At 38.1% G+C, this 72,089-nt stretch overlaps 2 protein-coding genes across 2 annotated transcripts; both read left to right on the forward strand.

The window, feature by feature from the left end:
- The first annotated feature begins 13,767 nt into the window (after positions 1 to 13,767).
- LOC109156517 (protein FAR1-RELATED SEQUENCE 7-like) lies at positions 13,768 to 14,489 on the forward strand. Its single transcript, XM_019304370.1, has 2 exons — positions 13,768 to 13,858; positions 14,242 to 14,489. Exons 1-2 carry the CDS (start codon positions 13,768 to 13,770, stop codon positions 14,487 to 14,489), a joined length of 339 nt encoding a protein of 112 aa, XP_019159915.1.
- Positions 14,490 to 18,851: 4,362 nt separating this feature from the next.
- LOC109156519 (protein FAR1-RELATED SEQUENCE 5-like) lies at positions 18,852 to 19,768 on the forward strand. Its single transcript, XM_019304371.1, has 2 exons — positions 18,852 to 19,657; positions 19,756 to 19,768. The coding sequence occupies exons 1-2, from the start codon at positions 18,852 to 18,854 to the stop codon at positions 19,766 to 19,768; spliced, it is 819 nt and encodes a 272-aa protein (XP_019159916.1).
- Positions 19,769 to 72,089: the final 52,321 nt, after the last annotated feature.

Below are 72,089 nucleotides of genomic sequence, written 5' to 3' on the forward strand. Positions count from 1 at the left end.
TTCTAAATACAAACTAGTGTTTTCTATTTAATGCCAAACAATTAAAATAATGATGACTAAAAATAATAAGGCTTATTTGGGCCTAATTTAATCTCCAAAATCAGCACTTAAACAATTATAAAAATCATTGAATTCTTCTTCATCTTTTGCAAATGGGCTTGACTTGGATTTCCACTATCTTTGAATATCACCAATGAAGAGTTGTCTTAATCGTTTGGACCTGGGCCGCGTGATTGGCCCAATTGGTATTCTTTATGGATCTTCATTATGTTGGGCCGCATCATCCTCCCCTTCTTGAAAATTATTCGACCTCGAATCTTGTAAGCATTGTCTTTTATCCATGATATCATTTGAAATGGGCCACTATAATACTTTTCTCGATCGTATGGAAATATTATTGGACCTTCTTGTTTCTTCCACCAATGATACTTTATGGATGTAGTTATGGGCCTTGTGATGAGCCCACTATAGACCCTTATTGGATTCCATGTGTATTGGTTCCTATTATTCTCCCCTTCTTGAAAAGGATTCGTACTCGAATCCAAATCTTCAATGAAAGACAAATTAGTAAGCTCACTTTGTGTTATATCACGCTCATGGAACTTTTTCACGGGATGCTTGACACGAGTAGCTCCAATCATCATCCTACAATCAACAAGTAAGGGAATTAAGTCTTATGATATAGCATGGAATTTAAACATTCTAGATGGTAATAGTTCAACAAAATGAGATTTATTAAATTTGGCCATCTTGTTTGTATTGTCAACAAGCACAAAATCTTTCCTACTAGAGCTTAAGGTTAAACCAAACACAAAATCCATGGAAATATCAAGTAATGTTTTAGATGCATTGTGGTTGTAAGTAGCACAATTATGAACATAAGATTCTACATCTTTTTTCTTCTTTGGCCAATGAAAATATCCTTGCAAAACATCATCACTCTTTGGAAAATCAAAATGTCCCTTATGTGAATCAACAATTAAATCATTGCCCAAAATAAAGCAAAAAGTGCCCATCCCAATGACTTTGAACCAAAACTCCTTGTGCAAGTAGTATTTGCCATAAGAAGTTTTCAAATGCGCCTTATAACTTCCAAGTGATTCCTTATCTCTATCAAATAAAGTTTTAGTAAAATCAAAATTAAGGAATCTTGGATGTATGGAGGCAAACAAATTTCTAACACATCTAGCAAGTAGGTCATTAATAGAAACATGACAAACAAATCTAGAGAAATTTAATGCATGCTTTTGAAATAAAAGTGAGTAGAAAGTGACTCCCCTTCCTTTCTCTTGCATACTCTCTTGCAAGCTCTCAAACCAACCTCAAAGAAGGAAGAACTCAAAGAGAGAAAAGTGGAACCTCCATGTTTGGAATTGCAATCACCACTTCAATCCTCTAACTCAGTTTGTAGCCAAACAAAGGGACAACAATCAGTGATGCAGTGGAAAGGACCAGCCCAAGGTGTCAAAGTGCAACCTCTCTTGGTAACTAAAAAGGATAGTATGCAAGAGAAAGGAAGGGGAGTCACTTTCTACTCATTTTTATTCGAAAAGCATGCATTAATATTCTCTAGATTTCTTTGCCATGTTTCTATTAATGACGTACTTGCTAGATGTGTTAGAAATTTGTTTGCCTCTATACATCCAACATTCCTTAATTTTGATTTTACTAAAACTTTATTTGATAGAGATAAGGAATCACTGGAAAGTTATAAGGCACATTTGAAAACTTCTTATGTGAAACACTACTTGCTCAATGGGTTTTGTTTCAAAGTCAATGGGATTGACACTTTTTGCTTTGTTTTGGGCAATGGTTAATTGTTGATTCACATAAAGGACACTTTGGTTTTCCAAAGAGTGATGATGTTTTGCATGGATATTTTCATTGGCCAAAGAAGAAAAAAGATGTAGAATCTTATGTTCATAATTGTGCTACTTACCACCACAATACATCTAAAACATTACTTGATATTTCTGTGGATTTTGTGTTTGGTTTAACCTTAAGGTCTAGTAGGAAAGATTTTGTGCTTGTTGACAATACAAACAAGATGGCGAAATTTAATATGTCTCATTTTGTTGAACTATTACCATCAAGAATGTTTAAATTCCATGCTATGTCATTAGACTTAATTGCCTTACTTGTTGATTGTAGGATGATGATTGGAGCGACTCGTGTCAAGCATCGCAAGAAAAAGTTCCATGAGCGTGATAAAATAGAAAGTGAGCTTGCTACTTTGTCTTTCATTGAAGATTTGGATTCGAGGACGAATCCTTTTCAAGAATGGGACCAGCACACATGGAATCCAATAAGGGTCTATAGTGGGCTCATCACAAGGCCAAAAAGTACATCCTTAAAGCATCATTGGTGGAAAAATCAAGGAATTCCAATAATAATCCCATTCGATAGAGGAAAGTATTACAGTGGCCCGTTTCAAGTGATGTCACGGATCGAAGACAATGTTTAGAAGATTCGAGGTCGAATCATTTTTCAAGAAGGGGAGGATGATGCAGCCCAACATAATGAAGATCCATTAAGAGTACAAATTGGGCCAATAATAAGATCCAAGGCCCAAATCAGCTTTATTATTTGTGGTCATCTTTATTTTAAATTGTTTGGAATTAAAGAGAAAACACTAGTTTGTATTTAGAAAGGATTCCTTAAATCCTTTTCTAAATAGGACTATATTTACTTGCTTTCTAGATTAGGTTTATGACTCCCTTTGTATTTAGAAAAGGATTGCTTAAATCCCTTTCTAAATAGGACTATATTTACTTGCTTTCTAGATTAGGTTTAGGACTCTTTTTCCCATTGTATTTAGGATTATAATGCTGCCCCTATACCTATAAATAGGGAACATCCATATCAGTTTCGATGAGGCTTTAATTCAATAAAATTCTTAAGTTTTTCTTTACACTTGTATAAGAAACCTTATGGCTAATTGTTGACTCAATTAGTGGCTAGTCGTGGACTCGACTAGCAAATTGATTCGTGGACTCGAATCAATCTTCCTTTTTCAACCTTAGATTTAGTTTCGTGGACTTGTTCTTGAATCAAAGGAAACTAGATTCGACTCTAGTTGATTGAAGATTGCATCATCGAGGTACTTGAAGCTACAATGGGATTCTTCCAAGTCTTTGAGGATTCAAGACAAAGGGTTTCTCGTGAGGTTTAAGGTATTTCGATCCATCTTTATCTTTACATTGAGAGCATTCTTGGGACAATATTCCATCTTTATTTGAACCTGGGACTAGGTTCATATCACCCTGCGAACTTCATCAATTACCCGACTGTCGTGCGAGGATGCATATAAAACGCACTCTTCTGAAAACTCACCAACTGCCCCGATATCTCCTAATAGTCCTTAAGAGCTGAGATGACATTGGTTATTGCCCCAAACCTGGCTGTGCTAAAAATAATGACATCGTCTGCATATGCCAAATGATGAATGGGTGGTGTACCCGGCGGCTGAGTGAACCGGGGTACCGTGTAATCATCATAGACTCGGGCGAGGTAGACGGAAAGAACCTCCGCCGCAATAACAAATAGAGTCGGGGACAGCGGATTCTCCCTGCCTAAGCCCCCTGGACGATGTAAAAAACCCCTCCTTTATGCCATTCACTATTACTGAATACCAAACATTCGACACAGCCCGAAATACCATATCAATCCAAACCTCACAGAACCCCAACTGACACATTACCGACGTCAGGAAGAACCAAGATACCCGATCATATGCCTTTGCCATGTCGAGCTTGAGCACTATATCCTGGTTCTGTCAGTTAAGCCCATGGCACATCTCTGAGGCCAAAAGCACATTATCCGTAATAGAGCGCCCGACCACAAAACCGCTCTGCTGTGGTGTCAGCAGACGAGGTAGTATCGTGGCCATCCGGACAACCATGAGCTTCGTAACTACCTTGCTACAGAAATTACAAAGGCTGATTGGTCTGTAATCAGTGAAAGTCCCAGGACTCGGCTTTTTCGGCAATAGGACAATGGATGTGTGTGTGATAGCCCTAGTGAAGTCCCTCCCAGCAAAATAACTCCGGACCATAGCGACTACATCATCCTGGATGATGTCCCAACAAGCCTTATAAAAAGCTCCCGAGAAACCATCGGGACACGCCGCACTTGTAGAACTCATCTGCATTACCACATCTTTTACTTCTTCCACCCCCGGGACAGCTATTAGCAAGTCATTATCATCGTCCATGACCAATCGTGGGATACAATCTAATCTAGCCATATCAAATCCACCCACTTCCGCCGTAAACATGTGCCCAAAAAAGGTCACCGCCTGCTGGACTATTCCCTGTCTATCCTCCAGCCAGACCCCGTCATCATTCTTAACTCGATGAATATACAACTTGCGCCTACGCTCTTTAACAATTGCATGAAAGTAACGGGAATTTCTGATGCAGCCCAACATAATGAAGATCCATTAAGAGTACAAATTGGGCCAATCACAAGATCCACGGCCCAAATCAGCTTTATTATTTGTGGTCATCATTATTTTAAATTGTTTGGAATTAAAGAGAAAACACTAGTTTGTATTTAGAAAGGATTCCTTAAATCCCTTTCTAAATAGGACTATATTTACTTGCTTTCTAGATTAGGTTTAGGACTCTTTTTGTATTTAGAAAAAGATTCCTTAAATCCCTTTCTAAATAGGACTATATTTACTTGCTTTCTAGATTAGGTTTAGGACTCTATTTCCCATTGTATTTAGGATTATAATGCTGCCCCTATACCTATAAATAGGGCACATCTATATCAGTTTCGAGGAGGCTTTAATTCAATAAAATTCTTAAGTTTTTCTTTACACTTGTGTAAAAAACCTTATGGCTAATTGTTGACTCAATTAGTGGCTAGTCGTGGACTCGACTAGCAAATTGATTCGTGGACTCGAATCAATCTTCCTTTCTTCAACCTTAGATTTAGGTTCGTGGACTCGCTCTTGAATCGAAGGAAACTAGATCCGACTCTAGTTGATTGAAGATTGCATCATCGAGGTACTTGAAGCTACAATGGGATTCTTCCAAGTCTTTGAGGATTCGAGACATGGAGTTTCTCGTGAGGTTTAAGGTACTTTGATCCATCTCTATCTTTACTTTTGAGAGCATTCTTGGGACAATACTCCATCTTTATTTGAACGTTGGAATAGGTTCATATCAATTTCTTTCACCCTCTTGTACCTCCGTTACGCGTGCCTTCTGCTACCAATATTCTTCTTCAATCACTATTTGCTTTTTCAACAGAGCCACCCCCTTTTGATATTCAATTAATGCCCGCTCATCCTCAGGGTGTTGCTGCAGAACCATCTCTAGATTTTGGACGATATCCTCATACTCATGCAGCTTAGCAAATATGTCCCCAAAGACTGTTCTACTCCATTTACTTAGGACTTTGGCCAACCTCTTTAGCTTAGCGGCTAGTACAAACATCGGAGCTCCATCCACTGGAGCTCGCCAGCTATCACGCACGATCGTCTGAAAAGCCTCATGCTTGACCCAGACGTTCAAGAAGACAAAATGTTTTGGCACAACCTGCGTGGTCAGCAAATCACAGGTTATTAAGAGTGGACTATGGTCAGACGTGGATTTTGAAAAATGGCGTACAGATGTTTTGAACACCGACTCCCACTCCAAAGTGTAAAGACAGCGATCTAACCGCATCCATATGGCCACCTCCCATTCCACCAAGTGAAACGGGAACCATAGTATGTTGCATCAATTAAGCCACACGCACTAGCACATTCACAGAAGTCTACTGTCTTCCTATGTGAGTAAGGCAGTCCACCCTTCTTTTCGTTCACGCTCATTAAACAATTGAAATCACCCACAACTGACCAAGGGACCCCCCTGGAATCATAGGGCTTACAGCTTTGAGCTCATCCCATAATGGGCCCGGGAGAGACTCCCTGGTTTTGGCATAAACAAATGATAGCCAAAAGGGCGTGAGCACGGTGGAATGAGCACACGAAATAGAGACACACTGCTCCATTTGACTCTCTATACCCACAGTCAGGTCACTATTCCAAAACAACCATATTTTGTTACCGACCCGTACGCATTATCAAAGTTGAATTTTATTCTAAAAGACTCAAGCCTATCAGCCGTATAGGCATTATCATATTTACATGGCTCAAGCAAACATAGGATAAAAGGTGAATGAGATCTAAGCAGAACACGTGTCCTGCGAGCAGAACCCTGAGACGACACCCCTCTCACATTCCACACAAGGACCTTCATTTTGAAACAATAGACGCGAGAACCGAGGGGCTAGACCCTTTCTCTGTGCAATTTCGGTCTGCACCAGCACCGGGGTCAGTCTCAAACCCGGAGGTCCATGAATCCGGTTGTCTCTCTCGTTGTGGAACATCGCTATCTGAGAGGGCAGAGGTTGCCTACTGGCGATCCCTGACCTTCTTTGACGTGGATGGCTTGTTAGGCCCAACTAGTGGGACCATGGCCGTAACTGGGCCCCGTAGGCTACCCCCATTGTCACTTAGCAAAACAAACCCATTACAAGTGGGCACCGAAAAGGACATTTCGTCGCGACCAGTATCCCGGGCCTGCCACACGGGTGTTACCGGGGCCTTACCCATCAATTGCCTCATCCTATATCTATAGTTCTTCCTCTGCTTATAGGTCATACCCTCAAGGCTTACGGTCTCGAGTCCTTGTACTTTGTCGACCGCCCCCGTAGGGTTCTCAGTTGCCATGCCAAGAGGGTTATGATACACCTCCCACTTATGAGACCGATCTAAACCCGCAACTGATATGAACCTAGTCCAAGGTTCACATAAAGATGGAGTATTGTCCCAAGATTACTCTCAATGCAAGGATAGAGATGGATCAAAATACCTTAAACCTCACGAGAAACCCTTTGTCTCGAATCCTCAAAGACTTGGAAGATTCCCATTGTAGCTTCAAGTACCTCGATGATGCAATCTTCAATCAACTAGAGTCGGATCTAGTTTCCTTCGATTCAAGAACGAGTCCACGGACCTAAATCTAAGGTTGAAGAAAGGAAGATTGATTCAAGTCCACGAATCAATTTGCTAGTCGAGTCCACGACTAGCCACTAATTGAGTCCACAATTAGCCATAAGGTTTCTTACACAAGTGTAAAGAAAAACTTAAGAATTTTATTGAATTAAAGCCTCCCTTAAAACTGATATGGATGTGCCCTATTTATAGGTTTAGGGGCTGCATTATAATTCTAAATACAATTGGAAAAAGAGTCCTAAACCTAATCTAGAAAACAAGTAAATAGAGTTTTATTTAGAAAAGGATTTAAGGAATCCTTTCTAAATACAACTAGTGTTTTCTCTTTTATGCCAAACAATTTAAATTAATGATGACCAAAAATAATAGGGCTGATTTGGGCCTAATTTATTCACCAAAATCAGCACTTAAACAATTATAAAAAGCCTTGAATTCTTCTTCATCTTTTGCAAATGGGCTTGACTTGGATTTCCGCCATCTTTGAATATCACCAATGAAGAGTTGTCTTAATCGTTTGGACTTGGGCCTTGTGATTGGCCCAATTGGTACTCTTGATGGATCTTCACTATGTTGGGCCGCATCATCCTCCCCTTCTTGAAAATGATTCGACCTCGAATCTTGTAAGTTGTAAGTATTGTCTTCGATCCGTGATATCACTTGAAATGGGCCACTATAATACTTTCCTCTATCGAATGGAATTATTATTGGGCCTTCTTGTTTCTTCCACCAATGATTCTTTAAGGATGTAGTTATGGGCCTTGTGATGAGCCCACTATAGACCCTTATTGGATTCCATGTGTACTGGTTCTTATTAGCAACCCCCTTAGTGATTTGGGATCCAGGAATTGTCTTTGAGGGTTCGGCCCCTGATTGCACCGAGGCATTGGCACTGCACACCGGAGCGACTTAGTGTACAAGGATTGTCTTTAGAAGCTCGACACCTGATTGTCCCGGGTCATTAGCATTGCGTACCGGCGACCGTGGGCCATGTGTACCACCACCCATCCGACATGCAGATTCCAAGTGTCCTTGTTTTCTGCAAGTTAGACAGTATGGCGACATCCGTTCATATTCAATTACCTGCCAGAAACCACAGTCTTCCCGACCTGGCCTTAGAGTCCCCATTCTAATAAACATCTTATGGAGCAGAGGCTTTAACAAGTCCACTTCCACTTTCACCCTTGCCACATTGGGTCGGGTGAACTTGGCTGTTGGCGTGTCCATTTGCAAGAACCTCCCAATTGGCTTAACAATTTGCTTGAGACATGGCTCAGAGAAACAATTAGCCTTCAGATTGGGTAAAAGACCCCATACCGGTGCCAACGACGTCTCAAACCTAGTATCAAAATTCATTGTCCACCTGAAAATTCTCATAGGGCACTTCCCATTAAACAGGACATGTCCCTTCACCAACATGTTAATGCAATCCTCTGGAGATGAGAAAGATAGAAACACATGGCGCGGATCCACTAAGCCAATTTCAACAATGCCTTTAAGCTTAAAGGACTTAGCAAAAAGTTCTCTTATAACCGACAGAGTGGGCTTACCATGGGAAAATTTCCCAACAAGTAGAGTGTCCTCTATCTTGTTCATTTGCTGTACCTCCAAATCATCAAAGGTTATGCAAGGCTCCCCCCTTATGCATTTCGACACACTTCTCAGAAATGAGCGGCCTAGACGTGGGGCCAGCGTGATCTGGCCGCCCCGTGGCATTAAGCACTTGTGAAAAGGTCTGGTGCCCCCCGGGTGGGTGGCCCGGACTTGCAAAGTCTGGGGCAGCTGCTGTATGCATACCCGTTCCCTTAAAGGTAAACTTGGACCTATCTTTAGATATGCCACCGTATATAGGGGCACTAGTAACTACAGTACTGTTCACCGACGTGTTGAGTATCTCACACGTCGCATGCTGCAAACCCCTAACCGCCCTATAGGGGCCGGGCAGAACAGCCACTTTACAGCCATTCAGAGGTGCGCTTAAACCCTTGAGGGGTTGAGATTTACCAAAATTAAAACCGCTATGACCAGATTTCAAGAGAACTGGCTTGTTAGCATCCTCATGGGTCCTATGACCAGCCGTGTCCACATGAACCAGCCGATTAGGAATAACCCCATGACTTCTATGACCAGCTTGCCCACCCGGGGCTTGCCGATTAGAAGTGTGCGGTGATGCTTTTTGCTCTCCCTCATCACCAAAATTGCAAATAGATAAAGTACCTTATATTCGTTTCATCTGCTTTGGTGCTGCCCCGTATGGTTGAAGACGTTGCTTGGACGCCACCCTCCGCATTACTCCGCGACTGTGGATGTGTTTCCATTTAGGAACAAACTTTTGCCTATTTACAAACTGCCTAGGCGAAATATTATTTCTTTGAGGCTTCGGCCTTGCAGCATTAAATTTAGCATTAGTTTGGTAACCAATTCCTTGTCTCATTGTGTTTTTTTGACCTTTTACAAATTTTACCACTTGGACTTTATTGTTTAAAGTAGTAGTAGAATTGGTCCATTTTTCAGAGGCTTGAGGACATGAAGGATTATAGCCAAGTCCGGCTTTATCACTTGAGGGTTTTTGCATATTTACCATTTTGTCCATTATTTTGGATGAATGTGTAAATGTTGCTATAACCTCTTTAAGGTTGTGTTCTCTCACTTCTCTTGATTTACACTCTTCTTGAAGACAAATAATTTTAGCCTTCAAGTCTTTCACTTCAAATAGAGCATTTTGCAAATTTTCATTTAATTCACTTTTTCAAGAATTAGAAAATTATTGCGCTCTTTGAGTTGAGAGTGAGTGTCTATTACGGTTTGACAATCCTTCATTAAGTGGAGGATGGACTCTCTAGAGAATGAAGAATTTACAGATTCATAAGATTTAGATGTTACCTCATCTTCTTCATTTTCATTTGCCATAAGACACATGTCTTCGTAGGATTAATTATGGGTGGAAGTTTAAGGGGTGTGAGTTTTGAGAGGTGGAGAGTTTTATTGGGATTGGGTTTATGTTTTATAGGTAGAGGTTTAGCGGGAGGAGGTTTCAATCCAATCTGATCTCTTCCTTCTTCTTCTAAAAAACATACACACACAGATAAACATATATGATCACACAAATTCACGCAAATCTCACAAATAATTCGAAACATATATAGAATTTTAAAGATTTTAGCAATTAAAACATTTCCATATATAATCATGCATATACACGTTAATTCCCTATTAACACAATCACAAATTTTGGAAATTAACCAAATTTCAATTAAGTCACCTAGAATACACACATATACGCATACGGTAGTTTCTAAAACACACAATCAAATAAATAATCAAATATTTAGAAACTAGCCAATTATTCTAGATACCAATTAAAAATAATTAGCATGGCAATTTTCACATAAGCAATTAAATTACACATAACATACCATAGCCACAATTAAATCACTTAGTCATGCAATAAACACAAATTTTCGAAAATAATTTGCATGGCACATAATTTCACGTTAATATTCACATGCAATTTCACAAATAGATACTAAACACATTGATTTAAATTATTAATGCAATTTTCGATCAAATACATATAAGCAAATATATCAAATATATTTATTTGAGCACAAGTATCAAATTTAAAATCATGAGATTATGTCCAGTGATATTTAGCTCATTTCAAGCATTCCCAATTCGTGCCTTAAGGTAGAAAATCTCGTTTCGCATAAAGGCTTTGTGAGAATGTCTGTAACTTGAATCTCCGTAGGGATGTTGTAACACCCATAATTTGTAAAACTTTTAAAACTTATGGAATAAAGGCAAATCTATTGTTAATTCTCACAAGAGCATAAACTAAACATAGCAGTCGGGGTGCTATGCCACATCTGAGCTAGAGAACTCAGATGCACAGGCTAAACTAACTAAAAAGCATAAATGATAACTAATACCCAAATGCAAATCAAGGCACGCAAGCCATCTTATCATAGCTAGAACTACCTAGACTAAGTCCATGAATCCAGCTAGCGCGCTCCGAAACTACTCAACTGTCCCTGAAAAACATTCGGTGTAACAACCGTCAACGAATAATGCTGGTAACCCACTCCAACACATTAAGTACAATATAGGTAGATATATGAAACTCATTTTGAAACTGGAATACATATATACTAGCATGCGTCCTAAGAACACGTTGCAAGACATAACAGGCAGATAAGCATATAAATAACAAATAGAGGCAACAATGGCATTCAAGACAGTTAGCAAGTAATCAACAAAGCACACAATCCATCTTCCCACCTTATACCAAGTTCCAACCTTGTAGCTCCTGATATGTACCTAGTCCAAGGTTCACATAAAGATGGAGTATTGTCCCAAGATTACTCTCAATGCAAGGATAGAGATGGATCAAAATACCTTAAACCTCACGAGAAACCCTTTGTCTCGAATCCTCAAAGACTTGGAAGATTCCCATTGTAGCTTCAAGTACCTCGATGATGCAATCTTCAATCAACTAGAGTCGGATCTAGTTTCCTTCGATTCAAGAACGAGTCCACGGACCTAAATCTAAGGTTGAAGAAAGGAAGATTGATTCGAGTCCACGAATCAATTTGCTAGTCGAGTGTGACTAGCCACTAATTGAGTCCACAATTAGCCATAAGGTTTCTTACACGAGTGTAAAGAAAAACTTAAGAATTTTATTGAATTAAACCCTCCCTTAAAACTGATATGGATGTGCCCTATTTATAGGTATAGGGGCAGCATAATTCTAAATACAATGGGAAAAAGAGTCCTAAACCTAATCTAGAAAACAAGTAAATAGAGTTTTATTTAGAAAAGGATTTAAGGAATCATTTCTAAATACAACTAGTGTTTTCTCTTTTGTGCCAAACAATTTAAATTAATGATGAAAAAAAATAATAGGACTGATTTGGGCCTAATTTAATCACCAAAATCAGCACTTAAACAATTATAAAAAGCCTTGAATTCTTCTTCATCTTTTGCAAATGGGTTTGACTTGGATTTCCGCAATCTTTGAATATCACCAATGAAGAGTTGTCTTAATCGTTTGGACTTGGGCCTTGTGATTGGCCCAATTGGTACTCTTGATGGATCTTCATTATGTTGGGCCGCATCATCCTCCCCTTCTTGAAAATGATTCGACCTCGAATCTTGTAAGCATTGTCTTTGATCCATGATATCACTTGAAATGGGCCACTTATAATACTTTCCTCTATCGAATGGAATTTTTATTGGACTTTCTTGTTTCTTCCACCATTGATGCTTTAAGGATGTAGTTATGGGCCTTGTGATGAGCCCGCTATTTACCCTTACTGAATTCCATATGTACTGGTTCCTATTATTCTCCCATTCTTGAAAAGGATTCGTCCTCGAATCCAAATCTTCAATGAAAGACAAAGTAGCAAGCTCACTTTCAGTTTTATCACGCTCATGGAACTTTTTCTTGGGATGCTTGACACGAGTCGCTCCAATCATCATCCTACAATCAACAAGTAAGGCAATTAAGTCTAATGACACATCATGGAATTTAAACATTCTGGATGGTAATAATTCAACAAAATGAGACATATTAAATTTAGGCATCTTCTTTGAATTGTCAACAAGTACAAAATCTTTCCTCCTAGAGCTTAAGGTAAAATCAAACAGAAAATTCATGGAAATATCAAGTAATGATTTAGATGTATTATGGTGGTAAGTAGCACAATTCTGAACATAAGATTCTAGTCCAAGGTTCACATAAAGATGGAGTATTGTCCCAAGATTACTCTCAATACAAGGATAGAGATGGATCAAAATACCTTAAACCTCACGAGAAACCCTTTGTCTCGAATCCTCAAAGACTTGGAAGATTCCCATTGTAGCTTCAAGTACCTCGATGATGCAATCTTCAATCAACTAGAGTCGGATCTAGTTTCCTTCGATTCAAGAACGAGTCCACGGACCTAAATCTAAGGTGGAAGAAAGGAAGATTGATTCGAGTCCACGAATCAATTTGCTAGTCGAGTCCACGACTAGCCACTAATTGAGTCCACAATTAGCCATAAGGTTTCTTACACGAGTGTAAAGAAAAACTTAAGAATTTTATTGAATTAAAGCCTCCCTTAAAACTGATATGGATGTGCCCTATTTATAGGTATAGGGGCTGCATTATAATTCTAAATACAATTGGAAAAAGAGTCCTAAACCTAATCTAGAAAACAAGTAAATAGAGTTTTATTTAGAAAAGGATTTAAGGAATCCTTTCTAAATACAACTAGTGTTTTCTCTTTTATGCCAAACAATTTAAATTAATGATGACCAAAAATAATAGTGCTGATTTGGGCCTAATTTAATCACCAAAATCAGCACTTAAACAATTATAAAAAGCCTTGAATTCTTCTTCATCTTTTGCAAATGGGCTTGACTTTGATTTCCGCCATCTTTGAATATCACCAATGAAGAGTTGTCTTAATCGTTTGGACTTGGGCCTTGTGATTGGCCCAATTGGTACTCTTGATAGATCTTCATTGGCAATTTATACCATAAACCCCGGCGTATAGCGCTGTGTGCGCCCAGCATCAAAATGACGCCGTATGGAATTGTTACGTAACGGACTTTTTTTATTAGTCTGTTAACACCGTCAAATGGTAAGAAGAGGGAAGTGAGAGAGCGGCTCTAAAGAGATGGTGTCGTCGCGCCGATCATGCATATTGGATTAGAGAACACGAGAGCGATCTGATTGTTCGATTTGCGTCGTATTCTGCAATTGTTGGATGTAAGCCATGTATGATTCGATTGCGCAGCAAGATGTGGCAGAGACAGAGCATACAACTGATCCTGTTGGAGTGGTAGATACAGAGGATGCTAATCCAGGTATTTGATTTTTAAGATTTTATTTTGTATTTTTGTTTTATGTATGATGTATATATTGAACTCGCCGTTGAATTATATAAGAATTGATATAGAATTGATGTTTGATTGTGGTTATTTTGGATGTTAGTATGGTTTGATTTGAAGTTGTTGTTTCAGGGAGGTTGTATGTGTATTATATGGTTTGATTTGTTCGTTTTATGATTATGTGTATTGTGCCATATGTGTATGTGTATTGTATTTATGGATTATGTACATTAACAGTATGAGATATAGGTTTTATGTATTTTTATGATTATGTGTATTGTGCCATATGTTTATGTGTATTGTAGTTATGGATTATGTACATTAACAGTATGGGTAGTTAAATTGTATGTGATTTGCAGCTGATCAGGATTTGGTAGGGATGTCAGTGTGTTCGGTTGATGAAGCATATGACATGTATAATGATTATGCTTTTAGAGTAGGTTTTTGTGTGAGGAGGGGTAAGCAAAGATATAATTCTGCTACAAAAACAATGGAGACGAAGATGTTCCATTGTTCGAAGGATGGATTTAAAAGGAGTACAAGAAAAGGGTGTTATTCTAAAATTGATGGTCGTACAGGTTGTGGTGCATTTGTCCAATTCGATTGATGCGGCCCAACATAATGAAGATCTATCGAGAGTAACAATTGGGCTAATCACAAGGCCCAAGTCCAAATGATGCGGCCCAACATAATGAAGATCCATTAAGAGTACAAATTGGGCCAATCACAAGATCCAAGGCACAAATCAGCTTTATTATTTGTGGTCATCATTATTTTAAATTGTTTGGAATTAAAGAGAAAACACTAGTTAGTATTTAGAAAGGATTCCTTAAACCCCTTTCTAAATAGGACTCTATTTACTTGTTTTCTAGATTAGGTTTAGGACTCTTTTTCCTATTGTATTTAGGATGCTGCCCCTATACCTATAAATAGGGCACAGCAATATCAGTTTCGGAGAGGCTTTAATTCAATAAAATTCTTAAGTTTTTCTTTACACTTGTGTAAGAAACCTTATGGCTAATTGTGGACTCAATTAGTGGCTAGTCGTGGACTCGACTAGCAAATTGATTCGTGGACTCGAATCAATCTTCCTTTCTTCAACCTTAGATTTAGGTTCGTGGACTCGTTCTTGAATCGAAGGAAACTAGATCCGACTCTAGTTGATTGAAGATTGCATCATCGAGGTACTTGAAGCTACAATGGGATTCTTCCAAGTATTTGAGGATTCGAGACAAAGGATTTCTCGTGAGGTTTAAGGTATTTTGATCCATCTCTATCTTTACTTTGAGAGCATTCTTGGGACAATATTCCATATTTATTTGAACCTTGGACTAGGTTCATATCAATTTGGTATTCAGAGCCTAGGTTTATCTCATTCATATCTTACATACTACTTTTTATTTCATGTCTTTTTCCCGTCGAATATTAACAAGACCTCACACCTCCTAAGCACCATATTACCACACATTCTATCAAGAAAACAACCTGATCTCACCCTTACCTATATCCATAGCGCATTTACTCGCAATCACACCCTGTCCAGATTTCCATGTTCTATGACCAGTTTCAAAGAATTACCTATATCTCGAGATCTACTGGTTAGATATATCTGATATTTTGATATATTGTAGATATCTTCTGGGGCGTTCTATTGATATATTATACACTTGCTACTTCCTTACGGTCATTGAGATATTGATCTTCGAAGTATGGGTAGCGTTTCTGTTTTTCTGGGTGATTCTTGAAATTCTTGATTCTGTTTTGAAGGGGTTGTGTGGATCCTCTTGGTCCGAATTTTTTGTTGATATTTACAGTAGTTATTTGGATGTTACTTATCAAAAAAAAAATCAAAAAAATCAAGAAAGGTGAAAAAAAAAAAAAACAAAAAGAGAAAGCAATAAAGAAGAAGAATAAGTTTGGGGAAAGAATCTGTTTGGTAGGAGAAATTTGGAGGGATAAGGAAGGGGAAAAGTATAAGGTTGGAAGGAGTTCTTGATATATTCTTATTTGGTTGTGGTACACTTGCACCCCTATTACATTCTATTTGTGTCTATCTTCTGATATTGGTCTTGCATATCTTTCTGCCATACTTCTTTCTTTGCTTCCCTTTTTTTTTTTCTTTCAAATCTTGCTTAGTTTCTTTGCTTGTATTGTCCCTTTTCTTTGCTTCTTGCTCTCAATTTTATTACCTACCTCACGATACACCTTACTCTCATCAAAGGCTTGTGAAGTTTTCCAAGGTACGTTTTCTTGATCTTTGAGGTTGAATCCATACCAACTTGAGTTCCGGACTAGAATTTTCCTTTTTGGAAAAAGGCTTGTGAGAGTATCTGCCACCTTGAGCGATACACGAGTGGAGTGTGTATTTGTAAGAGTGTGTAGTGCACCCCCAGAGCCATATAATCCACATCTTACCTGCGAGCTGAGAATAGTGAGGGAGCGAGCCAACTTTTTGGTTTCACTAACATCACCACTCACACATCTTCTTGTTTTTTTTTTTTTAGATATTTTTTCCTATACAGATGGCTGATCAAGTTCCAAACTTTCCCCAGACATTAGAACAAAAGATAGACAGGTTACTCAAACGAATGAATAATTTGGAGCAACGCTCACAGCAAGTGCAACCACCACACAATGATGAGCGACACCTGCCACCAGTAGGAAGAGTGGATCCTATATGTCAAAGGATCCAGCAGCGTAATGCGGAGTTAGGAAACATTAAACATGAAATTCCTAACTTCACCGGTGAGAAAGGACCTACCGAATACATAGAATGGGAGAATGCTGTTGAAACTCTTTTTTATTTAAAGCAATATTCTGATCTTACAAAAATTAGGATAGTTGCTACATCTTTTAAGGGGTATGCATTATCTTGGTGGCGAAAAAGAAATATAGAAAGAGTTGCTAATTTTATTCCCTATGAATCTTGGGTTCAAGTGAGGGAAGATATGCGCCTAACCTTTCGTCCTAAATCTTTTTTCAATGATCTTGAAAGAAAATTGCAGGGAACGGTGCAAGGAAAAAAGTCATTTGATGTGTACTACCAAACTATAAGTATTTTGCTTAAACAGTGAGACATACATGAAGAAGAGACAAAAACTGTTGCTCGTTTCGTACATGGATTGAACTTAGAAATTCGATGTGGAATGAGTATTCAGAGATATGACACCCTTTATGATGCCCTATATGTTGCACGTGAATCTGAGGCAAAAACCAAAGAGATAAAAATGTACAAGTCCAACAATGGTGCATCAAGATGGAACAACACTTGTTCCACCCCTCAAAGGCGTGATGAACATCCTCCTCCAAGAGATGATTCACGAGACAAAGGTAAGGAAAAGGTAAGTGAGGCAGTGAGGCCTCAACATGATAGAGAATTGATTTGTTATAGATGTAATGGGAGAGGCCGCATAGCTCGTGATTACCCTATCAAGAGGGTAGTTAAGATAACAACAGAATCTGAAAAATTTACTTCTTGTCTTGAATATAAATCTGAGGAAGAGGTTTGTAACCATTTTGAAACCCCCAATGAACATGTTGAGGGGGAACCGTTTATACCTTTAAAATCTGATTCTAAATATGCTGATAGTGAGTCTAGTCATACTGTTGTTGTTAAGGAGGTTTTAAATGTCAATCCTTTAAAAGAAGATGAGTTTCAAAGAGAAAATATATTTTTTGCTAAAGGTTCAGTTAAAGGGAATGATTGTACTGTGGTAATAGATTCTGGAAGTTGCGCAAATGTGGTTAGTACAGCTATGGTTAAATTTGTTCAGCTACCTTTGTTTGATTACCCAACTCCTTATCGTTTTCAATGGTTAACTCATGCAGGAGAAGCTAGAATAACTCATGTTTGATTGGAACGACTTGTGTCAAGCATCCCAAGAAAAAGTTCCATGAGCGTAATAAAACAGAAAGTGAGCTCGCTAATTTGTCTTTCATTGAAGATTTGGATTCGAGGACGAATCCTTTTCAAGAAGGGGAGAATAATAAGAACCAGTTCACATGGAATCCAATAAACGTATATATTGGGCTCATCACAAGGCCCATAACTACATCCTTAAAGAATCATTGGTGGAAGAAACAAGAAGGCCCAATAATAATTCCATTCGATAGAGGAAAGTATTATAGTGGTCCATTTCAAGTGATATCATGGATCGAAGACAATGCTTACAAGATTCGAGGTCGAATCATTTTCAAGAAGGGGAGGATGATGCGGCCCAACATAATGAAGATCCATCAAGAGTAACAATTGGGCTAATCACAAGGCCCCAAGTCCAAATGATGCGGCCCAACATAATGAAGATCCATTAAGAGTACAAATTGGGCCAATCACAAGATCCAAGGCCCAAATCAGCTTTATTATTTGTTGTCATCATTATTTTAAATTGTTTGGAATTAGAGAGAAAACACTAGTTAGTATTTAGAAAGGATTCCTTAAACCCCTTTCTAAATAGGACTCTATTTACTTATTTTCTAGATTAGGTTTAGGACTCTTTTTCCTATTGTATTTAGGATGCTGCCCCTATACCTATAAATAGGGCACAGCAATATCAGTTTCGGAGAGGCTTTAATTCAATAAAATTCTTAAGTTTTTCTTTACACTTGTGTAAGAAACCTTATGGCTAATTGTAGACTCAATTAGTGGGTAGTCGTGGACTCGACTAGCAAATTGATTCGTGGACTCGAATCAATCTTCCTTTCTTCAACCTTAGATTTAGGTTCGTGGACTCATTCTTGAATCGAAGGAAACTAGATCCGACTCTAGTTGATTGAAGATTGCATCATCGAGGTACTTGAAGCTACAATGGGATTCTTCCAAGTCTTTGAGGATTCGAGACAAAGGGTTTCTCGTGAGGTTTAAGGTATTTTGATCCATCTCTATCTTTGCATTGAGAGCATCTTGGGACAATATTCCATCTTTATTTGAACCTTGGACTAGGTTCATATCATCGATTTACATGAGAATGGGATGTGGATTGTTTCGAAGCATGAGAAGTTGCATAATCATGAATTGGTTCCACCAAGCAAGAGTTACCTTCTAAGGTCACATAGGATGGTGTCTAGTAATCATATATCATATCTTACTGATTTGAAGAGCAGTGGTGTGTCTGTTGCAGATGGTGTAAGATTCCTTAAAACACAATCAAGGGGATCACCACTTGTTGGGTTTACATGTAGGGATGCATATAACTCTCTATGTACCGATGCATTGAACAGATTGGATGGTACCGATTCAAACACATTGATTGAAATATTCAAACGGAGGCAGTCAAGTGAAAGGGATTTTTACTTTGATTTTGAGGTGGATTTGGAGTCAAGGTTGTGTTGTTTTTTTTGGAGGGATGGACGGATGAGGAGAGACAATGATTTGTTCGGGGACTTGTTAGTTCACGATACAACATATCGTACTAACAAATATGACATGATTTGTGGACCTTTTGTTGGCATGAATAACCATTGCATGAATGTTATGTTTGGATGCGGTTTTTTGATGAATGAGAAGATTGAGTCATTTGTATGGTTGTTTAAGACATTTTTGAGATCTATGGATTACAAAAGTCCACAAAGCATAATGACTGATCAATGTGCTGCTATGGCTGCTGCAATTGTTCAAGTTTTTCCAAGTTCACGACATCGGCTATGTATATGGCATATTGGCGAGAACTCAAAGAAGCACATTAAAGGGTTAAGAAATCAAAAAGATTTCCTAGATATATTCAATTGCTTGTTGAAGCATACGGATACAGAGGCAGAGTTTGAATTTTACTGGACAAGGTACGTGTCTGATGTATGCTTCGTTATTATTTTTTTTATTATTATTAGTTTATATATGGATTATCATTGAATGAATATTTGTAGATTATATTATACAGAATACAGAATTAATTTTTTGGATCAAGTTTATGTGTATCTGTTTGATAGTTTATGTGTATTCATGTATAAGATTATGTACATTAGTCTGTTCTGTATGTTATATCCTGACATGCTTGTAGGTTTACTTTAATATATCTATGGCATGTTATTTCAGGATGGTTACAACATATAAATGTCACAATAATCATTGGATTGAAAAGTTGTATGGGTGTAGAGAAAAATGGTGTCCTGCTTTTAATAAAGATTATTTTTCGGGTGTGATTTTATCTTCTCAAAGGAGTGAGACCACCAATCACTCTATTTCTAGAAGGTTGTCCAAGACATCTGGTTTGTGTGATTTTTATAACTCATTTGTTGGGGTCGTATCAGAGTGGAGAAGTAGAGAGAATGGGGAAGATGTTCGGTGTTCACAAGGTGTACCCACAATGGTGATGGATAATGTTAAGATTCTGTTGCATGCTAGGGAAATTTATACAATTGAGATATACTATTTGTTTGAAGAACAATTTTTGAAAGGTGGATCATGCTATCAAGAGTGTGTGGTGTTGGAAGATGGTGTGTATAAGTATCATGTCTGGAGGCCGGATGTTGATATTATTAGGCATGAAGTGATCTTTAACAGTAGACAAATGGACATTGTATGTAGTTGCAAGTTGTTTACTGAATTGGGGATTTTGTGTTGTCATTGTTTACGCATTCTAAATGTGCATTGTGTTTCTGAAGTCCCCGAGAAGTATATTTTGAAGAGGTGGACTAAAAAAGTTGTTGAAGTTGATAATGTTGATATAATGTCTAGAGTTGATAGTGGTAATGGTGCATCTTCTGTTTGGTTATTAGAAATCATTAGGAAATTTCAGAGGCTTGCTGTTTATAGTCAGGAAAATATCGAAGGACGAAAGATTTGTGAAGAAGCAATTGCAGATGCAAAGAGAAGACTTGAAGCTGAATGTGGTGGCAGTTTATTTGAAGATTGTGACATAGGATCGACAAGTGGTGTTATAAAGGATCCATCTACTAGGCGGATGAAAGGGTTGCGGAATAGGAGGGTGAGCAGCGTTATTTCAAAGAAATATAACAAAGCAAGGGGACGGAAGCATCTTGCAAATATGGTTGCTTCCAAAATAAAATCTGCTGTTCAATCTCAAGTTGAGGGTGATATTTTAAATATTGCAGGCGATGGATATCTTGTGCACCCAAGTTCCGGAGGTTCTAGTTTTTGTCACGTTAGCACAATGTCAAGCATGGAGGATAATTAAAGCACATGTTAGTGTTAATCATCGTAGTTATATGTATCACGTATAGAATGATGTTAAATCACATAACTCAGCAGTAATAAAATAGACTTTTATTATGATATGTGCTATTTTAAAAGTTTATGTGTATTCATTATATACTTTATGTGTATTCATTATATACTTTATGTGTATTACTTTATATGATTATGTACATTTTTATTTGTGTTAATTACTTTTATATATTTATGTACATTTCTTTTTTAGATTTGCAGTTATCAGTATAGGGAAATGAAATGCTTGGTCATATGTGTATTATGTACATGTTTACATTCAGTAGGATGTTTGATTGTATATATTAGCAGAAACAAAATATTTGTTAGACTTTTTTTAGTAGTATGTGCACTATTTGAAAGTTTATGTGTATTCATTATATGGGTTATGTGTATTACTTCATATGATTATGTACATTTTTTGATAGTTCATAGTTTGTGTAGTATATGCATTGATTATGCAAAAAACCATATTGGGGAATATGAAGAATATAGAATACAAGTAAACATTAGATTGGATTACCAAAAGGAGCATATACAAATTTCTGATAATTGTTTATCAACTGAAACTTCCAGAAATTGAACCAAAAATACAAGTAACCCTGAGTTTGGATTAGCAGAACTGATTTTTACAGATTGTGGTTAGTAGTTTCACTTCTATTTCTTGTAGTTGTCCCTTGCTGATTGCATGACTGTTTCCATGTATTCGTTTTTCTTCCACATGATGATGTTTACTGCATATTTTGCTCTAAGCGATGTAATGAAAGCAGCCTATAGTAAACAAAAAATACATGTTAAAATTAGAAGAAACAAGAGATAACATGTGTAATGTAAAACAAAGTTGATTATTACTTATATCACTATCACCCCCTATGAAACCAGTTTCCCACTTGTCTACCGCAGTCCCTTTGTAAGTTTCCATGTGGCGCATGCAATACACACCACAATCTGTTGTGTTCTCTTCATCTTGCCATGGCATGTGAATGCACTCAGCTTCGATATTCTTCACTTTCCTTGCAAGGGAGTTTTTCTTCATTTGGAGGTATTTGTAGAAAGCTGTTTTCTGCACATTATAGTAATTGCAGTGTTTAATTAATTTAAGTAATGTAAATATTAAAGTATAGGGTATAGATATTAAATAGGAGTATTAGTTTATCCTACCAACTTAGCCGGGCAGTTCTCATATCTGTTCGTATTTGGTATTCTCTTGGGCATTAGCTTGTTATCAATGATCTGAAGTTTTGACTTGGGGATGTTAAAGCACATTAAGTAGTAGTGATTGTGCCTCAAGATTGTAAAGAAAACCTGAAATGAATAATTAAAAGGTATTTAACAAACTGTGTCAAATACAGACATAAATTCAATAATCTTAGAATTCATATATATATATATATATATATATATATATATATATATATATATATATATATATATTTTACTTACAAGACTTGCATCTGTTATATCAATTGCAGTCCCCCTCAACTGGTAGTCAATATTTACACAGAAGTCACCAATATCCATATTCCTTGCTTTTATTTCAACATTTTCAAGCGTCGTCTGTAAAGAAGAGGTTGTGTGTCATATAGTACATTGTTTTAAAAAATGCTTTAGTTCTAGATGTGTACTTACGTAAGCAGCATCCGAGAAGAAGATCCTTTTCGGTTGATCAATTGATCTTTCCATATCAAGCACCGTCAATCTGTGTGCCCAGATTTGCAGGATATTTGTAGCTAGTTGTCCACTTGCCAATGTTGCAATGTCCTCCCTCGTTGCAAACAGATCATGGGCAGAAAACAACATTTCACTGGAAACAAACAAAACAAGTTCAAATTACAAAATAAACATTTCACAATTTAAAGTAATATACTGTTTCCCACATTCTAAATGTATAATGTACATAATGTCATGAAGTAATACACATAACATATAACCAGGATACACCAATGTACATAATATCATGAATGAATACACATAACATATAACATGAATACACATAACATATATCAGGAATACACATAATGTGGTATATCAACTGAGAACACCAATGTACATAATATTATGAATGAATACACATAACAAATATCATGAATACACATAATGTGGTATATCAACTGAAAGCATCGGTTATAACAAGTTATAAATGAAATACATACTAAGAAGGGTACTCAGTTTCATCTGATGGCAGGAACGCATAGTCCGAAATCAGTTTTTCCCTGGCGGAAAAATTCTTGATCTTTGAAATGTTGCTTGTCCAGTATGGGGATCGACAAGCCAGAGGGAGGTTCTTGAACTTTCGCTGTGGCCTTTTCCGGACATTGACATCTTCAACATCATCTTCAGATTCAGCAATGATGCTTTGTAGAGACAGAAAAGTAATTAAAAACATGTTTTAACATGTTAAGCAGTAGGCATAACAACATGATTAAATAATTAATAAGGATAAACGCACATAAGGATACTGTTAAGTGATAAGTGAGTTTTACCTATCAAATTCAATTTGTTCTGGAGTTTTCTGGGGTGAACCATCAGCTATGTCATCAACGAGCTTCTCCAAGAGTGTTGCAATTGGGGTAACTGCTGCTGCTGCTGTATTTCCTTCGATTGTTTGTGGTGGTGGTGTGGTGGGTGATGCTGATAGAGTTGCTGCTCGGGGTTCAGATGTGGGTTCGGGTGGAGGTGGTGTTGTTTCAGGTGGAGTTGCATTTCTTGGGGCCTCTTCGGGAGTAGCATCACGGGCAGTTGGCGTCAGGAGATTAAAAGTTGGTGCAGGTATGTCAGCAGTTGTCATGGTCTTCAATGTTGCCAGGAATGCCGCTTCAAGTTCAGCAACCGCATCCAAGAAACTGGGTTGGTTGTAGATATCATCATCTCACAGTAAGTTTTCCGGTGGGGTTGGATTCGGGCTTGGGGTGAGGTTGGCAGTGGCGGATAAGTTGCTGAACACATTTTTTATAATCTCAACAACAGAGGTGTTCGCCCCAACACCTGCCATGACCTCACCGAACTCCATAATGCTCGTGGTCATCTTTTTCAATGCGGTGGTAACCTTTTCAACTTCTTGACCTTGTGGCAGTTCACGGGGCGGTGGCAGTTGAGGAGGTGGTGGCTGATGTGCATCTGGGATATATTCAACAACTTTGCCCTTTCCAAAGCCGCCTATGTCTCTTTCAACCTTGGCCCTTGCTCTCAAATCACTTGAAGTCCATGAAGTGATGGTGGGAATTCTCTTTCAGACTATTTCTCCTCTAACCTGCACTTTGTCTAGGTATGCCAGCTTCAAATAGAGAAACAAAACAAAAAGAAAAAAAAAGAAGAAGATAAACCATTCAAAATCAGTATCAGTTAATGTTTAGGTTGGCAGAGTAGGATACACATAAAGTTATTAAAAGATGTACATAATTATAGTCTACAATGTACATAATGTATATCATGAATACACATAAGGTTATAGGTGAATATACAGAGTGCATACCATCAGGAAAGTTGCAGGACCAGTGAAGGCTGCATCACGTTTGCCTCTCCATGTTGTGGTGGTGTCAACAAGAGATCGTATCGTGTAAGCACACCAGTTGAAGTCTTGGATCTTGCTGACATCTTGCAGTGAATACAGGAGCCTGTAGTTGCAGAACATGTTCTTGAAGCCTCTTATCAATGTGGAAACAACATAGATTATGAAGTCACGTTTGAACATGTCGCCATGATCACGCCTCTCAATAATGCCATTCAGCATCTGGCTTGTAGTTGGTGTGCCTGTCTTCACTCCCCACCGCTGTCTCCAAAGTGCAACCAAGCGAGTGAACTGTGGGTCCTTGCTTGTTACTTCAGCCTCCACAATAGTCTGTTGGCCTCTGGGGATGCCAAGTGTTTTCTGTACATCATCATCTCCTAGAAGGAGCTCTTCCTCTTCCAGATGTATGGAGCATCTACCAACATCAAAGCGCTCTAGAAGGTATCTCAGAAGTTCACAATCACACAAGGACAGTGTTGCATTTAAAAGGGATCCAGATCCCATATCTCGAACAGCTTGGTGCTGTTCTGGGCTCAGACTACTGACGAGTGCACAGAGCTGCTTTGGGGAGGTCCGTACAGATAAATAATCATTGTTTCTTGGTTTTCTCCTCTTCTGTTTTTCATTATTTCTTATGCTCTTTGGGGCTTTGGCAGGTTCAGCAGCTGCACTGGCATGGGTTTTCTTTTGTTTTTTGGCAGCAGGCTGTTTGGGGGGCATCACCGGCATCTGTACTGGTTTCAACATTTGGTGTTTCAGAACATGTTTCAGCACCCTTTGACGAAGCAGCGGTATTTTTCTTTCGTTTACCCTCTCTGGCAATTTCTAATAGTGTAGGATCAGACGTGGTTGTAGGTGTTGATGTAGGTGCAACATTCCTTTTTCTGGGAGATCTCCGGGGATTAGTGGGTGTAAGGGTTGACATATCTGTAACAACACAATACACATAAATACAAATCTAAGGAATACGTAACACTAATATTAACACCAAACAGGCAGTAGATTGGGAATTGAGAATTTTACAGGGGTGCAAATATACAATGTACATAATCTTATGAATGAATACACATAATATATAACTAGGATACACATAATGTTGAATATAAGAAAAATGGTTATCTATGATGAGGTATAGGAACTGAGAACATTAATGTACTTAATATTATATCAGAATAAACACAAGTATAAGTAATATGTAACCCTAGTTGACATAATAACATAATACACATAATAACAGTTCTAAGTATTAGGTAACACTAATATTAACACTAGGCAGACAATATACTGGGATTGAGAAGTTTGCAGGGATGCAAATGTGTAATGTACATAATGCTATGAAGAAATACACAATATATAACCAAGATACACATAATTTTGGAATACAAGAATAATGACTATTTATGATGAGGTATTGATGCAGCCCAACATAATGAAGATCCATTAAGATTACAAATTGGGCCAATCACAAGATCCGAGGCCCAAATCAGCTTTATTATTTGTGGTCATCATTTGTTTAAAATTGTTTAGAATTAAAGAGAAAACACTAGTTGTATTTAGAAAGGATTCCTTAAATCCTTTTCTAAATAAAACTCTATTTACTTGTTTTCTAGATTAGGTTTAGGACTCTTTTTCCCATTGTATTTAGATTACAATGCTGCCCTATACCTATAAATAGGGCACATCCATATCAGTTTTGGGGAGGCTTTAATTCAATAAAATTCTTAAGTTTTTCTTTACACTTGTGTAAGAAACCTTATGGCTAATTGTGGACTCAATTAGTGGCTAGTCGTGGACTCGACTAGCAAATTGATTCGTGGACTCGAATCAATCTTACTTTCTTCAACCTTAGATTTAGGTTCGTGGACTCGTTCTTTAATCGAAGGAAACTAGATCCGACTCTAGTTGATTGAAGATTGCAACATCGAGGTACTTGAAGCTACATGGGATTCTTCCAAGTCTTTGAGGATTCGAGACAAAGGGTTTCTCGTGAGGTTTAAGGTATTTTAATCCATCTCTATCTTCACATTGAGAGCATTGTTGGGACAATATTCCATCTTTATTTGAGCCTTGGACTAGGTTCATATCACTATACCTATAAATAGGGCACATCCATATCAGTTTTGAGGAGGCTTCAATTCAATAAAATTCTTAAGTTTTTCATTACACTTGTGTAAGAAACCTTATGGCTAATTGTGGACTCAATTAGTGGCTAGTCGTGGACTCGACTAGCAAATTGATTCGTGGACTCGAATCAATCTTACTTTCTTCAACCTTAGATTTAGGTTCGTGGACTCGTTCTTGAATCGAAGGAAACTAGATTCGAGACAAAGGGTTTCTCGTGAGATTTAAGGTATTTTGATCCATCTCTATCTTTGCATTGAGAGTAATCTTGGGGCAATACTCCATCTTATTTGAATCTTGGACTAGGTTCATATCAATTTGGTATTCAGAGCCTAGGTTTATCTCATTATCATTAGAAATTTGGTTTCTTTGGTTCCCTAGGTTTATCTCGTTCTTATCTTACATACTACTTTTATTCGTGTCTTATTCATTAAAAACCCCCAAAAAATTTTCCTTTGCATTCTTGATTGTGTTCATAAATCTTGATACATGTTGTCCAGTTTCTTGAAAAACAATCCCGAAAAAGTTTTCCTTTTTTACCATCCAATATCAACGAGACCTCACACCTCCTAAGCACCATATTATCACACATTCTGTCAGGAAAACAACCCCATATCACCCTTACCTATATCCAAAGCTCATTTACGCGCAATCACGTCGCAATCACACCCTATCCAGATTTCCGCGTTCTGTGACCAGTTTCAAAGAATGACCTATATCTCGAGATCCACCGGTTAGTTTTATCTGACATTTTGATATGTTTTAGATCTCTTCTGGGGCGTTCTATTGATATATTATTCACTTTCTAATTCCTTACGGACATTGAGATATTGATCTTCGAAGTAAGGGCAGCGTTTCTGTTTTTCTGGGTGATTCTTGAAATTCTTGGTTCTGTTTTGAAGGGGTTGTGTGGATCCTCTTGGTCCGAAATTTTTTTTGATATTTACAGTAGTTATTTGGAGGTTACTTATCAAAAAAAATCAAAAAAAAAAGTCAAGAAAGTTGAAAAAAAAAAAAAAAGCAAAACAAAAAAGAGAAAGCTATAAAGAAGAAGAATAAGGTTGGGGAAAGAATTTGGCTGGTAGGAGAATTTTGGAGGGACAAGGAAGGGGAAAAGTATAAGGTTGGAAGGAGTTCTTAATAGATTCCTAATTGGTTGTGGTACACGTGAACCTCTTTTATATTCTATTTGTCTCTATCTTTTGATATTGGTCTTGCATATCTTCCTGCCATACTTCCTTCTTTGGTTTCCTTTTTTTCTTTCAAATCTTGCTTAGTTTCTTTGCTTGTATTGTCCTTTTTCTTTGCTTCTTGCTCTCAATTTTATTACCTACCTCGCGATACACCTTACTCTCAAAGGCTTGTGAAGTTTTCCAAGGTACGTTTCCTTCAACTTTGAGGTTGAATCCATACCAACTTGAGTTCCGGACTAGAATTTTCCTTTTTGGAAAAAGGCTTGTGAGAGTATCTGCCACCTTGAGCGATACACGAGTGGAGTGTGTATTTGTAATAGTGTGTAGTGCACCCCCAGAGCCATATAATCCACCTCTTACCTGCGAGCTGAGAATAGTGAGGGAGCGAGCCAACTTTTTGGCTTCACTAACGTGATTACTCACACATCTTCTTGTTTTTTTTTTTTAGATATTTTGTTTCCTATACAGATGGCTGATCAAGTTCCAAACTTTCCCCAGACATTAGAACAAAAGATAGACAGGTTACTCAAACGAATGAATAATTTGGAGCAACGCTCACAGCAAGTGCAACCACCACACAATGATGAGCGACACCTGCCACCAGTAGGAAGAGTGGATCCTATATGTCAAAGGATCCAGCAGCGTAATGCGGAGTTGGGAAACATTAAACATGAAATTCCTAACTTCACCGGTGAGAAAGGACCCACCGAATACATAGAATGGGAGAATGCTGTTGAAACTCTTTTTTATTTAAAGCAATATTCTGATCTTACAAAAATTAGGATAGTTGCAACATCTTTTAAGGGGTATGCATTATCTTGGTGGCGAAAAAGAAATATAGAAAGAGTTGCTAATTTTATTCCCTATGAATCTTGGGTTCAAGTGAGGGAAGATATGCGCCTAACTTTTCGTCCTAAATCTTTTTTCTATGATCTTGAAAGAAAATTGCAGGGAACGGTGCAAGGAAAAAAGTCAGTTGATGAGTACTACCAAACTACAAATATTTTGCTTAAACAGGGAGACATACATGAAGAAGAGACAAAAACTGTTGCTCGTTTCGTACATGGATTGAACTTAGAAATTCGATGTGGAATGAGTATTCAGAGATATGACACCCTTTATGATGCCTTGTATGCTGCACGTGAATCTGAGGCAAAAATCAAAGAGATGAAATTGTACAAGTCCAACAATGGTGCATCAAGATGGAACAACACAAGTTCCACCCCTAAAAGGCGTGATGAACATCCCCCTCCAAGAGATGATTCACAAGAAAAAGGTAAGGAAAAGGTAAGTGAGGCAGTGAGGCCTCAACATGATAGAGAATTGATTTGTTATAGATGTAATGGGAGAGGCCACATAACTCGTGATTGCCCTAACAAAAGGGTAGTTAAGATAACAAAACAATCTGAAAATTTTGCTTCTTGTCTTGAATATAAGTCTAAGGATGAGGTATGTGACCATTTTGAAACTCTCAATGAACATGTTGAGGGAGAACCATTCATACCTTTAGATTCTGATTCTAAATATGTTGCTAGTGAGGCTAGTCATACTGTTGTTGTTAAGGAGGTTTTGAATGTTCACCCTTTAAAAGAAGATGAGTCTCAAAGAGAAAATATATTTTGTACTAAAGGGTCAATTAAAGAGAATGCTTGTGCTATGGTAATAGATTCTAGAAGTTGCACAAATGTGGCTAGTGCAGCTATGGTTAAATTTCCCCAGTTACCTTTGCTTAATCATCCAAATCCTTATTGTTTGCAATGGTTAACTGATGTAGGAGAAGCTAGAGTAACCAAACAGGATCTTATTCCTTTATCTATTAACAGTTAGTCTGATGAAATCTTGTGTGATAATATCCCAATGCAGGCTGCTCATATCTTGTTAGGTAGACCATTGCAATTTGACAGAAAAATAAGTTCTGATGGAATGAGGAACACTTATATGTTTCACATGAATGGAGTTACATATTTCTTGTCTCGTTTGTATCCTAAACAAGTAGAAGAAATTCAATTGACATTGATGCAAGCTCTCAAACCAGCCTCAAAGAATGAAGAAATCATAGAGAGAAAAGTGGAACCTCCATGTTTGGAATTGCAATCACCACTCCAATCCTCTAACTCAGTTTGTAGCCAAACAAAGGGACCACAATCAGTGATACAGTGGAAAGGACCAGCCCAAGGTGTCAAAGTGCAACATCTCTTGGTAACTAAAAAGGATAGTATGCAAGAGAAAGGAAGGGGAGTCACTTTATACTCACTTTTATTCCAAAAGCATACATTATTATTCTCTAGATTTCTTTGCCATGTTTCTATTAATGACGTACTTGCTAGATGTGTTAGAAATTTGTTTGCCTCCATACATCCAAGATTCCTTAATTTTGATTTTACTAAAACTTTGTTTGATAGAGATAAGGAATCACTGGAAAGTTATAAGGCACATTTGAAAACTTCTTATGTGAAACACTACTTGCTCAAGGGGTTTTGGTTCAAAGTCAATGAGATTTACACTTTTTGCTTTGTTTTGGGCAATGGTTTAATTGTTGATTCACATAAAGGACACTTTGGTTTTCCAAAGAGTGATGATGTTTTGCATGGATATTTTCATTGGCCAAAGAAGAAAAAAGATGTAGAATCTTATGTTCATAATTGTGCTACTTACCACCACAATACATCTAAAACATTACTTGATATTTCCATGGATTTTGTGTTTGGTTTAGCCTTAAGCTCTAGAAGGAAAGATGTTGTGCTTGTTGAAAATTCAAAAAAGATGGCTAAATTTAATATGTCTCGTTTTGCTGATCTATTACTATCCAAAATGTTTAAATTCCATGATGTGTCATTAGACTTAATTGCCTTACTTGTTGATTGTAGGATGATGATTGGAGCGACTCGTGTCAAGCACCCCAAGAAAAAGTTCCATGAGCGTGATAAAACAGAAAGTGAGCTTGCTACTTTGTCATTCATTGAAGATTTGGATTCGAGGACGAATCCTTTTCAAGAATGGGAGAATAATAGGAACCAGCACACATGGAATCCAATAAGGGTCTATAGTGGGCTCATCACAAGGCCAAAAAGTACATCCTTAAAGCATCATTGGTGGAAAAATCAAGGAATTCCAATAATAATTCCATTCGATAGAGGAAAGTATTATAGTGGCCCGTTTCAAGTGATGTCACGGATCGAAGACAATGTTTATAAGATTCGAGGTCGAATCATTTTTCAAGAAGGGGAGGATGATGCGGCCCAACATAATGAAGATCCATTAAGATTACAAATTGGGCCAATCACAAGATCCGAGGCCCAAATCAGCTTTATTATTTGTGGTCATCATTTATTTTAAATTGTTTAGAATTAAAGAGAAAACACTAGTTGTATTTAGAAAGGATTCCTTAAATCCTTTTCTAAATAAAACTCTATTTACTTGTTTTCTAGATTAGGTTTAGGAGTCTTTTTCCCATTGTATTTAGATTACAATGCTGCCCTATACCTATAAATAGGGCACATCCATATCAGTTTTGAGGAGGCTTCAATTCAATAAAATTCTTAAGTTTTTCTTTACACTTGTGTAAGAAACCTTATGGCTAATTGTGGACTCAATTAGTGGCTAGTCGTGGACTCGACTAGCAAATTGATTCGTGGACTCGAATCAATCTTACTTTCTTCAACCTTAGATTTAGGTTCGTGGACTCGTTCTTGAACCGAAGGAAACTAGATCCGACTCTAGTTGATTGAAGATTGCAACATCGAGGTACTTGAAGCTACATGGGATTCTTCCAAGTCTTTGAGGATTCGAGACAAAGGGTTTCTCGTGAGATTTAAGGTATTTTGATCCATCTCTATCTTTGCATTGAGAGTAATCTTGGGGCAATACTCCATCTTATTTGAATCTTGGACTAGGTTCATATCAGGTATAGCAATTGAGAACACCAATGTACATAATATAATGAATGAATACACATAACATATACCATGAATACACATAACATATATCAGGAATACACATAATGTTGAGTATAAAAATAGCAGTTATCAATGATAAGGCATAGGACATGAAAACAGTAATGTACATAATCTTATACCAGAATATACACAAGTCCAAGTAATATGTAACCCTAGGTACCGTTGCTGTATTAACACAATGAATTGAAGTAATAGCATGAATGTTTGGAATGAGAAGTAATAGTAGTTATGCTTACTTGTATCTTTGCGATGTTGTATGCCCTTTTGCAGATGAATGTGGTGAAGTATTTGCGGTTTTTGGCATAGTTCGCGGAAAAACTGTGATCGTTTTTGAAATTGCAGGGAGTGGTAATGGAAAGACTTCGTGAAGAAGAAAGGTTTGATATATATATATATATATATATATATGGAATTTGTTGATGTAGGGGCTGGATTTGGGATTATTTTTGTGTTTTTGTATAAGGATATTTCCGCCACACCTTGGTCTTAGGTGATAAGGAATGGATGGCACCACAAGATTGGTATTATCTTGATAAGCCTAAAAGAACATCTCTCAACACACAAGAGAGAAAACAAAATGCCTTAGCATTTCTTTCATTCAACTTCATTCATCTATATCTCTAAAATTCTGGTTGTGTTTAGCCTTTATATAGGCTAATACATAACTTTCAAATGGAAAACAAAGAGTTAAGAGTCTCCTAATATTAAATTTTAACATAAATGCATTTTAAATAACTAAAATAACTACATGACTTCATTTCAATGATGAATATGTTCAATGAGCCTTCTAGGACCTTCTTCTTCATAATTTTTGGACCAACATAATGATCTTTTAAATTGTTGTCGTCATGACCTCATCATTCCCTCACTCTTTGAGATGATTCGTCCTCGAATCACACTTTCCTCGATCAAATGGAAATGAGTAATTATCCGACCAAATACTTTAATACCTTCACCAAGGAGAGGGAGTGATCTTGCGCTTTGTAGATCATGGCACAACAATACCATTCTTTCCAACTGATTTTCAACCCTAGAATCACATCCATTAACCTGCAAAGAACTTAAATCAAAGGTTATGGAGTTCTCAAAATCTTCTCCCTCATTCTTTTTCTCACAAAGTTTATAAGACAATTCTTCTTCTTCATCTTCAGTTTTTTTCTCAATCTCTCCTTCTTTTTCACTCAAATATTCCTCATCTTTGTTTTCACATATTTTTTCACACATGTTTACATCCTCATTCATTTCTTTTGAGCCCTCCACGTATGACAAGGAAAAAGGTATCGAATTCTCGACATCTTTTTGCTGCAATTTCTCTTCAATTTGTTTGGCATGGAATAGTAAAGTAAACAAGCACTTGCACCGATGAGGAAGCAACCGTGCAATTTCTTTTCTAATACCATACACAAATCTATTCTTGGTAATAACAGCGAGTTCAATCACGCCATCACGGATCATCAAATCTCTTAACTTATTGTAGAATTCTTCCACACTAAGAGATCCTTGTTGAAGTGTATTTAACTCAAAAGACTCCATGGATGATATGAAGCAATGAACTTTAAACTAGAAAACACAAGGAATGGCAACACAAATCTGGACAGACTTTAAGAGTGACTTTGATGAATTTTCTGGAATTTTATGGATGATATTTTGACCAAATTTTTTTATGGTTAGCAAGAACTATGGGTTGTATTCAACCATAAAAATTTTAAGGGCAAAAGGGTATGTGGAAGTATTTCTCCCAAAATTTTCTTTTGGACTGGACAGGAAGAAAAAATTATGGGTAGAATCTTACGGTTGTGTTGACTTTAGATAATTTTCTGTGTTTCTAGGAGTATGATTTTAACAAAAAACTTTCATCAAACATTAGAGTAATAGGTTGGATACTTCCAGAAAAAATTTCAACACAATTGGATATGTGGAAGTATTTTTTTGGAATTTTTCTTTCTGAAGACGCAGGCTGAAAATTTTCTGCAGAAACAAGAAACAAGAATTGATTGGTAGAGTGTTAACCTTTTTTGTGTGAGGAATGAACCCAAAGCTCTGATACCAAACTGATACGGATCTTCCGGGGATGGACTCGTGAGTCGATTTACCAAAGAGTCCTTTGATTGCCCGATCTTTTCCTCACCAAAACAGCAGGAACAACAATTACGGTTTGAGGGTGTTGGAGATGGAATTGGTTGATGTAGGGGCTGGATTTGGGATTATTTTTGTGTTTTTGTATAAGGATATTTCCGCCACACCTTGGTCTTAGGTGATAAGGAATGGATGGCACCACAAGATTGGTATTATCTTGATAAGCCTAAAAGAACATCTCTCAACACACAAGAGAGAAAACAAAATGCCTTAGCATTTCTTTCATTCAACTTCATTCATCTATATCTCTAAAATTCTGGTTGTGTTTAGCCTTTATATAGGCTAATACATAACTTTCAAATGGAAAACAAAGAGTTAAGAGTCTCCTAATATTAAATTTTAACATAAATGCATTTTAAATAACTAAAATAACTACATGACTTCATTTCAATGATGAATATGTTCAATGAGCCTTCTAGGACCTTCTTCTTCATAATTTTTGGACCAACATAATGATCTTTTAAATTGTTGTCGTCATGACCTCATCATTCCCTCACTCTTTGAGATGATTCGTCCTCGAATCACACTTTCCTCGATCAAATGGAAATGAGTAATTATCCGACCAAATGACTTTAATACCTTCACCAAGGAGAGGGAGTGATCTCGCGCTTTGTAGATCATGGCACAACAATACCATTCCTTCCAACTGATTTTCAACCCTAGAATCACATCCATTAACCTGCAAAGAACTTAAATCAAAGGTTATGGAGTTCTCAAAATCTTCTCCCTCATTCTTTTTCTCTCAAAGTTTATAAGACAATTCTTCTTCCTCATCTTCAGTTTTTTTCTCAATCTCTCCTTCTTTTTCACTCAAATATTCCTCATCTTTGTTTTCACATATTTTTTCACACATGTTTACATCCTCATTCATTTCTTTTGAGCCCTCCACGTATGACAAGGAAAAAGGTATCGAATTCTCGACATCTTTTTGCTGCAATTTCTCTTCAATTTGTTTGGCATGGAATAGTAAAGTAAACAAGCACTTGCACCGATGAGGAAGCAACCGTGCAATTTCTTTTCTAATACCATACACAAATCTATTCTTGGTAATAACAGCGAGTTCAATCACGCCATCACGGATCATCAAATCTCTTAACTTATTGTAGAATTCTTCCACACTAAGAGATCCTTGTTGAAGTGTATTTAACTCAAAAGACTCCATGGATGATATGAAGCAATGAACTTTAAACTAGAAAACACAAGGAATGGCAACACAAATCTGGACAGACTTTAAGAGTGACTTTGATGAATTTTCTGGAATTTTATGGATGATATTTTGACCAAATTTTTTTATGGTTAGCAAGAACTATGGGTTGTATTCAACCATAAAAATTTTAAGGGCAAAAGGGTATGTGGAAGTATTTCTCCCAAAATTTTCTTTTGGACTGGACAGGAAGAAAAAATTCTGGGTAGAATCTTACGGTTGTGTTGACTTTAGATAATTTTCTGTGTTTCTAGGAGTATGATTTTAACAAAAAACTTTCATCAAACATTAGAGTAATAGGTTGGATACTTCCAGAAAAAATTTCAACACAATTGGATATGTGGAAGTATTTTTTTGGAATTTTTCTTTCTGAAGGCGCAGGCTGAAAATTTTCTGCAGAAACAAGAAACAAGAATTGATTGGTAGAGTGTTAAACTTTTTTGTGTGAGGAATGAACCCAAAGCTCTGATACCAAACTGAGGAATGAGGTCATGACGACAACAATTTAAAAGATCATTATGTTGGTCCAAAAATTATGAAGAAGAAGGTCCTAGAAGGCTCATTGAACTCATCATTGAAATGAAGTCATGTAGTTATTTTAGTTATTTAAAATGCATTTATGTTAAAATTTAATATTAGGAGACTCTTAACTCTTTGTTTTCCATTTGAAAGTTATGTATTAGCCTATATAAAGGCTAAACACAACCAGAATTTTAGAGATATAGATGAATGAAGTTGAATGAAAGAAATGCTAAGGCATTTTGTTTTCTCTCTTGTGTGTTGAGAGATGTTCTTTTAGGCTTATCAAGATAATACCAATCTTGTGGTGCCATCCATTCCTTATCACCTAAGACCAAGGTGTGGCGGAAATATCCTTATACAAAAACACAAAAATAATCCCAAATCCAGCCCCTACATCAACCAATTCCATCTCCAACACCCTCAAACCGTTATTGTTGTTCCTGCTGTTTTGGTGAGGAAAAGATCGGGCAATCAAAGGACTCTTTGGTAAATCGACTCACGAGTCCATCCCCGGAAGATCCGTATCACGGTGTGTTAATGCAAGTGATAAGTTGGCAGCCTGCATCAAGTTAGCCCAAGAGCTAGGGAGAAGGACATCCTGCTCGTGTTTGGGAGCTGGCAGTAGTAGCCTTTGTCTGGAAATGCCGAATAAAGTTCAAGCGGATGCCGAGATCTAGTTGTGCAGTGTGAGAACCTTGCATCCTTGGGTTGGAGAAATCAGCGGTGATCTCTTGAAGACGCGATCCTTGTTCTTTGTTCCCGGGTAATCTAGCGTTAGTGTTCTCTTGGTGTTAGTTTTCGTTGTAGCTTGTTCCTTAGCTAAGACGTCCAGGTCTGGGTAGTCCGGTGGCTAGTGATGGGTAGAGAGTTGAGTATAAGGTAGAATTAGTCTCCCCTTCTGGTAAATCTTCTATCTATCGCCTTATCTTTCTTTCTTGACTTACCTTTGTGAACCCTCAGCCTATTTCTAAACCTATCAGTCTTATCACCGTAAATTGAAACCTTGATTTCTTTAACTTTAGTTATTTGGTGGACACCTTTGTTCATTGCTTTCTCCTGTCACACCTTTATTCATTGCTATTCCTTTTGGTAACCCGTCGTGCCCAAGCTTCGGGGACGAAGCTTCTTGTTAGGGGGAGAGGATGTGACACCTCGTAAATCTAAATGCTAATTGGGATTAATTAAGGAATTAATCCTAGCCTTCCTTGGTAATTTCTTCCTAAAATCCTAAAATTTCATAGTCGAAGGACTAGAAATTGACTAGTCTTCTTGGTGTACCTTGTGCCTTGTGTGTTGTACCTCAATCCCTTATTCATCCAAACCTTAGTAAGGGTAACTTGGTCTTTTCACTAATGAGAGGTGCTCATGTTGCCCTAGCAATACCTCTTGTCTTCATTCCATGCTAGCCAAAGTTCTAAAAACTCTCCAACCTCTCTCGAAAAAAATCCTAGCTTGCTCTTCAAGCCAAAAACGGAACTTCCAAGCTTTGCATAGTCTTCCACCAAGATTCCAACTTTCCAACACTACAAGGCTAGGAATGGTAAGATCTATCCTTCCCTACCTTATCCTTACAAGATTCCTCCATCTTTTCTCTAAATCTTTCTTCTACCTTGTGGGTTTTGGGAGTTTGTATAAGATCTAGTGGTGGGTGAAGTGCTAGGTTGATCTAGAGGAGCTTTGGTCTTGCTTTAAGGTTGAAGAAGGTGTTCTTGGCATGTTTTGGACTTGAATTTGAGTTGGAGATGAAAAATCCGCGAAGTGTGGCTTTGTGGTACAGGTGGTACCCGCGGGCGGAACGGCGGGTAGGAGGCCCACCCGCCGCCCACCCGCGGGGTACGTGTGGTAAAGGAACCTGTACCCGCGGGAAGTGACGCGTACACGGGTTGCTTCTCACAACAAGTGCACACCCAAGGAATCACTCCAGAACCTTTCGTGTCCTATAACGGATCTTACCTTGTAGACTCTTGGATTTGAGATCCCGAACTCTACAATTGCCTCGCCAAACTTCCAATGATCTTCTCAATCCTCGGATGATTAAACAAGGCTAAGAACTAGACTTAGGAATCTAGCACTTGAGATAAGAAATAAGAACACACTTAACTATGTAATATAAGTAGTAGTTCTATTCTTTTTGGGATTTTCGGGTATGTGTATGAATGTAAAGAACAAGATAGTCGGATATGCCTTCTCGGCTTGTAAACTAGCTTCTCACTAGCTTACTTAGATTGAATGCATCTCACAAACAACCTAAACACTCAATGCAATTCTCATGCAAAGAAAAAGAGAGAAATTCTCATTTCATTCCAAATATTACAAGCTGATTTGAACCCAATGGTGATGGGGTTTTTATAGGGAAAAATCAGGGATTGCAAAAATATAAAATATTCTAGGTTTCTTTCCTTAACTATGAAGTAAATAATTAAAAATTACAAGTTGCAAAATAAACCTCCCCTCCCCCCTTTTTGCGTATGAAATCAGAATTTTGTAGGCTGAAATTTCTTCCACAACTTGCTATCTTTCACATGGGTTTGTCATAAGCATTTAATGCTTTGTCTCCTTGAGTAAGCTAGTTGCTTGAGGTGCTTGATTGAGCTACTTGGTTGATGACAAGCAAGGAGGTGAGTGAGCAGCTAGGTAGTGTGAAGTTGCACAAACAAGTAGGTGAATCACTAAGCAAGTAGGTGATTCATCAAGCTAGTAGGTGAAGCACACTCCTTAAGCTAGTAGCTCTCTTCAAAAGTCTTGATGTAAAGGCAATTGAATGTAATTGTTTCTCCAGATTGATCTCCTTCTTCATAAATAGCTGTTATACTCCAATTTGCTTGCACAAAAGTGTTAAAAGCCTCTTGAATCTTTTTTTACTTGGATCTTGTTGTCGGGCCACTAGAGACTTTGATGGGATCATTTGCTTGTTGTCTTTGGGTCTCATCATCCTCCCCCTCTTGAAAAAGATTCGTCCCCGAATCTAAAAATTCAAATGGAGATAAATCAGCAACATTGAAGGTAGAAGAAACATTATGCTCACCTCGAAGATCTAATTTGTATGCATTGTCATTGATTCTTTCAAGCACTTGGAAGGGTCCATCTCCTCGAGGCATCAACTTGGACTTGCGCTGGTTTGGAAACCTATTTTTGTTGTAGTGTATCCAAACCCAATCTCCAGTTTTAAAAATTGTAGCCTTGCATCCTTTGTTGGCCTTTTGAGCATATTGCTCATTTTTCTTTTTAATTTGAGCTCGAACCTTGGAGTGAAAGTCACGAATCCCTTGAGCTCTCTTAGCAGCATCCACACATTCCCTATCATTCACATGTAAGGGAATCAAATCTAAGGGAGTTAATGGATTAAAACCATAAGCAACCTCAAATGGTGACATGTTTGTAGTAGAATGTATAGCTCGGTTATAAGCAAACTCCACATATGGTAAGCTTTCTTCCCATGACTTGAGGTTCTTTTTAATGACTACCCTTAGAAGTTGTGTTAGGGTTCTATTCACAACTTTGGTTTGGGCATCTGTCTGTGGATGACAAGCAGTAGAGTACAGAAGTTTTGTACCAAGCTTTCCCCAAAATATTCGCCAAAAATGGCTTAGAAACTTGGAATCGCGATCAGATACGATGGTACGTGGAATCCCATGTAAACGCACTACCTCCTTGAAGAATAAATCTGCAATATGAGAGACATCGTTAGTTTTGTGACAACCAATAAAATGAGCCATTTTACTAAATCGATCAACAACAACATAGATTGAGTCATGGCCCCTTCTGCTTCTAGGTAACCCTACTATAAAATCCATAGATAAATCAGTCCATGGTTCCTTCAGAACAGGTAATGGTGTGTATAACCCTTGAGGCAGAGATCGTGATTTAGCTTGTTTGCAAGTAACACATTTGCTAACAAACATTTCCACATCCCTTCTCAGCTTGGGCCAAAAGAAGTGTTCATCTAGGATTACATAAGTTTTAGTCACACCAAAGTGACCCATTAATCCACCACTATGTGCATCCTTAATGAACATTTCCCTTAAAGAACAATTTGGCACACACAATCTGTTTTCTTTGAACAAATATCCATCAAGTAGATAGTATTTGCCAATTGGAGTTGTAGAGCATGCTGTGTATTTTTCTGCAAAATCAACATCATTACTATACAATCCTTTGAGAAATTCAAAACCAAGTAATTTGGCTTGTAATGATGAAAGTAAAACATACCTTCGAGATAGAGCATCAGCCACTTGGTTTTCCTTACCTTTCTTATACTTGATAACATAGGGGAATGCTTCAATAAACTCAAGCCATTTTGCATGTCGCTTGTTTAACTTACCTTGTCCCCTAAGGTGTTTGAGTGCCTCATGGTCGGAGTGTATAACAAACTCTTTAAACCACAAATAATTCTCCCAAGTTTCAAGAGTTCTTACAAGTGCATATAACTCCTTGTCATAAGTAGAGTAATTAAGTGTAGGACCACTTAATTTCTCACTAAAGTAGGCAATAGGATGCCCTTCTTGCATAAGAACGGCTCCAATACCTATCCCAGATGCATCACACTCAATTTCAAAAGTTTTATCAAAGTTAGGTAATGCAAGTACCTGAGCAGAGCACAATTTTTCCTTAAGACTTTGAAAGGCTTGCTCTTGTTTAGGACCCCATTCAAATTTAACATCCTTTTTTACAAGTTCATTCAACGGGGCTGCAATCGAACTAAAGTCCTTAACAAATCTCCGATAGAAACTGGCAAGGCCATGGAAGCTACGAGATCTATAACATATAAAAATTTCAGATAAAACTAACCAGTGGATCTCTAGATATAGGTCATTCTTTGAAACTGGTCACAGAACGCGGAAATCTGGACAGGGTATGATTGCGACGTGATTGCACGTAAATGCGCTTTGGATATAGGTAAGGGTGAGATGGGGTTGTTTTCTTAACAAAATATTTGGTAATATGGTTCTTGGGAGGTGTAAGGTCTCGTTGATATAGGACAGGAAAAAGGGAAAACTCTATCGGGATTGTTTTTCAAGAAACTGGAGAACATGTATCAAGATTCAAGAAAACAATCAAGAATGCAAAGGAATTTTTTTTTAGGGTTTTTTAATGAATAAGACACGAAAAAAAAGTAGTATGTAAGATAAGAATGAGATAAACCTAGGATCTGAATACAAAATTGATATGAACCTAGTCCAACGTTCAAATAAAGATGGAATATTATCCCAAGATTACTCTCAATGCAAAGATAGAGATGGATCAAAATACCTTAAACCTTATAAGAACCCCTTTGTCTCGAATCATCAAAGACTTGGAAGAATCCCATTGTAGCTTCAAGTACCTCGATGATGCAATCTTCAATCAACTAGAGTCGGATCTAGTTTCCTTCGATTCAAGAACGAGTCCACGAACCTAAATCTAAGGTTGAAGAAAGTAAGATTGATTCAAGTCCACGAATCAATTTGCTAGTCGAGTCCACGACTAGCCACTAATTGAGTCCACAATTAGCCATAATGTGTCTTACACAAGTGTACAGAAAAACTTAAGAATTTTATTGAATTAAAGCCTTCTTAAAACTGATATGATGTGCCCTATTTATAGGTATAGGGCAGCATTGTAATCCTAAATACAATGGGAAAAAGAGTACTAAACCTAATCTAGAAAGCAAGTAAATATAGTCCTATTTAGAAAGGGATTTAAGGAATCCTTTTCTAAATACAAAAAGAGTCATAAACCTAATCTAGAAAGCAAGTAAATATAGTGCTATTTAGAAAGGGATTTAAGGAATCCTTTATAAATGCAAACTAGTGTTTTCTCTTTAATTCCAATCAATTTAAAATAATGATGACCACAAATAATAAAGCTGATTTGGGCCTTGGATCTTGTGATTGGCCAAATTTGTACTCTTAATGGATCTTCATTATGTTGGGCCGCATCATCCGCCACTTCTTGAAAAATGATTCGACCTCGAATCTTCTAAACATTGTCTTCGATCTGTGTCATCACTTCAAACGGGCCACTTATAATAGTTTCCTCTATTGAATGGAATTTTTATTGGACTTTCTTGTTTCTTCCACCATTGATGCTTTAAGGATGTATGGGCCTTGTGATGAGCCCACTATTTACCCTTACTGGATTCCATATGTACTGGTTCCTATTACGAGATTGGCGAGCCACGTCTGGGTTCCGTTCGGGGGTGGTCGGTTGTTGTTATTAAGGATGGCGTTGCTTAATGTCTGGGTGACCTGAGTCAACTGTTGTAGGTTCTGGGTTAACGAATCTTGGGTAGGAGGCTCGGGGGTTCTCGACTGGTTCCTCTGCGCCATTCCGGTGTTTACAAGATCAGTACCGATCGTAATGGTATAGTTAGGGGTTCGCATCCTTACCTTGATGCTATAATTATGGGGAACTCTTAAGCTAAGCACAGAATAGAGTAAGGAGAAGTTAAGCAGACAATGATAGATAAACTCACAACCTCACCGCACGTCCTAAGATTCTTAAGTCCTAAGTATTTAAACACCTAGAGTTAAAGTTGCTGATCTTTCATCCTTTAATTCTGATCCTGAAGATTCGTGGACGAATCCTCCTGAGGAGGGGGGAAATGTTGAGGGCAACGATGATGGCCAAATTAGGGATCCCCTACATGTTTTAGATGCTCCTACAACGCGGGCTAGAGCTAGGAGGTTGCAAGATTCTGTGAGTGCGCTCATACAAGCCAATTTTGAAGTTGGACATTCGGATGGGTATGATGGTCGTGTGATCAATTTAATTGGTGTCCAACTTAATTAAAATGTGACACCCCGTAATCCAAAATCGATTAAGGGATTAATTAAGTAATAATCCTAAACCAATTGGCAATTTAATTCCTTAAATTCTTGAAAATTCAATAGTCGGGGACTAGTAATTGACTAGTCAACCCCAAAGTCAAGGTTGTACCTTAAGCTTTGTGAGGAGTTCCCTTGTTCCCTTACACCTCTTTATGTTAGTAAGGGTATTCATGACTTTTCACCTTGTGTTAGTAATGCAAGCCAACCTAGTAGACAATCCTCATTTCTCTCCTTACAGTTTCCAAACTTTAGCTCTATCTTCTCTCTAAAAAGGTAGACAGCTTTTCTTCCAAGCCAAGTTGAAGCTTTGTCAAATCTTCAAGAGTTGTCTCCAAGATTCTACCTTTCATACATTTGGGCATCTAGGAGGGTAAGATCTATGTTCATCTTGTGTTTTTAGTGTTTTCTTAGGTGTCTTTTCTTAAAGATAATCTTTATGATCTTTTGGTGTGTTCTTGAACTGGGTTTGGAAGGTGAGCCTTATTAGGAGCTTGGTGAAGTGTTAAGTGAAGGTTTTTGTCTACAAGAGGTAACCCATGCTCTACAAAATCTATTTTGCTTACCTATATGATGATTTCTTGGATTCTACATGTGTTTTGCTATGAAATGTGAGTGTTTATGCATTGTCTTGTGAAAATGCATATCTAGAGCTTGTTATTAGGGTTCATGTATGCCATTACTTGGCTATTCCTTTGATTCAAGTCATTTTGTTGTATTTGGTGAGATTTGGCATGCTTTGGACTTGAATTTGAGCTTGGTGTTGAAAATCCCCGAAGGGATTATTTTGGTGTACAGGTACGTACCCGCGGGCGGAACAGCGGGTAGGCGTCCACCCGCCGCCCACCCGCGGGGTACAAGTTGGACGTGGGTATGTACCCGCGGGCGGAACCACGGGTAGGGGTCTACCCGTGGGCCACCCGCGGGGTACGTAATGTGGTTTGGCGGGGATTTGTTCCCCGTGATTCTTTTGACTCGGTATTTGGTCTTTTGACTTCCCGATGTTCTTTTGTGGAACTATTTGAGCGTCTTCTTGATGTTTCGTATGTCTAGAACTATATGGTAGGAATCCATGTAGGTTTTGGTGTCTTGAATCGTGCTAAGTGATATGAACCTAGTCAAAGGTTCACATAAAGATGGAATATTGTCCCAAGATTACTCTCAATGCAAAGATAGAGATGGATCAAAATACCTTAAACCTCACGAGAAACCCTTTGTCTCGAATCCTCAAAGACTTGGAAGAATCCCATGTAGCTTCAAGTACCTTGATATTGCAATCTTCAATCAACTAGAGTCGGATCTAGTTTCCTTCGATTCAAGAACGAGTCCACGAACCTAAATCTAAGGTTGAAGAAAGTAAGATTGATTCGAGTCCACGAATCAATTTGCTAGTCGAGTCCACGACTAGCCACTAATTGAGTCCACAATTAGCCATAAGGTTTCTTACACAAGTGTAAAGAAAAACTTAAGAGTTTTATTGAATTGAAGCCTCCTCAAAACTGATATGGATGTGCCCTATTTATAGGTATAGGGCTGCATTGTAATCTAAATACAATGGGAAAAAGTGATATGAACCTAGTCCAAGATTCAAATAAGATGAGTATTGTCCCAAGAATTGCTCTCAATGTAAAGATAGAGATGGATCGAAATACCTTAAACCTCACGAGAACCCCTTTGTCTCGAATCCTCAAAGACTTGGAAGAATCACATGTAGCTTCAAGTACCTCGATGTTGCAATCTTCAATCAACTAGAGTCGGATCTAGTTTCCTTCGATTCAAGAACGAGTCCACGAACCTAAATCTAAGGTTGAAGAAAGTAAGATTGATTCGAGTCCACCAATCAATTTGCTAGTCGAGTCCACGACTAGCCACTAATTGAGTCCACAATTAGCCATAAGGTTTCTTACACAAGTGTAAAGAAAAACTTAAGAATTTTATTGAATTAAAGCCTCCTCAAAACTGATATGGATGTGCCCTATTTATAGGTATAGGGCAGCATTGTAATCTAAATACAATGGGAAAAAGAGTCCTAAACCTAATCTAGAAATCAAGTAAATAGAGTTTTATTTAGAAAAGGATTTAAGGAATCCTTTCTAAATACAACTAGTGTTTTTTCTTTTATGCCAAACAATTTAAATTAATGATGACCAAAAATAATAGGGCTGATTTGGGCCTAATTTAATCACCAAAATCAGCACTTAAACAATTATAAAAAAGCCTTGAGTTATTCTTCATATTTTGCAAATGGGCTTGACTTGGATTTCCACCATCTTTGAACATCACCAATGAAGAGTTGCCTTAATTGTTTGGACTTGGGCCTTGTGATTGGCCCAATTAGTACTCTTAATGGATCTTCATATGTTGGGCCGCATCATCCTCCCCTTCTTGAAAATGATTCGACCTCGAATCTTGTAAGCATTGTCTTCGATCCATGATATCACTTGAAATTGACCACTATAATATTTTCCTCTATCGAATGGACTTATTATTGGTCTTTGTTGTTTCTTCCACCAATGATGTTTTAAGGTCGTAGTTATGGGCCTTGTGATGAGCCCACTATTTACCCTTACTGGATTCCATGTGTACTGGTTCCTATTATTCTCCCATTCTTGAAAAGGATTCGTCCTCGAATCCAAATCTTCAGTGTAAGACAAAGTAGCAAGCTCACTTTCTGTTTTATCACGCTCATGGAACTTTTTCTTGGGATGCTTGACACGAGTCGCTCCAATCATCATCCTACAATCAACAAGTAAGGCAATTAAGTCTAATGACACTTCAGGGAATTTAAACATTCTGGATGGTAATAATTCAACAAAATGAGACATATTAAATTTATGCATCTTGTTTGAATTGTCAACAATCATAAAATCTTTCCTCCTAGAGCTTAAGGTAAAATCAAACAGAAAATTCATGGAAATATCAATTAATGATTTAGATGTATTATGGTGGTAAGTAGCACAATTCTGAACATAAGATTCTACATCTTTTTTCTTCTTTGGCCAATGAAAATATCCATGCAAAACATCATCAGTCTTTGGAAAATCTAAATGTCCCTTATGTGAATCAACAATTAAATCATTGTCCAAAACAAAGCAAAAAGTGCCAACCCCATTGATTTTGAACCAAAACCCCTTGTGCAAGTAGTATTTGCCATAAGAAGTTTTCAAAAGTGCCTTATAACTTCCAAGTGATTCCTTATCTCTATCAAATAAAGTTTTAGTAAAATCAAAATTAAGGAATCTTGGATGTATGGAGGCAAACATATTTCTAACACATCTAGCAAGTAGGTCATTAATAGAAACATGGCAACCAAATCTAGAGAATTTTAATGCATGCTTTTGAAATAAAAGTGTGTAAATAGTTACTCCCCTTCTTTTCTCTTGCTTATTATCCTTTTTTGTTAGCAAGCGAGGCTGCACTTTGATAGCTCTGGCTGGTTCTTTCCACTGTACCACTGATAGCGGTTCCTTTGTTTGGCTACAATCTAAGTTAGTGGACTGGAGTGGTGACTCCAATTCTAAACATGGAGGTTCCACTTTTCTCTCTTTGATTTCTACCTTCATTGAGGTTAGTTTGAGAGCTTGCATCAATGTCAATTGAATTTCTTCTACTTGTTCAGGATACAAACGAGGCAAGACATATGTAACTCCATTCATGTGAAACACGCAAGTGTTCCTCATTCCATAAGAACTTATTTTTCTGTCATATTGCCATGGTCTACCTAACAAGATATGAGCAGCCTGCATTGGGATATTATCACACAAGATTTCATCAGAGTAACTGTTAATAGATAAAGGAATAAGAGCCTGATTGGTTATTCTAGCTTCTCCTGCATGAGTTAACCATTGAAAACGATAGGGAGTTGGATGATCAAACAAAGGTAGCTGAACAAATTTAACCATAGCTGCACTAGCCACATTTGTGCAACTTCCAGAATCTATTACCACAGTACAAGCATTCCCTTTAATTGAACCTTTAGCAAAAAATATATTTTCTCTTTGAGACTCATCTTCTTTTAAAGGGTGAACATTCAAAACCTCCTTAACAACAACAGTATGACTAGACTCACTATCAGCATACTTAGAATCAGATTTTAAAGGTATAAATGGTTCTCCCTCAACATGTTCATTGAGAGTTTCAAAATGGTCACATACCTCATCCTTAGACTTATATTCAAGACAAGAAGCAAAATTTTCAGATTGTTTTGTTATCTTAACTACCCTCTTGTTAGGGCAATCACGAGCTATGTGGCCTCTCCCATTACATCTATAACAAATCAATTCTCTATCATGTTGAGGCGTCACTGCCTCACTTACCTTTTCCTTACCGTTGTCTCGTGAATCATCTCTTGGAGGAGGATTTTCATCACGCCTTTGAAGGGTGGAACAAGTGTTGTTCCATCTTGATGCAATATTGTTGGACTTGTGCATTTTCATCTCTTTAATTTTTGCCTCAGATTCACGTGCAGCATACAAGGCATCATAAAGGGTGTCATATCTCTGAATACTCATTCCACATCGAATTTCTAAGTTCAATCCATGTACAAAACGAGCAACAGTTTTTGTCTCTTCTTCATGTATGTTTCCCTGTTTAAGCAAAATAATTATAGTTTGGTGGTACTCATCAACTGACTTTGTTCCTTGCACCGTTCCCTGCAATTTTCTTTCAAGATCATACAAAAAAAATTTAGGACGAAAGGTTAGGCGCATATCTTCCCTCACTTGAACCCAAGATTCATAAGGAATAAAATTAGCAACTCTCTCTCCATTTCTTTTTCGCCACCAAGATAATGCATAACCCTTAAAAGATGTAGCAACTAGCCTAATTTTTGTAAAATTAGAATAGTGCTTTAAATGGAAAAGAGTTTCAACAACATTCTCCCATTCTATGTATTCAGTAGGTCCTTTCTCACCGGTGAAGTTAGGAATTTCATGTTTAATGTTTCCTAACTCCGCATTATGCTGCTGGATCCTTTGACATCTAGGATCCACTATTCCTGCCGGTGGCAGCTGTCGCTCATCATTGTGTGGTGGTTGCACTTGGTGTGAGCGTTGCTCCAAATTATTCATTCGTTTGAGTAACCTATCAATCTTTTGTTCTAATGCCTGGGGAAGATTTGGAACTTGATCAACCATCTGTATAGGAAAAAAAATATCTAAAAAAAAAAAAAAACAAGAAGATGTGTGAGTAATCACGTTAGTGAAACCAAAAAGTTGGCTCGCTCCCTCACTATTCTCAGCTCGCAGGTAAGAGGTGGATTATATGGCTCTGGTGGTGTACTACACACTATTACAAACACACACTCCACTCGTGTATCGCTCAAGGTGGCAGATACTCTCACAAACCTTTTTCCAAAAAGGAAAATTCTAGTCCGGTACTCAAGTTGATATGGATTCAACCTCAAAGTTCAAGAAAACGTACCTTGGAAGACTTCACAAGCCTTTGAGAGTAAGGGTGTATCGTGAGATAGATAATAAAATTGAGAGCAAGAAGCAAAGAAAAAGGACAATACGAGCAAAGAAACTAAATAAGATTTGAAAGAAAAAGGAAACTAAAGAAGGAAGTATGGTAGAAAGATATGCAAGACCAATATCAAAAGATAGAGACAAATAGAATATAAAATGGGTTCACGTGTACCACAACCAATTAGGAATCATTAAAAAACTCCTTCCAACCTTATAATTTTCCCCTTCCTTGTCCCTCCAAAATTCTCCTACCAGCCAAATTCTTTACCCAACCTTATTCTTCTTCTTTATTGCTTTCTCTTTTTTGCTTTTTTTTTTTCAACTTTCTTGATTTTTTTTTTTGATTTTTTTGATAAATAACCTCCAAATAATTACTTTAAATATCAACAAAAATTTCGGACCAAGAGGATCCACACAACCCCTTCAAAACAGAATCAAGAATTTCAAGAATCGCCTAGAAAAACAGAAACAATGCCCTGACTTTGAAAATCAATATCTCACTAACCAGAAGGAATTAGACAGTGTATAATATATCAAAAGAACGCCCCAGAAGAGCTCTATAACATATCCAAATTTCAGATAAAACTAAGTAGTGGATCCCGAGATATAGGTAATTCTTTGAAACTGGTCACAGCTCGCGGAAATCTGGACAGGGTGTGATTGAGACGTGATTGCGCGTAAATGCGCTTTGGATATAGGTAAGGTGAGATGGGGTTGTTTTCTTAACAGAATATGTGGTAATATGGTGCTTAGGAGGTGTGTGGTATCGTTGATATTGGACGGGGAAAAGGGAAAACACTTTTGGGATTGTTTTTCAAGAAACTGGAGAACATGTATCAAGATTCAAGAAAACAATCAAGAATGCAAAAGAAAATTTTTTTTGGGGTTTTTATAATGAATAAGACACGAATAAATGTAGTATGTAAGATAAGAACGAGATAAACCTAGGGAACCAAAGAAACCAAATTTCCAATGATAACGAGACAAACCTAGGCTCTGAATACCAAATTGATATGAACCTAGTCCAAGATTCAAATAAGATGAGTATTGTCCCAAGAATTGCTCTCAATGTAAAGATAGAGATGGATCGAAATACCTTAAACCTCACGAGAACCCCTTTGTCTCGAATCCTCAAAGACTTGGAAGAATCACATGTAGCTTCAAGTACCTCGATGTTGCAATGTTCAATCAACTAGAGTCGGATCTAGTTTCCTTCGATTCAAGAACGAGTCCACGAACCTAAATCTATGGTTGAAGAAAGTAAGATTGATTCGATTCCACGAATCAATTTGCTAGTCGAGTCCACGACTAGCCACTAATTGAGTCCACAATTAGCCATAAGGTTTCTTACACAAGTGTAAAGAAAAACTTAAGAATTTTATTGAATTAAAGCCTCCTCAAAACTGATATGGATGTGCCCTATTTATAGGTATAGGGCAGCATTGTAATCTAAATACAATGGGAAAAAGAGTCCTAAACCTAATCTAGAAAACAAGTAAATAGAGTTTTATTTAGAAAAGGATTTAAGGAATCCTTTCTAAATACAACTAGTGTTTTCTCTTTTATGCCAAACAATTTAAATTAATGATGACCAAATATAATAGGGCTGATTTGGGCCTAATTTAATCACCAAAATCAGCACTTAAACAATTATAAAAAAGCCTTGAGTTATTCTTCATATTTTGCAAATGGGCTTGACTTGGATTTCCACCATCTTTGAACATTACCAATGAAGAGTTGCCTTAATTGTTTGGACTTGGGCCTTGTGATTGGCCCAATTAGTACTCTTAATGGATCTTCATATGTTGGGCCGCATCATCCTCCCCTTCTTGAAAATGATTCGACCTCGAATCTTGTAAGCATTGTCTTCGATCCATGATATCACTTGAAATTGACCACTATAATATTTTCCTCTATCGAATGGACTTATTATTGATCTTTGTTGTTTCTTCCACCAATGATGTTTTAAGGTCGTAGTTATGGGCCTTGTGATGAGCCCACTATTTACCCTTACTGGATTCCATGTGTACTGGTTCCTATTAAAAAGAGTCCTAAACCTAATCTAGAAAACAAGTAAATAGAGTTTTATTTAGAAAAGGATTTAAGGAATCCTTTCTAAATACAACTAGTGTTTTCTCTTTTATGCCAAACAATTTAAATTAATGATGACCAAAAATAATAGGGCTGATTTGGGCCTAATTTAATCACCAAAATCAGCACTTAAACAATTATAAAAAAGCCTTGAGTTATTCTTCATATTTTGCAAATGGGCTTGACTTGGATTTCCACCATCTTTGAACATCACCAATGAAGAGTTGCCTTAATTGTTTGGACTTGGGCCTTGTGATTGGCCCAATTAGTACTCTTAATGGATCTTCATATGTTGGGCCGCATCATCCTCCCCTTCTTGAAAATGATTCGACCTCGAATCTTGTAAGCATTGTCTTCGATCCATGATATCACTTGAAATTGACCACTATAATATTTTCCTCTATCGAATGGACTTATTATTGGTCTTTGTTGCTTCTTCCACCAATGATGTTTTAAGGTCGTAGTTATGGGCTTTGTGATGAGCCCACTATTTACCCTTACTGGATTCCATGTGTACTGGTTCCTATTACTAAGTGTTCAACATTGTGTTTCGTTGAACCGTGATGAGTCTTGTGTGTTCTTCGGAACTACCTTTGGTTTACCCGTTTGATAAGCATGCCAGTTCGGTGTTTAAATGCTAGCGTGTGTGTTTTTTGTACCTTCCTATCGTTGATGATAACTTGTGTTATTCATCGTTGTGGTTGGACTGTGATCCATTCCTTGATTGAGTATGGTTTCATATCTTCGTTGTGATCCGTTGATTGATTCCTGTTGAGGTGTGATGTGTGTGTGGCTTTACCTGGATTGCACGATTAGTGGTATGGGACACTAGTCACCAAGGTATTGCAATGGTCCTCGTGGTGGCCATGACGTGATTATGGAGTTGTGACCTTTGTGTAATGATCACGTATTTCTTGGGAGGCATGTGTTGCCAAGGCATGTGTTGCCATGTGTGTGATCGGTACCCTCGTGTACTATGAAATTGGTGGTTTTGTTAGCGGTCGTTGGCGGATGGGGACGACAGTCCTCGGAGGGAAAAGGTTGGACTTGGTGTACAGGGGTCCTGGAGGTAATGGTTGGAACTAGACATAAGGTTGGGGGTAGCCATAAGGTTGGAACCGGGCATAAGGAAGGCATCTCAATTCGTGATGGGTGATGTCACGAAGGCTTGTGTAGCCGTTGTTGTGTATTCCTCTATTTTGTGACGTGTGTAGTCATAAAGGCATGTGTTGTCGTTGGTTGTGTCCTATCTCTTATGTTATGCATGTCGGGTGTTAATCTATTGTGTGATGATAGATTATACCTTGAGCCGTCCTTGTGAGTTGTTGATTGTTTTTCGTAGCCTTGGGATGTGTTCCCTTATCTTGTTGTGAGTGCTTTGAGTCTTGTGTTGACCTTTGCTCTTGGTTTTGAACTTATATATATGTATTCCGTTTCGCAAATGACTTTACAAACGTATATCTTATCTATGTATGATATTTCACATGTATTGGTGGGTTACTAGCATTATTCGCTGACCGGGCGTCGTCCCATCTTTTATGTGTTTCTTTCAGGTGATGTTTAGACGAGAGCGCGGTTTAGTGCCAGCTAGTGTAGCTCCTTTCTTGTGTTTTGTGGCCTGTGAGCCCAGTATAGACTTAGTACTTGAACATGTATGGTTTTAGATGTTGAATTATGCAGATGTTAGCCTGTGCGTTCATCTCTGGATGAGCGTGGCATAGCACCCCTTTTACTTCCAGTTTATATATTCCTCTTTCAGTCTTCCGCTGTGTCTGATGTTTTGTTTAGATATCTGCATATTTAAGGATTTAATTAGCTTGGAAAATTAGGGGGTGTTAGAGTTAGTATCAGAGCCTAGGTTTGAGCCTAGGAGGGTAAAGTCTAGACTTCTAAGTGGCTAAGTGTGGTTTGAGACCTTAAAGCGACCTTAAGAATCTAAGTGTTAGACTTAGGACTCTAGGTTGCGCGGTGAGCTGAGTGTTGCGTTCAGTTATTTGCTTGTTTGTTGTCTTTTTGGTAACCGTGTTGTTGTTGTAGAAGTTTGCAATGCCTCCTCGTCCACGAGCACGTACCACGGAGCCCCCGACGAATGAGTAGCTTGCTCAGAACCTGCAGCAGTTGACGCAGACGATGCAGACTCTTAGTGAGGCTTTGCTGAACAACAACCACCCCGTGCCACCTCCTCAACCTGCTGGGCACAGGGACATGGGTCGTTTGGTGTCGGGTCACAGGCCGCCGACCTTCGCGGGTGAAGAAGACCCGGTTGTTTTGGAGGAATGGATGAGAGTGTTGGACAAGATATTCGCGGTTGTGGGTTGCCCTGAGGAGAGAAGGGTAGAACTGGCAACGTTCTACTTCTGTCATGAGGCGGATCTGTGGTGGATTCATGAGGGTCCGACCTACCTTGAGGAGCCTGAGTTCGATCGGTCCGCGCGAGACGTTTTACCCGGCACACGTGCGAGCCGCCATGTATGAGGAATTCCTCCACCTGCAGCAAGGATCTTTGTCTGTGGTCGAATATCACAAGAAGCTTTTGGAGTTGGCGCGCTTTGCTCGGATGCTCGTGCCTACGGAGCTCGCTAAGGTCGAGAAATTCGTTGCCGGCTTGAATTATGAGGCACAAAAAGCTTTGACTGTGAGCAGGCCGAGTTCTCTCAAGGATGCTTATCTGAGTGCTGCGGATCTGTACCGTGTTCAGTAGCTTCAGCGAGGGTCTTATGAGCTAGCGAGGAAGAGAACCAAGAGTGGAGGCTCTTCCACCTTCAAGAAGCCACGACCGAGTTTTCAAGCTAAGAATGTGTCATCTTCAACCCAAGGACCCAACCGGATGGAGCAAGGGAATCAAGCTAAGACGTTTGCTTGTCGTAGGTGTGGGAAGGTGCACGCGGGCTAAGATTGCAATGGTCAAGCGTTCCGGTGCTACCGTTGCGGAGGTAATGGCCACAAAGTCGCTAAGTGTCCCCAACAAGCCAATCAGAGGGCGTTGCCACCACCCCTGATATGAACCTAGTCCAAGGTTCACATAAAGATGGAATATTGTCCCAAGAATGCTCTCACAAGTAAAGATAGAGATGGATCAAAATACCTTAGACCTCACGAGAAACCCTTTGTCTCGAATCCTCAAAGACTTGGAAGAATCCCATTGTAGCTTCAAGTACCTCGATGATGCAATCTTCAATCAACTAGAGTCGGATCTAGTTTCCTTCGATTCAAGAACGAGTCCACGAACCTAAATCTAAGGTTGAAGAAAGTAAGATTGATTCGAGTCCACGAATCAATTTGCTCACTCGACTAGCCACTAATTGAGTCCACAATTAGCCATAAGGTTTCTTACACAATTGTAAAGAAAAACTTAAGAATTTTATTCAATTAAAGCCTCCCCAAAACTGATATGGATGTGCCCTATTTATAGGTATAGGGCAGCATTGTAATCTAAATACAATGGGAAAAAGAGTCCTAAACCTAATCTAGAAAACAAGTAAATAGAGTTTTATTTAGAAAAGGATTTAAGGAATCCTTTCTAAATACAACTAGTGTTTTCTCTTTAATTCTAAACAATTTAAAATAAATGATGACCACAAATAATAAAGCTGATTTGGGCCTCGGATCTTGTGATTGGCCCAATTTGTAATCTTAATGGATCTTCATTATGTTGGGCCGCATCATCCTCCCCTTCTTGAAAAATGATTCGACCTCGAATCTTATAAACATTGTCTTCGATCCGTGACATCACTTGAAACGGGCCACTATAATATTTTCCTCTATCGAATGGAATTATTATTGGAATTCCTTGATTTTTCCACCAATGATGCTTTAAGGATGTACTTTTTGGCCTTGTGATGAGCCCACTATAGACCCTTATTGGATTCCATGTGTGCTGGTTCCTATTAACCCCCAGGAGCCGGAGGAGCAGCTAGAGGTAGCTCGAGCCGTGGAGCAGCCAGTGCCAGACCATCAAGGAGAGTCTTTGTGATGGGGCGTTCGCAGGCGGAGACTGAGGGTCTAGTGGAGGAGGAGCTAGCAGGTAATCATTTCCTAGCCTACCCTTGTCTTTTGTACATGTCTTGTTCTCTGTTGCCTGGTGTGTTATCTTGTGTTTCTTCGTTGTCTATTTGAGTTAACTTGCTATCATTGTCATGCGTTTCCCTTGATAAATGATTCATTTGGAATTAAGTGTAAGCCCTTCTTGATAGATGATTCTCTTAGTTTTAGGAGCAAGCTTCGTTGTGGAGTTAGTTATTTATCTTTGAAGTGAATCATGCTTGGGTCAATTCTATAACCTTTGCACTTGGATATTCTTGCGACCTTTCTTTTTTAGAACCACCTAAATCTCTCCAAGTATTCTTTGAATTTGGGAATAGAAAACCCATACCAAAATCCTTCCTTATGTAGTCTAAAAGTCAAGTAAAATGTTTATTTGCAAGCCTTGATTTTTGAACTCAGGTAAACTCTTTGCCAATCCAACTCCTAAACCACTTGAACTAATTATCTTTCTTGGAACCTACCCAATTTTAATTCCATCTAAACCATAAGTTTCCATTTTACCCAAATCCCCAAATTAAATCATCTTTTCCCCAATTCTTTCCCAAATCCCTAAGCCCCAATTTCTTTTTCCTTTCCTCCCTTCCGCTGTGTCTGATGTTTTTTTTTTTAGATATCTGCATATTTAAGGCTTTAATTAGCTTGGAAAATTAGGGGGTGTTACATAAAATGTCTCATTTTTGTGACCAATTGTCACCCCAAATGTCTGCTGATATGAACCTAGTCCAAGGTTCAAATAAAGATGGAGTACTGTCCCAAGAATGCCCTCAAAATAAAGATAGAGATGGATCAAAATATCTTAAACCTCATGAGAAACCCTTAGTCCCGAATCCTCAAAGACTTGGAAGAATCCCACTGTAGCTTCAAGTACCTCGATGATGCAATCTTCAATCAACTAGATCGGATTTAGTTTCCTTCGATTCAAGAACGAGTCCACGAACCTAAATCTAAGATTGAAGAAAGGAAGATTGATTCGAGTCCACGAATCAATTTGCTAGTCGAGTCCACGAATCAATTTGCTAGTCGAGTCCACGACTAGCCACTAATTGAGTCCATAATTAGCCAAGGTTTCTTACACAAGTGTAAAGAAAAACTTAAGAATTTTATTGAATTGAAGCCCCTCTAAAACTAATATTGATGTGCCCTATTTATAGGTATAGGGCAGCACTGTAATCCTAAATACAATGGGAATAAGAGTCCTAAACCAAATCTAGAAAGCAAGTAAATATAGTCCTATTTAGAAAGGGATTTAAGGAATCCTTTCTAAATACGAACTAGTGTTTTCTCTTTCATGCCAAACAAATTAATATAATGATGACTAAAAATAATAAGGCTTATTTGTGCCTAATTTAATCTCCAAAATCAGCACTTAAACAATTATAGAAAGCCTTGAATTCTTCTTCATCTTTTGCAAATGGGCTTGACATGGATTTCCAGCATCTTTGAATATCACCAATGAAGAGTTGTCTTAATTGTTTGGTTGGGTCTTGTGATTTGCCCAATTGGTACTCTTGATGGATCTTTATTATGTTGGGCTGCATCATCCTCCCCTTCTTGAAAATGATTCGACCTCGAATCTTGTAAGCATTGTCTTCGATCCATGATATCACCTGAAATGGGCCACTATAATACTTTCCTCTATCGAATGGAATTATTATTGGGCCTTCTTCTTTCTTCCACCAATGATTCTTTAAGGATGTAGTTATGGGCCTTGTGATGAGCCCATTATAGACCCTTATTGGATTCCATGTGTACTGGTTCTTATTATCTACGGTGGGGCTAGGTTGCAATTAGACATTCAATGTCAATTTCCTAAGTTGCTGAAAATCTGGCGCAACAATAATTTAAGGCATGTGCGCGTCAACCTACTCATTTGCGCGTTACAGGTCTTATGTGGAATGAAAGGGGACTCTCTGAACAATAATACAGCAGTTGAGCCGAGCTTCGTTACTCAAGGTGGTCCGAGCTGCACTAGCGTGAAGTCAGATAAAGAGTCCTGGCAGTTTAGGGCTCCTCCTTTTTAGGCTTGACTTGATAATCTTTTCTCTTTCCTATACAACTTTGTTTTCCCTAGTTTTTTCTAATTGTTAGGCCTAATTTCTTGGCAAACATGCAGTGGTTTAAAACAATGTAACTTCTAGGGGAAAATCATATTACGTTGAATAATTTTGGCAATAAGATTGCTCTCCTCCTTGAGTTTAATCCAGGTGTGGCCGAGGTTATCTAAAAAACAACAAAAAGAAACCCCTTAAACCCTCATAAACTTTCCCAAACACCCAAACAACCCAACATGCAAGAATGTCGTGAGGAGCTCGGCTTGCTGCTGCAAAACTCGAAGGCTTACAACGACAAAGCTTGCACCACGGATCACATCACCTTGAGTTGAAATTTAAACCCTTCATTCTTCTTGAGAAATTAAATACCTCTTTGTTGAGAAGTCCTTTTTATTTCTTTCAAATCTCTTTCTCACTTCTTGAAAATTATTCTATGAATAGTGAAAGCATAAATCTTCGAAAATCATAACTTGGATAACCTTGACTCTGTTCTTAACCAATAGTGCTCTCGAGTTCAGATTTCAAAATCTCTTATTTTCTTCCACCGTGAAGGCAAATTCTTTTAAAATCAAGTGTGTATTCCTAAACGTTTTATTCAAATCACTCCTGCTTCAGTCAACTCCTTTCCCCTACCTCGGCCGAAGCATGTTTTAAGGGGGTAGAATGTGACAACCCAAAATATTTTCCTCCAAAATTTATTATTGTTATTCCTACGATGATTTAGCCCAAAATGTGTACAAATAAAATATTTTAAACTCTTATTCTCGAAACGATTTCCTACAACTATTTATTTATGGTTTTAAAAGCCCTATTTAAGAGATATATTTATGTTTCAAAATCTTGACCCAAAAGTCTAACTGAAACGAACCTGAGAAGTCATTTTACAACTAACAAAGCCCAAATATTTTTCTCTAAGTTCTAGAATTATTCTTTAGCCCAAATGAATTTTATTTTTAAGTCTTCCCAATTTTATAAGCCCAAATATATTGGCATCTTATGATTAATCTTGAACCCATCATCTACCCAAGCCCAAACTATTTAACCCAAAATCTAAAAACTAACCTTGGCACAACCTCCTATAAATAGTCTAGCCCAATTCAAATATGGTAAGCCTACTATTTATATATTATGAATATATATGCTTTATACCTAGCTAGCTTTGTACATTCCCAACAAATGCAATAATCAGCAGCCAAACATTTCCCCGCCTCCGTCTCTCTCTCTCTAAGTTGTCTCTCTCTCTCTCGGCATACTACTCCAGCAGCGACGAGCAACCTCTACCTCGACGTTAGCCACCGGCGGTTTTCTGGCAGTTGGGTTCTCTCCGATGACGCAACAACCCCAAGAACGGTCTCCTCTGTCTCACTTTCTCTCTCTCTCTCTCTCTCTCTCTCTCTCGACCAGCAGCAACCAGTAGCCCCTCCCAGCTTAGTAACAGATCTTGCAGTGGACGACGGCCAGACGGTAGTTGTAACACCCCGTGTTACGACCTTCAAATCTGAATTAATTATTAAATTAATCCCGCTAATTAAAATAATTAAAAAGAGATTTGATCCAATTATAATTCCCTTAATTAACCTAGGTGGTCCACGATGAATCATGAACCCTTACCTGAACAAGGAACCTTAAACCCATAGGGAATAGGGAAAGCGGGCCTTATTACTCAGACCTTGAATAGGTTTCCCTTAGACATATAAATAGGAGATTAGGAAGCAGATAGAACCCTTCCCCTCCCTTCCCTCACACGAAATCACTCACAGGAACCCCATCCGAGGAATCCCCCCACCAACTAGCCTAGGAAGATCAATTGGAAGAAGAATCTCAGAGAAGAAACTTAATAGCCAGTGATATTGGTTAGGGCTAAGAGGTAACCCATTTCTCGACAAAACCTATTTTCCTTGCTATATCTTATTCATTGGTTCCTTTGATATATGATTCTGTGTTTGAGTCTTGATAGAGCTTTGCCTAGGGATTATATCGTGTTTATGTGATAATCTTGATGTTTATGTGATAATCTTGATGTTCTTGATACTATGATTGATTATATGAATGATCTTGTATTTTTTATTATGTCTAGAGCCGTAGGGTTATATCGTGAATTTCGTATTATGATGTTCTTGGTATATTTGGGTGGGATTATGCATGATCGGGTGTTGAGTCTAGCCTAGGACTTGTGTTTAGGACTTTGCATATAGATTTCTTGATGTTCTTGTGGTCCCAGATGCCCCTGGACCGTTATATGGTTTATGTTGGGTCTTGGTATGTTTAGGAATCGTGTTATGATGCATTTGGTGTGATTCTTGGTTTAATTCCGTTAATTGAATACGTGGTGTTGTCATTATGTGTTTGAATGTGTTTGGACATGGTTTCGGGTTCCACGAGAGATCCCGGGACCGAAAGTTGTCTGTGTATGGTGTAACAACCGTCAGCGAATAATGCTGAGTAACTGACCCCCACCCGTTGAGTACAGTAAGTATAAGTATAGGAAATCGTTTTGAGATTGGAATACATATATAATCCTAAGCAACGCAAGCTTTAAAACCAAGATCAAGACATAACGACAAGTTGACACTATGAACTGCATAAAGATACTAGCATGCTTCCTAAACTCGCATGATAAGATAATAACAAAGCTCAATAATAACAAACAACGGCAACAATGGGGTTCAACAACAATCAATAACATCAAGCAATCAATAGAGAATACATCCATGATCCAACCTTATACCAAGTTCCAACCTTTACTCCTCTCCATCCGTATCTCAGTTCCAACCTGTACCTCCAGGCCACCCTTATCCCTCTGGAGCACGCATGCTCCCCACCGACATACCGCCAACAAATCCACCGATCTGATAGCGCCGCAGTACCATTAACACATGATCTTTGCCTATAGCATACTAATCAAGGGGTCATGCTTATAGCACAAAGACATGGCACCACAACGCTTATAACTTGATCCATGCCTTTAGCAAGCAAATCAAGGTCTGTTCCTATAGCACAATGACCGAGCACTCGTTGTGCTAACCGCCAACAAATCTTTTCCACCAATCACATCTCTTTCCTCATCATGGACAAATCAATCACAACAAACAATACGCGGTGATAACAGCAACCAGCAACACTCAATCAACAACGACAATTATTACTCAACGACAATGACAATCAAAGCTCAACAACAACGTCAACCACGACACACGACTCTTAAAACGGTACCCGAAACATCACACGAGACATCATAAACACCAAACGGGGCACGGCGAAACATCAGACGGGGTAAAACAACACCCCACCCTGCCCGTACCAGCGGGTGGTACGGTGGTGGTCAACCACCCGCCGTCCACCCGCTGGCGTGCGGTACTGTACCAGCGGGTACACGGCGGGTGGTCGTCCACCCGCCGTCCACCCTCTGGTACGGTGGACAGTATCGGCGGGTGGTCAGGTAGGGGTTCGTCCCCCCCACCTACCCCCCGTTGGTACGATGGTAATCTGGCATTTTTCCCTTTCGGGAATCCCTCAATTAAACCCGAAATCAAGTCCAAACACATCCCAAATCATATCAATCAACAATATGGACTTGAACCACAAGAATCAAACCAAGAAACACCACAATTACACCCTAAACACGGTCTCTAAACATGCCAAGACTCGCGAATAAGCACATGGTCCAAGAGCATCAGGAATCTCAATATCATCAAGAAATCTATATGCAAAGCCCTAAAAACAAGCCCTAACCTTAAATCAACACCCGAGCATACATAAACCCACCCAAGAACACCACAACAACAAGATTTACAATATAAACCCTAAGGACAAGATCTAAACATAGTTAAATACAAGAACATACCTAGACCACTGATGCGGCCCAACATATGAAGATCCATTAAGAATACTAATTGGGCCAATCACAAGGCCCAAGGCCAAACAATTAAGGCAACTCTTCATTGGTGATGTTCAAAGATGGTGGAAATCCAATTCAAGCCCATTTGCAAATGATGGCGAAGAACTCAAGGCTTTTTATAATTGTTTAAGTGCTGATTTTGGTGATTAAATTAGGCCCAAATCAGCCCTATTATTTTTGGTCATCATTAATTTAAATTGTTTGGCATAAAAGAGAAAACACTAGTTGTATTTAGAAAGGATTCCTTAAATCCTTTTCTAAATAAAACTCTATTTACTTGTTTTCTAGATTAGGTTTAGGACTCTTTTTCCCATTGTATTTAGATTACAATGCTACCCTATACCTATAAATAGGGCACATCCATATCAGTTTTGGGCAGACTTTAATTCAATAAAATTCTTAAGTTTTTCTTTACACTTGTGTAAGAAACCTTATAGCTAATTGTGGAATCAATTAGTGGCTAGTCGTGGACTCGACTAGCAAATTGATTCGTGGACTCCAATCAATCTTACTTTCTTCAACCTTAGATTTAGGTTAGTGGACTCGTTCTTGAATCGAAGGAAACTAGATCCGACTCTAGTTGATTGAAGATTGCATCATCGAGGTACTTGAAGCTACATGGGATTCTTCCAAGTCTTTGGGGATTCGAGACAAAGGGTCTCTCGTGAGGTTTAAGGTATTTTGATCCATCTCTATCTTTGCATTGAGAGTAATCTTGGGACAATATTCCATCTTTATTTGAACCTTGGACTAGGTTCATATCAATTTGGTATTCAGAGCCTAGGTTTATCTCGTTATCATTAGAAATTTGGTTTCTTTGGTTCCCTAGGTTTATTTCGTTCTTATCTTACATACTACATTTATTCGTGTCTTATTCATTAAAAAAAACCCCCAAAAAAATTTTCTTTTGCATTCTTGATTGTGTTCTTGAATCTTGATACATGTTCTCCAGTTTCTTGAAAAACAATCCCGAAAGTGTTTTCCCTTTTTCCCGTCCAATATCAACGAGACCTCACACCTCCTAAGCACCATATTACCACATATTCTGTCAAGAAAACAACCCCATCTTACCCTTACCTATATCCAAAGCGCATTTACGCGCAATCACGTCTCAATCACACCCTGTCCAGATTTCCGCGAGCTGTGACCAGTGTCAAAGAATTACCTATATCTCGAGATCCACTGGTTAGTTTTTTCTGAAATTTGGATATGTTGTAGATCTCTTCTGGGGCGTTCTATTGATATATTATACACTTGCTAATTCCTTACGGTCTTTGAGATATTGATCTTCGAAGTAAGGGCAGCGTTTCTGTTTTTCTGGGTGATTCTTGAAATTCTTGATTCTGTTTTGAAGTGCTTGTGTGGAACCACTTGGTCTGAAATTTTTGGTGATATTTACAGTAATTATTTGGAGGTTATTTATCAAAAAAATCAAAAAAAATCAAGAAGAAGAATAAGGTTGGGGAAAGAATTTGGCTGGTAGGAGAATTTTGGAGGGACAAGGAAGGGGAAAAGTATAAGGTTGGAAGGAGTTCTTGATAGATTCCTAATTGGTTGTGGTACACGTGAACCTCTTTTATATTCTATTTGTCTCTATCTTTTGATATTGGTCTTGCATATCTTTCTGTCATACTTCCTTCTTTGGTTTCCTTTTTTTTCTTTCAAATCTTGCTTAGTTTCTTTGCTTGTATTGTCCTTTTTCTTTGCTTCTTGCTCTAAATTTTATTACCTACCTCGCGATACACCTTACTCTCAAAGGCTTGTGAAGTTTTCCAAGGTACGTTTTCTTGAACTTTGAGGTTGAATCCATACCAACTTGAGTTCCGGACTAGAATTTTCCTTTTTGGAAAACGGCTTATGAGAGTATCTGCCACCTTGAGCGATACACGAGTGGAGTGTGTATTTGTAAGAGTGTGTAGTGCACCCCCAGAGCCATATAATCCACCTCTTACCTGCGAGCTGAGAATAGTGAGGGAGCGAGCCAACTTTTTGGTTTCACTAACGTGATTACTCACACATCTTTTTTTTTTTTTTAGATATTTTTTTTCCTATACTGATGGCTGATCAAGTTCCAAACTTTCCCCAGACATTAGAACAAAAGATAGACAGGTTACTCAAACGAATGAATAATTTGGAGCAACGCTCACAGCAAGTGCAACCACCACACAATGATGAGCGACACCTGCCACCAGTAGGAAGAGTGGATCCTATATGTCAAAGGATCCAGTAGCGTAATGCGGAGTTAGGAAACATTAAACATGAAATTCCTAACTTCACCGGTGAGAAAGGACCTACCGAATACATAGAATGGGAGAATGCTGTTGAAACTCTTTTTTATTTAAAGCAATATTCTGATCTTACAAAAATTAGGATAGTTGCTACATCTTTTAAGGGGTATGCATTATCTTGGTGGCGAAAAAGAAATATAGAAAGAGTTGCTAATTTTATTCACTATGAATCTTGGGTTCAAGTGAGGGAAGATATGCGCCTAACCTTTCGTCCTAAATCTTTTTTCAATGATCTTGAAAGAAAATTGCAGGGAATGGTGCAAGGAAATAAGTCAGTTGATGAGTACTACCAAACTATAAGTATTTTGCTTAAACAGGGAGACATACATGAAGAAGAGACAAAAACTGTTGCTCGTTTCGTACATGGATTGAACATAGAAATTCGGTGTGGAATGAGTACTCAGAGATATGACACCCTTTATGATGCCCTGTATGCTGCACGTGAATCTGAGGCAAAAATCAAAGAGATGAAAATGTACAAGTCCAAAAATGGTGCATCAAGATGGAACAACACTTGTTCCACCCCTCAAAGGCGTGATGAACATCCGCCTCCAAGAGATGATTCACGAGACAAAGGTAAGGAAAAGGTAAGTGAGGCAGTAAGGCCTCAACATGATAGAGAATTGATTTGTTATAGATGTAATGGGAGAGGCCACATAGCTCGTGATTGCCCTAACAAGAGGGTAGTTAAGATAACAACACAATCTGAAAATTTTACTTCTTGTCTTGAATATAAATCTGAGGATGAGGTTTGTGACCATTTTGAAACCCCCAATGAACATGTTGAGAGAGAACCATCCATACCTTTAGATTCTGATTCTAAATATGTTGATAGTGAGTCTAGTCATATTGTTGTTGTTAAGGAGGTTTTGAATGTTCACCCTTTAAAAGAAGATCAGTCTCAAAGAGAAAATATATTTTGTGCTAAAGGGTCAATTAGAGAGAATGTGTGTGCTATGGTAATAGATTCTAGAAGTTGCACAAATGTGGCTAGTGCAACTATGGTTAAATTTCTTCAGTTACCTTTGCTTAATCATCTAAATCCTTATTGTTTGTAATGGTTAACTGATGTAGGAGAAGCTAGAGTAACAAAACAGGCTCTTATTCCTTTATCTATTAACAGTTACTCTGATGAAATCTTGTGTGATAATATCCCAATGCAGGATGCTCATAATTTGTTAGGTAGACCATGGCAATTTGACAAAAAAATAAGTTATGATGGAATGAGGAACACTTATGTGTTTCACATGAATGGAGTTACATATGTCTTGCCTCGTTTGTATCTTAAACAAGTAGAAGAAATTCAATTGACATTGATGCAAGCTCTCAAACCAGCATCAAAGGAAGAAATCAAAGAGAGAAAAGTGGAACCTCCATGTTTGGAATTGCAATCACCACTCCAATCTTCTATTTCGGTTTGTAGCCAAACAAAGGGACCACAATCAGTGATACAGTGGAAAGGACCAGCCCAAGGTGTCAAAGTGCAACCTCTCTTGGTAACTACAAAGGATATTAAGCAAGAGAAAAGAAGGGGAGTAACTATTTACTCATTTTTATTTCAAAAGCATGCATTAAAATTCTCTAGATTTGTTTGTCATGTTTCTATTAATGCTCCTTGCTAGATGTGTTAGAAATTTGTTTGCGCCCATACATCCGAGATTCCTTAATTTTGATTTTACTAAAACTTTATTTGATAGAGATAAGGAATCACTGGGAAGTTATAAGGCACATTTGAAAACTTCTTATGTGAAATACTACTTGCTCAAGGGGTTTTCGTTCAAAGTCAATGGGATTGGCACTTTTTGCTTGGATTTGAGCAATGATTTAATTATTGATTCACATAAGGGACTATTTAATTTTCCAAAGAGTGATGATGTTTTGCATGGATATTTTCATTGGCCAAAGAAGAAAAAAGATGTAGAATCTTATGTTCATAATTGTGCTACTTACCACCACAATGCATCTAAATCATTACTTGATATTTTCATGGATTTTGTGTTTGGTTTAGCCTTAAGCTCTAGGCGGAAAGATTTTGTGCTTATTGACAATTCAAACAAGATGCATAAATTTAATATGTCTCATTTTGTTGAATTATTACCATCCAGAATGTTTAAATTCCCTGATGTGTCATTAGACTTAATTGCCTTACTTGTTGATTGTAGGATGATGATTGGAGCGACTCATGTCAAGCATCCCAAGAAAAAGTTCCATGAGCGTGATAAAACAGAAAGTGAGCTTGCTACTTTGTCTTTCACTGAAGATTTGGATTCGAGGACGGGAGAATAATAGGAACCAGTACACATGGAATCCAGAAAGGGTAAATAGTGGGCTCATCACAAGGCCCATAACGACGACCTTAAAACATCATTGGTGGAAGAAACAACAAAGACCAATAATAAGTCCATTCGATAGAGGAAAATATTATAGTGGCCAATTTCAAGTGATATCATGGATCGAAGACAATGCTTACAAGATTCGAGGTCGAATCATTTTCAAGAAGGGGAGGATGATGCGGCCCAACATATGAAGATCCATTAAGAATACTAATTGGGCCAATCACAAGGCCCAAGTCCAAACAATTAAGGCAACTCTTCATTGGTGATGTTCAAAGATGGTGGAAATCCAAGTCAAGCCCATTTGCAAAATATGAAGAATAACTCAAGGCTTTTTTATAATTGTTTAAGTGCTGATTTTGGTGATTAAATTAGGCCCAAATCAGCCCTATTATTTTTGGTCATCATTAATTTAAATTGTTTGGCATAAAAGAGAAAACACTAGTTGTATTTAGAAAGGATTCCTTAAATCCTATTCTAAATAAAACTCTATTTACGTGTTTTCTAGATTAGGTTTAAGACTCTTTTTCCCATTGTATTTAGATTACAATGCTGCCCTATACCTATAAATAGGACACATCCATATCAGTTTTAGAGAGGCTTTAATTCAATAAAATTCTTAAGTTTTTCTTTACACTTGTGTAAGAAACCTTATGGCTAATTGTGGACTCAATTAGTGGGTAGTCGTGGACTCGACTAGCAAATTGATTCGTGGACTCGAATCAATCTTACTTTCTTCAACCTTAGATTTAGGTTCGTGGACTCGTTCTTGAATCGAAGGAAACTAGATCCGACTCTAGTTGATTGAAGATTGCATCATCGAGGTACTTGAAGCTACAATGGGATTCTTCCAAATCTTTGAGGATTCGAGACAAAGGGGTTCTCGTGAGGTTTAAGGTATTTTGATCCATCTCTATCTTTACATTGAGAGCAATTCTTGGGACAATACTCATCTTATTTGAATCTTGGACTAGGTTCATATCAACCACACAGGGCCACCAAGAACATCAAGAATAACAACAATCCATATCACAAATTTTTAAAGACAAACTCTAACAAAGCACCAATACAAATCATACATTCAATCGTTTAACGGAGCCAATCAAAATAATAGATAGCAAGGAAAATAGGTTTTGTAAGACGTGGGTTACCTCTTAGCCTTATTAATCCTCCCTTGGCTATTAAGGTTCTTTTCCAAGATTTCCCTCCGATTGATTTCCCTAGGCTTGGTGGTGGGGAATTCCTCTGGCCAGGTTTCTTGGGCAATTCGTGTATTAGAGTTATGAGAGGTGAGAGAGGTTCTAAATGCTTTCTATTCCCTATTTACAAAGTTAAGGAATTCTAATTAGAGTCTGGGTGGAAGAAGGTCTACTCTCCTTGTCCTTTTCCAGCTTAAAGTCTCTAATATAGACGAGGATCCACGATCCATGGTGGATCGTACTAATTAATTTGGAGGATCCTAACTAAATTAAATCCCCCTTTTAACCATTTCTTAATGGGATTAATTTAATAATTAATTCAGATTTAAAGGCCATAACACGGGGTGTTACACCCTCCCCCCTTACGGGAAGCTTCACCCCCTGAAGCTTGGGTATAGATTACTCCCCTAGTCCCCGAACACAACGTAGGTCCACAAGCAGCTTAGGAAATTGTCATACATGTTTGTTTTCTAATAGGCATATGTAAGGTTTGATCAAGTTGAAAGGTAAATAAGGTTTGAGATTTGGGTTTACCTTGGTTTCCCGTTTCTAAGCTCGAAGCTCCACGTGTGCCTAGTATGGTTTCAATCGCCGCCACCCCTCAGTCCAAAGAGCTTGTCGCGAAGACCAAATGACGAGAATCCTTCTTCCATGATCTTGTTTTGCCTCACGAGTTGCGCGAGGATGCGTTCATTGGTCGATCTCTCGTTCTGGTCTCCCTCGGTCCTCCCTCCCCTTGCGTGTTCCGGGTGGTTCGGCTGATGTTCCTCGTCTCCTTGCTCCTCTTGCTCCTCGCCTTCTTGAGCAGCTTGCTTCATCTTTTTTTTTTTTTTTTGAAATACCCAATTGCTCCACTAGCAATCTTTGTTCAGTCGGGGGCTTCAAGCATACCTCATCGAGAGTGATGTATTATCCCTCTCTGACAAGGTAAATGTCGTCGCGGCGACGGAGGTTTTGGACGTTGAAGATCATCCCTCCTATGGTCTTGGCTTCGGTCCGGCTTATGTCTACCCCTTTTCTTTTCAAAATCCAACTTAGGATCACTCCGTAGGTTAGGCTAAGCCGATTGCTAGACATGCAAAACTCCATGTGCATAAGGGCGGGTAAGTTTAACATGACCTTGTGCTTAAGGAAATAGACAAAGGTGCACTCAAGGCTCCCCACATCTGATGCGGCCCAACATAATGAATATCCATCAAGAGTACCAATTGGGCCAATCACAAGGCCCAAGTCCAAACGATTAAGACAACTCTTCATTGGTGATATTCAAAGATGTTGGAAATCCAAGTCAAGCCCATTTGCAAAAGATGAAGAAGAATTCAAGGCTTTTTATAATTGTTTAAGTGCTGATTTTTAATGCAACCCAAACTACTGAAGATCCATTAAGAGTACCAGTTGGGCCAATCACAAGGTCTAAGTCCAAACAATTAAGACAACTCTTTATTGGTTATGTTCAAAAATGGTGGAAATCCAATTCAAGCCCAATTGCAAATGATGGCGAAGAACTCAAGGCTTTTTATAATTGTTTAAGTGCTGATTTTGGTGATTAAATTAGGCCCAAATCAGCCCTATTATTTTTGGTCATCATTAATTTAAATTGTTTGGCATAAAAGAGAAAACACTAGTTGTATTTAGAAAGGATTCCTTAAATCCTTTTCTAAATAAAACTCTATTTACTTGTTTTCTAGATTAGGTTTAGGACTCTTTTTCCCATTGTATTTAGATTACAATGCTACCCTATACCTATAAATAGGGCACATCCATATCAGTTTTGGGCAGACTTTAATTCAATAAAATTCTTAAGTTTTTCTTTACACTTGTGTAAGAAACCTTATAGCTAATTGTGGAATCAATTAGTGGCTAGTCGTGGACTCGACTAGCAAATTGATTCGTGGACTCGAATCAATCTTACTTTCTTCAACCTTAGATTTAGGTTAGTGGACTCGTTCTTGAATCGAAGGAAACTAGATCCGACTCTAGTTGATTGAAGATTGCATCATCGAGGTACTTGAAGCTACATGGGATTCTTCCAAGTCTTTGGGGATTCGAGACAAAGGGTTTCTCGTGAGGTTTAAGGTATTTTGATCCATCTCTATCTTTGCATTGAGAGTAATCTTGGGACAATATTCCATCTTTATTTGAACCTTGGACTAGGTTCATATCAATTTGGTATTCAGAGCCTAGGTTTATCTCATTATCATTAGAAATTTGGTTTCTTTGGTTCCCTAGGTTTATTTCGTTCTTATCTTACATACTACTTTTATTCGTGTCTTATTCATTAAAAACCCCCAAAAAATTTTTCCTTTGCATTCTTGATTGTGTTCTTGAATCTTGATACATGTTCTCCAGTTTCTTGAAAAACAATCCCGAAAGTGTTTTCCCTTTTTCCCGTCCAATATCAACGAGATCTCACACCTCCTAAACACCATATTACCACATATTCTATCAAGAAAACAAACCCATCTCACCCTTACCTATATCCAATGCGCATTTACGCGCAATCACGTCTCAATCACACCCTGTCCAGATTTCCGCGAGCTGTAACCAGTTTCAAAGAATTACCTATATCTCGAGATCCACCGGTTAGTTTTATCTGAAATTTGGATATGTTGTAGATCTCTTCTCTTCTGGGGCGTTCTTTTGATATATTATACTCTGTCTAATTCCTTCTGGTTAGTGAGATATTGATCTTCAAAGTCAGGGCATTGTTTCTGTTTTTCTAGGCGATTCTTGAAATTCTTGATTCTGTTTTGAAGGGGTTGTGTGGATCCTCTTGGTCCGAAATTTTTGTTGATATTTACAGTAGTTATTTGGAGGTTACTTATTTAAAAAAAAAAAAAAAGCAAAAAAAAAAAAAAAAAAAGAGAAAGCAAAAGAAGAAGAAGAAGAATAAGGTTGGGGAAAGAATAAGGTTGGTAGGAGAGTCTTGGTGGGAAAAGGAAGGGGAAAAGTATAAGGTTGGAAGGAGTTCTTGATAGATTCCTATTTAGTTGTGGTATACTTGAACCCCTCATTTATCTCTATCTGTTGATATTGGTCTTGCATATCTTTCTGCCATACTTCCTTCTTTAGTTTCCTTTTTCTTTCAAATCTATTTAGTTTCTTTGCTCGTATTGTCCTTTTTCTTTGCTTCTTGCTCTCAATTTTATTACCTATCTCGCTATACACCCTTACTCTCAAAGGTTTGTGAAGTCTTCCAAGGTACGTTTTCTTGAACTTTGAGGTTGAATCCATATCAACTTGAGTACCGGACTAGAATTTTCCTTTTTGGAAAAAGGTTGGTGAGAGTATCTGCCACCTTGAGCGATACACGAGTGGAGTGTGTGTTTGTAAGAGTGTGTAGTGCACCCCCAGAGCTATATAATCCACCTCTTACCTGTGAGCTGAGAATAGTGAGGGAGCGAGCCAACTTTTTGGTTTCACTAACGTGTCTACTCACACATCTTTTTGTTTAGAATTTTTTTTTTCCTCTACAGATGGATGAACAAGTTCCAAACCCACCCCAGACATTGGAAGAAAAAATAGATGCTCTAACCTTCGCCATGGACGGGTTAGTCACACGAATGACTAATCTGGAGCAACGCTCATAGCAAGTGCAACCACCACACAATGATGAGCGACACCTGCCACCAGCAAGCAGAGTGGATCCTAGATGTCAAAGGATCCGACAGCTTAATGAGGAGTTAGGAAACATTAAACTTGAAATTCCTAACTTCTCTGGTGAGAAGGGACCAACAGAGTATATAGAATGGGGGAATGTTGTTGAAACACTTTTTGATTTAAAGCACTATTCTGATGTTACAAAAATTAGGCTAGTTGCTACATCTTTTAAGGGGTATGCAGTATCTTGGTGGAGAAAAAGAAATAGGGAGAGAGTTGCTGATTTTATTCCCTATGAATCTTGGGTTCAAGTAAGGGAAGATATGTGCCTAACCTTTCGCCCTAAATCTTTTTTCTATGATCTTGAAAGAAAATTGCAGGGAACTGTTCAGGGATCAATGTCGGTTGATGACTATCACCGAACAATCAATATTTTGCTTGAGCAATGGGACATACATGAAGAAGAGGCAAGAACTATTGCTCGTTTCTTACATGGATTGAACAAAGAAATCCGGTGGGGAATGAGTACACAAAGATATGACACCCTTGATGATGCCTTGTATGCTGCACGCGAATCTGAAGTAAAAATCAAAGAGATGAAGATGTACAAGCCCAACAATGGTGCATCAAGATGGAACAACACTCGTTCTACCCCTCAAAGGCGTGATGAACGCCCTCTTCCAAGAGATGATTCACGAGACAAAGGTAAGTGAGGCAGTAAGGCCTCAACGTGATAGAGAATTGATTTGTTATAGATGTAATGGAAGAGGCCATATGGCTCGTGATTGTCCTAATAAGAGGGTAGTTAAGATAACAAAACAATGTGAAAAATTTGCCTCTTGTCTTGAATATGAGTCTGAGGATGAGGTTAGTGACCATTTGGAAACCCCCAATGAGCATGTTGAGGAGGAACCACCTTTACCTTTAGATTTTGATTATGAATATGCTGATAGTGAGTCTGTTCATACTCTTGCTGTTAAGAAGGTTTTGAATGTTCATCCTTTAAAAGAAGATGAGTCTCAAAGAGAAAATATATTTTATGCTAAAGGGTCAATTAGAGGGAATGCTTGTACTGTGATAATAGATTCTGGAAGTTGCACAAATGTGGCTAGTGCAGCTATGGTTAAATTTCTTCAATTACCTTTGCTTGATCACCCTAATCCATATCGTTTGCAATGGTTAACCGATGCAGGAGAAGTTAGAGTAACAAAGCAGGCTCTTATTCCTTTATCTATTAACAGTTACTCTGATGAAATTTTGTGTGATATTGTCCCAATGCAGGCTGCTCATGTGCTGTTAGGTAGATCGTGGCAATTTGATAGAAAGATCACTTTTGATGGAATGATGAACACTTATGTGTTTCACATGGATGGAGTTAGATATGTCTTGTCTCCTTTGACTCCTAAACAGGTGGAAGAAATACTATTGAAATCAAGGAAGGCATCAAAAGAGGCGAAATCAGTGCCATATTCCCCCTATCCAAAATCAAAGCCTCCACCTCCTCCAATATCCCTTTCCACGCCATTTTCATCTCAAAACTCAGCAAAGGAATCACCTCATCAGCCCTCTCTTCTTGCAACAAAAAATGACATTAAGAAGGCAATAAGAAGGGGAGACACGTTTAACTTACTTTTCATTCATAAGCTTACCACTGATCTTGATTCTTCTCTTGTGTTACACTCTGAATCTTGTTTTTGTAATGCCTCTATTGATGAATTGCTTGCTGATTTTTCAGATTTATCCCCTAAAGAGATGCCAAAAGGATTGCCACCACTTAGAGGGATTGAGCATTAAATCGACTTTGTCCCTGGATCTACCTTGCCAAACCGACCAGCCTACAAAACCAATCCCGTGGAAGCAAAGGAAATCCAGAAACAGGTTGAAGAGCTTCTTAAAATTGGACATATTCGAGAAAGCTTGAGTCCGTGTGCCGTTCCAGTGCTCATTGTCCCAAAAAAAGACGGTACATGGAGAATGTGTGTTGATTGTCATGCAATCAACAATATAACTATTAAGTATAGATTTCCTATTCCTCGACTTGATGATATGCTTGATGAACTTTATGGAGCTAAGTACTTTAGCAAGGTGGATTTGAAACGAGGATATCATCAAATCAGGATGAAAGAAGGTGATGAGTGGAAAACAGCCTTTAAAACAAAGCATGGTTTATATGAGTGTTTAGTCATGCCTTTTGGCTTAACTAATGCCCCTAGCACATTCATGAGGCTTATGAACCATGTTTTGAGGAAATTTATTGGTAATTTTGTTGTTGTTTACTTTGATGATATTCTGATTTATAGCAAGTCACAAGAAAAACACTTGAAACACCTTCAATTAGTTTTTCTTTAACTTAGGGCTGCACAGTTGTATGTCAATCTTGAGAAGTGTTCTTTTATGTCTGAGAGTGTTGAGTTTTTAGGATTTCATGTTAGTATAGAAGGTGTGACCATGGATTCAAAAAAGGTTGAAGCTATCACAAGTTGGCCAACGCCAACTAATGTACCTAACTTGCGTAGTTTTCTTGGACTGGCAGGTTTCTACAGAAAGTTTGTTCGTGATTTCAGCTCCATAGCAGCCCCTATGCATGAGTTGATTAAGAAAGACACCATCTTCATATGGGGGCCTAAACAGGA

The sequence above is a fragment of the Ipomoea nil genome, unplaced genomic scaffold (assembly GCF_001879475.1).
Source record: "Ipomoea nil cultivar Tokyo-kokei standard unplaced genomic scaffold, Asagao_1.1 scaffold2735, whole genome shotgun sequence".
Taxonomy (NCBI): domain Eukaryota; kingdom Viridiplantae; phylum Streptophyta; class Magnoliopsida; order Solanales; family Convolvulaceae; genus Ipomoea; species Ipomoea nil.

Excerpts from the sequence above, each read along its gene's own strand:
- LOC109156517 (XM_019304370.1), top strand. The coding sequence starts at position 13,768 with ATGTATGATTCGATTGCGCAGCAAGATGTGGCAGAGACAGAGCATACA. Across the intron at positions 13,859-14,241 it reads TACAGAGGATGCTAATCCAG|CTGATCAGGATTTGGTAGGG; the intron begins GTATTTGATTTT and ends TGTGATTTGCAG.
- LOC109156519 (XM_019304371.1), top strand. The coding sequence starts at position 18,852 with ATGTGGATTGTTTCGAAGCATGAGAAGTTGCATAATCATGAATTGGTT.